The sequence below is a fragment of the Poecilia reticulata genome, chromosome 12, assembly GCF_904066995.2.
Source record: "Poecilia reticulata chromosome 12, P_reticulata-male-v2, whole genome shotgun sequence".
NCBI classification, from domain to species: Eukaryota; Metazoa; Chordata; class Actinopteri; order Cyprinodontiformes; family Poeciliidae; genus Poecilia; species Poecilia reticulata.
In genome coordinates, this window is record NC_088841.1 from 31,871,979 (window position 1) to 31,943,876 (window position 71,898).

At 40.6% G+C, this 71,898-nt stretch overlaps 3 protein-coding genes and 1 long non-coding RNA gene across 5 annotated transcripts in view; all 4 read left to right on the top strand.

Annotated features, from left to right (window-relative positions):
* Positions 1-8,684: 8,684 nt before the first annotated feature.
* On the top strand, positions 8,685-10,483 carry LOC145554213 (uncharacterized). Its single transcript, XR_014090245.1, has 2 exons — positions 8,685-9,373; positions 9,521-10,483. It is a non-coding gene; the product is annotated as an uncharacterized LOC145554213 (long non-coding RNA).
* Positions 10,484-13,857: 3,374 nt separating this feature from the next.
* On the top strand, positions 13,858-50,564 carry LOC108166031 (NLR family CARD domain-containing protein 3-like). 2 transcript variants are annotated; one of them, XM_081613690.1, is made up of 9 exons: positions 13,858-14,102; positions 14,726-14,857; positions 14,982-15,095; positions 17,521-17,667; positions 45,706-45,784; positions 45,933-46,161; positions 46,305-48,093; positions 48,564-48,737; positions 50,004-50,564. In XM_081613690.1, the coding sequence occupies exons 2-9, from the start codon at positions 14,769-14,771 to the stop codon at positions 50,260-50,262; spliced, it is 2,880 nt and encodes a 959-aa protein (XP_081469816.1). In that variant the 5' UTR covers positions 13,858-14,102; positions 14,726-14,768; the 3' UTR covers positions 50,263-50,564. The 2 variants fall into 2 exon arrangements, 1 of the variants encoding a protein (XP_081469816.1); XR_014090231.1 differs by lacking the exon at positions 50,004-50,564 and having other exon boundaries at positions 13,864-14,102; positions 46,305-48,311; positions 48,564-48,631.
* LOC103460610 (NLR family CARD domain-containing protein 3-like) lies at positions 21,475-33,062 on the top strand. The gene is made up of 9 exons (XM_081613868.1): positions 21,475-21,479; positions 21,655-21,756; positions 23,200-23,278; positions 23,434-23,659; positions 23,801-25,592; positions 26,046-26,219; positions 27,512-27,685; positions 31,872-31,918; positions 32,066-33,062. The coding sequence occupies exons 1-9, from the start codon at positions 21,475-21,477 to the stop codon at positions 32,590-32,592; spliced, it is 3,126 nt and encodes a 1,041-aa protein (XP_081469994.1). The 3' UTR covers positions 32,593-33,062.
* A 17,086-nt stretch (positions 50,565-67,650) lies between the features above and the next one.
* LOC145554055 (stonustoxin subunit beta-like) overlaps positions 67,651-71,898 on the top strand; it is a 4,488-nt gene continuing 240 nt past the window's right edge. The window contains exons 1-2 of the mRNA XM_081613316.1: positions 67,651-67,765; positions 70,943-71,898. The exon at positions 70,943-71,898 is cut by the window's right edge and continues 240 nt beyond it. Of these exons, the coding sequence (XP_081469442.1) occupies positions 67,651-67,765; positions 70,943-71,499 (672 nt within the window). The 3' untranslated portion in view covers positions 71,500-71,898. The remainder of the gene's footprint in view (positions 67,766-70,942) is intronic.

Here is a 71,898-nt window from a genome sequence, read left to right on the forward strand (position 1 = left end):
AGCAGGTATAGTCACCAACCTCCACCCAAACAGCAAATTCCCTGGATCTGGACTAATCATCCCTGTCCTCCCCTAGTCGCCCTGAGACCCGCCAGATGAACCTTGACTTCCATTTGTTTGTATTCACTGTAAATAAATCACACAATTGTATTCCTCGTCTCTGGAGTGTTTCTGCATGTGGATTAGGAAACTCAACACCAACATGACGGTCTGTGTTGTTGATGTGATTTTATACTTTTAAATGCCGGAATAAACGCTAAAAATGTATAATGTGGAGCACTATCCCTGAATCCGGGAGGACATGAGAATTCAACGAGCCAGAAGTTTTATATAATTTATTCTCTTACAGTATCTAAACAAACATTATTTTTACATCAATTTCTAAGCTATGTGAAACTTCTCCAATTAAAATTAATTGAAAGCTCAGACTCAGCCCGGTACCGGTCCACATTCCCAGATGAGAAAAACTCATGAGGTATAAATTGCATTTTATCTATTGAAATTACACGTAAGAGAAATTCATTTAATCAAAGAATGTCATGAATACGTGCATAGGGCTGCACCGATTGCAGTTTTCTGGTGGATTGCCAATTAATTAACTTTTAAAAGCCTGACCTGCTGAATTTGATTTTGGCTGTTATCAATTTTTTTGTCTGAAATGTCGCTAAATATAGCAAGTAACTCATTGAGTTGGCAACAATGGGGTGAATATTGTTAACTGTGAACGTTCAGACTTGACCTGGTAGGTCGGTCTGTCAGTCAAACCTCTCACTGCAGAGTAGAAGAAGATAGAGACTGATTTATAAACCTTTGCTGATAAAGATAAGATTATGGGATAAGATGAGCTTCACATGTAAATATCAGCAGGTGACGATCCCCCAAAATTAAGGAAATCGGTGCCCAGAAATCAACTGGTCGATAAATCAGTTGGCCAATAAATGTATCCTATTATACATGTATATAATGTAAAAAGCACTGCTAGAGATAAAATAAGTTTATAGCAGGTGTTTGAATGATCTAATGATCGGACTGCTGACTGCAACCAGTCCACATTGTTAGCAGAACTAAAGGGCCCCAAAACCACATTTCATTTAGGGCCCCATGGAGGCTTGGTACAACATGTTCCTGATCACTGATCCTCCTGAATAATGTCCAGGCTTGTTTAAAGAGCAGAAAGATCTGATTCTGAGACAAAAATGTTGGTTTAAACGACTGAGAGAAGTTTGGTGATGTCTCTGACATGGAGAAGAACCAGGAGTCGTTTCCACTCTGACCATCCAAGGAGGATCTGATGGAGCTTCATTCAGCACCAGATGGTCAGTTAGAGACACTAAAGGTCACTGCTGAATCAATAAATGGTTGATGATCTGACATGTTGGATGAACTTTAAACCTCCAATGTGAAACTGGGATCTTGAACTTCATAAAATTGTTTTCTTTCAGCATCAATCTGAAAGAAATCAGATTTAGAGAATGATCCAAATATTAACATAGAAATTAAATTCACTTCTGCCCTCTTGTTTGTGTGTTAAAAAAAATATTGGACAAAATAAATTAGTCTGTTTTATTTTTAAAAATTTAGTTGATGCAAAACAATAAAATGCAAGAAAATGTTTGTGGTTCAAAGGTCATGTCAATATCATAATTTGTGTCCTGATTGAGGGTTTTCTTTATTCTTTACATTTTATATTTTAGCAGAAAAGTTAGTCGATTCTAGTTAAAAATTGTTTCCTGTTATTTATCAGCAATAATTATTTGGTTATGATGTTAATAACTGGCCAGTAGGGGGCAGTCTATGAATAATGGTTTAATTGATTTGAAAGAAACATCAGATCAGATTTTGAGATTTCTGTTAACTAGATAGATGTGTAAGAGCTCTGGGTAGAGACTGTGGAGCTAAATGGACCTGTGTCATTCTTTGAAGTTCTTTAATTAGTTTATGTGTTACCATTGGACGTTATTTATCGATACTGATGTTAACATGAAGACTGTGGGATTATATTTTAGTCTTTATTACAATATGTTTAATCAGCAGGTATTGACGCTTATGATAATTGAGTATGGTCTTCTATAATATCATGGCTGCTTGAAAAATTTTCTGTGCACATGATCATTGCCTTCCTGTCACATGGCCACAATGACAGATAAACAGATCAGTTACAGCAGTTAGAAAAAACTCACCTCTCTGATAGTGGAGATCCAGGAGATTTAAAGACAAAGTGAACATCCTTTGAGCTTTCGCTCTTACAGGACACACAGCTGGGTTCTGGTTCTGGTTTTTGTTTTCGTTTGCGTCTCTTCCGGATCCTGACAGAAACATGATGATTAAAACTGAATCTGTTCAGTCTGGATGAAGCAGCAAAGAGGAGCAGCAGCAGCTTCATCACCACGTCTGTTTTGGCCTGATATAGTGAACGCTGTGTGAAAAGGGCTGTGGACAGTTAGAGATGGTGACCTCACCTCTGACCTTTGCTGTGGCTCTCATCTTCCCCACACAGAGTGGTTTTAGAGGGAGGGACTCCCTCCTCTCTGTCCTCACACTGATCCATGCTGCTGAATTCACATCAGCTCACACACACTTTCTAGCTTCACCTGCAGAGGAAACACACATCATTCATCTGCACATCAACTCTGATCATCCTTTACATCATTAGTGCTGGAAAAAGATCAGCTGCTCCTCCTCTGATTGGCTCTTCTTCTCTGCTTCATACCAGTGTCAGGTGAATGCAGTCAGACAGCAGAGAGGCAGAGGAAGCTGCATCAGCTGCTGCACTTCCAGTATCAGTCCACTAGATGGAGACATGGAGCAACATTTATATTCACTGGTTCAACCTAAACAACAGGAAGGACTTTAAACCTTGTGTTGTCTTGCGGGTCAAAAGTGACCCAGTAGTATGTTTAGCTGTCTAAACTATCTTTTTCCGACTTGAAATTTTGTGATTTTTTTCTAAATTGACCCCGTCATTAAAAAAAGTGACTCTTTGTTTTTGTTTACATTTCCATGTGGGTTGTACACCACTAGGGTTCAACAATTGTCTCATAGGTCATTTTGGACCCATGAATTATAAAACCTTTTAAAAAACATTTAGACCATTTAGAAAGAGTTCAACACACACAAACTCTCTCTAATACATACACACACCTGCACACACCCACCCACACACACACGCACACACGCACACAAAGAAACTGGATTGATGTACAAATTGAACTTGCATTTGACCTGCACTTGCACTCTCAATCTGCAGTTAAACCCTCACATCACACAAGTTCCCAAACACAACAAAAAATAGTCTTAGATATAATAAAGACAAATTAGGTGTAGAGCAGCGGTTCTCAACATGGGCGGTACTGCCCCCTTGGGGGCATTCAGAGGACAGCAGGGGGCGCTGGTGGAAATTTTTACAAAAGGGGGCGCTGGGATGCCTTTGGGGGGCGTTTGGTCAAAGGTAAACTTTACACCTTAAATGCACAGCAATACCAGTTTAGGTTTTGAGCAACTTGGTAAAACTGTATTGTGTAACATTAAATCATGCTTGGCTGCAACGGTATTGAAGGCTGGTCTTCTTCTATTCAGTGCTTGTTAGCTTCTGTTAGCTTCTTGGTGCAGCTCCACTCTCCTGCTACTGGTAGCTTCATCGCATCAGTTCAGCGTTACACCGGCTGATGATGTTGCTGTGATTCACTTTGTCTGGTATTTTTGTACATGTTTTGCCAGTTCTGTGATCATGTCAAAGCAGCAACTTATATTAAAAAGTGTTTTATTTCCGTTTGAAAGCTGCAAGCTTCCATGGAAGGACAACAGAAAATCGCTCTTGTAAACATGTAATTACTAAAATCACGATGCCCTCACTTTGTATCCCTCTGAAAAATGAACCCATTTAAATAAAGAAATCCCTCCATGGGTGATACCACGATAGAGTGTGTTCATTTTGCAGCATTAACACCGGTGCTCTAAGTGGTCCAGTATGAAACTGGGGTGATAGAACAACACAGAGCTTTTAAATTTCAATAATCAGAATACATAAACTGTTTCCATTGTTTTAAAAGGTTTATGTCAGTCTGCCTTTTCCCCATCGATACATTTCCCAACCGCCCTGCACCTTAGGGGGTTAAAAAAAACAAGGCGCACATTGCGCAAAACTCTGGAACATGAGAAGCGGAACATAAAATGGAGTGACGAACTAGATGTGAATTATGGCATAAGAACAGAGAATCCGACTCTGAACAGTGAAAAATCAACACATGATGTGAAACAGATGACGATTAGGCGGCGCAGCAGGTGATGAGTGAAGATTACTGATGGTGAGCGTCAATAAATGATAAAATAAATCTAGCAACAGGAAAGAAACTAAAGTGGACATAGCAAAAAACCAAGAGAGGATAATATTAATCAAAGGAAACTAAATGGAAATAAATGAAGACCAAAATGCAAGAATAAACTAAGTAACTAAAGTAAATACAGAGGAATAAACTGGTATGGCAAGACCTTTCGGGCAATAATTAATACAGAGACTGTATGGCAAGAATAAACAGACACAATTTCCAGATAAAAGGTAAAATAATATTGTTGAAGTGCCACGGGTTTGTTGAGGCCACATCTAATACTGAGAATAAATATATTATACAGGCGATAACAATAAGGAACTTATCACTTATGTTTTTAATTAGATTTGATATATTTATTTCTTCAATATTATTTTTCATGTCAGTGTTAATGTCATGAGGCTGATGACTCCATGACACTTTCAATTTGACTCATTAGGATTTGATAAAGAACCAGATTTGTTCTTTGTAATTTCTGTCCAGTAAAACTATTAATGTATAATCAATAGACAGGTCTATATAAAGATATAATCCATGTTTCTGTCTCATATTTGTATGGCATTAAAAGGACCTGGAACTTTTGTTTTTCCACTGAAAGCTCTGGTTTGCACAATAAATGCCTTGTGGGTGAAATGTTATGGATGATGCTCTGATGTCCCATTCTCCTGAAGGCAGCACAGAGCTGCACCACCAGAAACTTACCAACACTGAAGAGCTATGATTAATGTAGTTACAGTTCACTACATTAATTACGTCGTGAACTACATGATTCATGTAGTGAATCATTCACTACATGTTCATGTAGTTCACTACAATAATCATGTAGTGAACTACATGATTAATGTAGTGAACTACATGATTAATGTAGTTCACTACATGAACTACATGAATGTAGTTCACTACATTCAATATTTCAGTGAATATAGTTCACTACATTCTGCAGCATGCTCTGCAGCATGTTTTAATGTTGCAGAGCTCAGTCGTTTTGCAAATTGAAAGTTTAAACTGGCATGTTGTACATCTTTTATCTGGTCATTTTGTGGAATATTAACAACTACAAAATGGCAAAGAATAAGAATATTTTTTCCACTTTGATTGGCTACTGTTAGGCCTACTGATTTCAATTTGAATGTTTGTTGCATTTTTTGTAGACACCTGTGAAAATAATTTATATTCCCATGACTTTTTTGTTCTCTGGGAAATAATTTTTGATGATAAATACAGAAACAAGCATAAAAAGCAAACATCTACAATAGTGATAGTAATATTAATGATAAAATAATGGTCAGTGCAAAGTAGCCTACAAATTCTTTGGTGGGAGGCGGTGAGGGACTTGGATAAAGGCTAGGGGGGCGCTGGCCCAAAAAAGATTGAGAAACACTGGTGTAGAGCATATGAAGGTATGCTGAATCTGAGTACCACTAGTTGGTTCCTTGCTGTAGCCATGAGTAGACATTTCACTAATAGGTGCTACGTTGTATGTTTGCAGATACTGACCTACATCAGATCTTCAACATAAGAAGTTGAATATCTTATGTTGAACTAATTCTTGTGCTGAAGATATTCAACGTAGGAGTGTCTTCATATGGTGAAGACCATCTTCGACTTATAAAGATTTTCTTGAACATCTTGTGTTGAACATTTTGTGTTCAATGTGGGATGTTCTTCATCTTATGTTCAACATAGCATTAGGAAGGATAGGATGATCTTTGGCTTATGTTGAAGATGTTCATCATAAAAACATCTTATAAGTTCAACACCTTATGTTGAACAGAAGATGTTCTTTATCTTGTGTTGAACATCTCATATAATTATGAGACACAACATGAGACCTGATATTAATTGTTCACAAAATCAAGCTACATTTTTTTGTTGTTATGAGAGCTATTTTTATAATTCACTTCCTAAAAATTATAAAGGAATGAATCGTTGACAAAAAAGTTGTTGACTTTTTTTCCCTTTCAATATAATTAATTCAGAAGTAAAAACGTCACATTTATATAATTACAATAATAAACCCTTTCAATGTAAAGGAAAACTGCTACAACACTTATTTTGTGGTTAAAAAGAATACTGTTGATAGTGTTTTTGTATTGTATAACAAAAACACATGATAAAAAAATTATTGAATTGAGTCGAATTGATAAACAATAGATTGTTTCATCATGGAAAACAAATTTTGGATTCAAAATTCAATTCATTTGCTTTATTTTGGGGCTTTCGTTAAGGCGGGTCATTTTTGACCCGTAGGACAAGAGGAGTAAACAGAATTTTAAGACAACACGAGGGTCAATTCACATTTATTGAACTACCCGCTCTATCAGAGATAAACTACTTAATAATTTGACAGAATTAAACACATTTTAAGAATAATATTTTACTTTGAAACTGTTGTGTTTAACTTTAATGATGAAAATCAGAATTTGAATCCAGGAAATAAAAACATAAAGCAGTTTGTTCAGAGAAGAAAACAAAGAAACATCAAATCTTCATGAACTTGTTCGATTCCAGTTTGTCAATAATCTGATAATTCTGTAGATTAACTTTCAAACAGCAGAGAAATGAAACTTTAATTCAAGTTAGTAGTTTTCTGTTCTACAAACATCAGAGAAAATAAGAAACAAACAGTAATATTCCTGAAGACAAAGTTCAAGTAGGAAACAAAGCAAACTTACAGTTTGTTCAAGTAATCCAAAAAGGTGAACAAGAATATCTGAACATCAAACTGAGACCCAACAGAACAGCATTAGAACCAGACTGGAACCGCACCTGAACAGGTTAGTTTAAACTGAAAGTTTTATGAACAGAAATGAGCCCAAACTGGTTTAACTGCTACTGACTAGAGGCATGCTTACCTGCTGACATCTGAGGACATGAACTTTTCTTATGACTCTCAGTTTGAACACAAAGACTTTGTTAATGTTATTTTGCTGGTCCAGGTTCAGTGCAGCTCTAATGGAACCAGAACCTGTTTTAATTTGGAACCAACTGAACTCTTCGATGGTGGGTATTTTATCTTCCCTGGTTGGTGAAACTATAACCTGCATGACGTCTGATTATTAATCCCAAAAAGCCGCATTTTAAAATGATCCAGGTTTATCAGTGATGGTAAAAATATTTCAGATCTGGAATCAGTTCTAAGATTTAAATTATCAGGACATGAATAAAAGATCATTTGTTCCTCAGCTGCTTTTGAAATGAGCTCAATACAACAGGAGTAAATATTACATTGAATCATAATTTTATGAAATGAATCAGAATCAAAATGCTGAAGCAATGAGTGAAAAACTAAGTCCATCCTCAAGGAGCTGCTGGTCAGATGCAAAACAGTACTTTAATTATTTTGATCCCTTTTGACAATAAATAACAGGTTTAGGGTTTCATGAAATTATGGCATGAAAAAACATCAAAACAAAAGTAGATATCAAGAATCTATTAAAAATGAAACAAAGGAACAAACTAAACTGTCGTCCTTAATATCACCACATTACTGCTGCTGAAAAGTACCATCTCCTAGCAACCTGTCAGCCAATAGAATGCAAGTGTTATACTTGGTGTGTTTGTTTCCTTTTTGTGGGTGTGTCTGTGTAGTTACGTATCTGTCTAGATATAGAGATGCCTGTCTATTCTACCAATATAGGAACAATTTATATAGACAGATATTAGAAAACTCATACAACTGATAAAAATGAACATCCATTCTTTTGAAAGAATGATGTGACTCTTTAAAGTGTAAGTAGACTGAAAGTTAATCCTCGACCATTGCACATTTTCTCTTATAAGCAGGAAAAGAAAATGATTCACAAACAGGCAGAGAGGTTTGCAAAGGGAGATTTGATCCGATCAGAGACCAGTTTTGAGCGTAATAAGAAAGGTCTGAGAAAGAACACGGAATATTTAAAAGACAGCAGCAGTACCAGCATTACAAGTTTTGAGAGGAAAGCATAACATCCCGTTTTCAAACTGAAAATTATGGCCAAAACATTCCTCCACAGACTGGAACAAAATATCCCTGAGTCATAACTTTGACATTCAAACTAGAGGAACTGGTTGCTTTTCAGCGTTTATTTCCTTGTTTTTTTCTTTCTTCCTCAGTAGGTGACTACTACACCTCCTGACTCTAGTGCCAGTAGGTGGCGCTAGAGTCAGCAGGAGGCAGCCTGGAGAAAAGGCTGTTCCTCCCTGATCTGTTTCCCAGCAGTAAGAGTGTAGAAGTTGAGAGCTGGAGAAGTTTAATCCTGTTGCTGCAGCAGCAGAGATGTTCTGCTTCATGGACTGAATCAGGTTGGAAAGAGGAGAGATCTTTACTGAGCTGCTGCTGGATTCAGGAAGCTTCTTCTTCTTCTTGGTTTCATTGTAAATGTGTGCAGCGCCACCTGGTGGTGCTGGTTGGTAGAGGAAGTGCTGAAAGGTTGGAGGTGTTTGTCAGAGGTGTGTGATGATGGAAGCCTCTCCCTGGTTTGTGAGTCTGAGCTCAGAGATCAAATCTTTGGTTCTTGTTGAACTCTTTGTTGAATGTGATGCAGCTTCTCCTTTTTAATGTTTGTATTTCTGGATATTACAGTGAGGCCACAGCAGGTTTTCAGCAGCAGGGCTGTTTAGTGTTTCATTCCTTCATCTGTGTGTGGGAGTGTGGATGGAGCAGGTATCCAGGTGTTGATCAGAGTTTAGATTGATTGGATTTTAATGCTGATTATTAAATCAGGTTGAGCTTCCAGAAATGTTTCCTTAGTTTCCTGATGTCCTTTAAGGCTTCAGTGAGTTTCTTCAGGTTGTTACTGAGGGATTTCCTTTCTCCTCTCTGTTGGAGCTTTTCCTGTGTTTGGAGAAATGAGTTGTGCTGCAGCAGCACCAACTGTCCTTCCTACATCCACTGCAGTTTGCAGTCCAGATGTTGGACTGTTCCTGTCTCAGTGGAGGACAATGTGTGTCTGAGAGACATGTAATGTCCATGTTTGCTGCTGAAAGAGACTGATGGTCTGACCCCCCTCCTCCTTTCAGGGTGGAGCCTGCTGGAGGCCGATTCTTGACACCAGGTCTGAGGAAGTGTAAGTGTGTTTTTCATCTGATTCATGACAACAAAGCAGCTCACATTCAACCATCTTCAAACTGTCACATCACTCATTCAGGATCATCATCAAAGATCAATAAATGATCAATAACTGCAGCTGGATTGTGTTTGTTCTCTCCATCAGATTCCTGTCAACTCACCATCGACACAAACACAGTGAACAGAGAGCTCAAACTGTCTGAAGACAACAGGAAGGTGACACGTGTGAAGGAGCTTCAGTCATATCCTGATCATCCAGACAGATTTGATTACTGGTTTCAGCTGCTGTGTAGAACTGGTCTGACTGGTCGCTGTTACTGGGAGGTTGAGTGGAGAGGACAAGTTTATATATCAGTGAGTTACAGAAGAATCAGGAGGAAAGGAGACAGCAGATACTGCAAGTTTGGAGGAAATGATCATTCCTGGAGTCTGAGATGCTTTCATGATGGTTACTCTGTTTGGCACAATAACATAGAAACTCGTCTCTCCTCCTCCTCCATCTCTAACAGAGTATCAGTGTATGTGGACTGTCCTGCTGGCATTCTGTCCTTCTACAGAGTCTCCTCTGACTCACTGATCCTCCTCCACACCTTCAACACCACATTCACTGAACCTCTGATTCCTGGATTTGGGTTCTGGTCCAGTTCTGGTTCCTCTTCAGTGTTTCTTTGCTGATTTGAGTCTAAAGATTTTCCTCCTGTCAGAGAAACTCTCTCACTGTTGAACAGATAGTTCATCTCTACAATCTATTTCTTGGTGAAACTTTTCTGATTGAGTCCTTGGAAACTTTTTCTTCTTCCAGTCCTTTAAAGATGGAAGCTGGGATTATTCCAGGATTATTCCAGGATTATTCCAGGATCCTCATGTTTTCCTGTTTGTTTCCAGTCAAAGCTTCACACTGAATATTAAGATGTTGTTTCTCTTATTTTTTTCCTTTTATTCATCAGATTTCATGGAAATGTTGATCAGTTTTTCTCACTGAACATTTTCTGTTTCTGTGGCTCCTATTTTTCTAAACTCGTCAGATTTGAATATTAAATCTTTTTGTTTATTTGCTGCAGTTTTTCTTCATGTGTTTTAGAGAAATAAAAACATTTTTCTTCTTCTGCATTTGGTTCATTTGCTGCTCATTCTGTTCTTTTCCTGTTCAAATATTGCATTAAAAATTTTACATTGCATTAAAAATTTGTTTGCATAATTTCTCAGTTCGTTAATCTTTTCAGTTCATCCCCATCTACGAGGCATATAAAAGAGGCCTAGGCTTCTGATATACTAGGTAAGATTTCAGATCAGCAATGGAATTTGAGTCTGTCGAAAATCAAAACCTGTTCTATTAATTCTAGACTGCAACTTATTCAATTCAAAGTTATCCATCAGCTGCACTAAAACTAAACTTATTAAGCTTTTTCCCTGCATCTCACCAAAATGTGACAAATGTAAAGTAGATGATGGGACTTTGGGTCATCTGTTTTGCTCCTGCCCTAAACTTCTGGACTTCTGGTGTCGGATATTTGAATTTTTTAGCAAGGCTTATGGCAAGCCTTTATGTCCGGATAGGCATTTGATAATTTTGGGTTGCTTTAAATCCTCTCTTACTCTTCCCACGTCTTTACAACAGTTTCTAATGTTTGGTTTAAAGGTAGCAAGGGTCTCTCTGCATGGAGTTTGCATGTTCTCCCTGTGCATGGTGGGACATGACTGTCAGGTTAATTGGTCTCTCTAAATATACATGTATGATTTAGATGTTTTTTTTAGCAGTTGGATATTTATTCTTAATTTAACAAGTTTAACAAGTTTATCTTATTGTACTTTTGGCCATGGAAACTCAACAGGACAGAGTCTGTCCTTTTTTTGGGCATTTCTGCAAAATTTGAAGAAAACTTTTTATCTGGTTAAAAATGAAAAATCAGACATATTTCTGACCCTCTGTAATCTAAGTTGGTGGAGCGTTTGGACTTGATGCAGAGACTGTTGTGGTTCAATTCCTGGTCTGAAAATAAAGATTCATTCTTAATTTGGTATTTAAGTATTTTCATCATATTCAGGCAAAATTAAGTCTTTATGTTAATAAAAAACATGATTTCTGCTTAAATATGTGATTTTTAATTGATCTATATTTACTCTATGAATGCACCGATTTGAGATTTCAGCTGACTTTCATGTTTCTGGTTTTTGGACCAGAACAGAAAAAATCAATATCTTTTATTATCTTTGTCAAATGATTAAACACCAGATGACCGACCTGCTAAACTCCATCTAAATGATTAATAATTAAATAAAATTTGATAAAAACTAAATCATATTGGCCCAGTTCCACTTATTGATTTTTTAAATTATTTGTATCCATCATAAAAATACCAAATACAAACAAACCCTAAAGTCGTCCCTGCAGACCAGCTTTAGATTTGCATCAACTGAACATCAAGCTTCAGTAACATCTCAGTTAAAGTTTGTTTTCCAGATCTGAGGTCAGAAAGTTCTGGTTTCCATCATGTCCCAGTTTTTAGTTCTGCTTTTTTCTGCTTCTTTTTCTCCACCTGACAGAGACGAGATGATTAAAATGCTTCATAGAAACGTTCAGATCTCAGATCCTCATTGAACCTGATGTCTGTAGTTTTAGTCAGAAGCTCCCAGATGGTCCAGATGAGAAGATCTGAGCATCTGGTTTGGTTGATCCAGAAGGTTCTGGACTCATCCAGAAACCCAGAACAACTGGACTCCAGTCACACCTTCAACAGAACATTCTGCTCTAAATCCAGACTGGACCGCTTGATTTCTTTGGACCTGAAACATAAAGTGCTGTGAAAAACTATTTGCTCCTTTACAGATTTCTGCTGTTTTGCCTTTTTGTCCTCCTGAAATGTTTCAGATCATCAAACTGATTTTAATATTTGATGAAGAAAAACTGATTAAATACAAAAAACAGTTTTAAATGATGATTTTATTCATTAAAGGAAAAGATCTGAAAACCAACAAACACAAAACCAAGAAAAAACACAAAGCTGGAAAAACAAGACAAGTATAGAAATAGTTAAAGTTTAAATTACTGTCAAAGACAAGAATACAAAGTTTAGACTGAAAAAAGTTTAGGTAGAAAAACAAACATATAAAACTTTCACTCTGTTCTACATAAATCATCATAAAATCAAAGCAGCAGAAAATTTCCTGGATATTTTTCTAAAACATCTTCAAGGATTTCCAGCTAAGTTTGTAGACAAACTCACAAAAAACAAAATCAAACCTCATTTTATTTGTTTAGCAAATATTTCAGAGGGAAAATCAGTTTTAACTCCTCACTAAATTACTGCAAACTAGAAATCCCTCTAACTGAACTACAATTGTTTTAATATTCATCCTAAATAAATCATTTTCTATTAGTTTATAGTTTGTTTCTTTCATTTCTAACAATGTTTCTTTACACCATGGAAGGAGTTTATTATAGACTTTGGCAGCAGAACCTCTGGCTATGGATCCACCGGATCAACATGATCACATCGGCTTCTGGACGAGACGACATCAACGAGATCAAGACACCAAAATACTTCCATACACTTTAAAAGTGACCTGAATATGTTTGGGTTGGTCTGTGGGCCAAACTAAACATGTTCATTACATTTTTGTTCAAAATCCTTCTTATATCCAAAAGAAATTCAAATAGATGCTCAATTATATAAACCTACATCTTTGAAAAGCAGAAGTGGAGTTTGACTGGAAAGTAAAAACTAGATTTAACAGAACTCCATTAAAAACTTTCATTTCCAGGATCCAACCACAGATAGATGTTGGAGGAATCTGTGGAATGGTCGGTCATCACACACGTCTTCTGGGACTGAGCACAAATAAAGACCTTCTGGAGGAAATGAAGCAGGAGACTGAGGACATTCTAAGGACAGATGTCCCCATGGAGCCTCTTCTGTTTCTGCTGGACAGAAACACCAAGGATTTACTCACTAAAGATCAATGTTACATATTGATGCACATTCTGCTGCTGGTAGCAAGACAGACAATTACACTAAACTGGATTAAACCTGCTCACAATTACACTAAACAGGATTAAACCTGTTCACATTACACTAAACTGGATTAAACCTGTTCACCACCTGCTGCTGAATGAAGGAGAAACTGAAACATGACAACATGATGGAGCGTCATGAAAATAGATAATTAAATATGTAGTTTTAAAAATAAATACTGAATTTGAAAATTAAATGTTTAGTTTGCAAATTAAATATTTATTTTGAAGCTAAATATTTTGCTAAATTTTTTTCCCTAAAATTTAGTTTTCAAAGTAAATATTTAGCTTCTGAATTAAATACTTACCTTAGAAAGAACGTGTGGACATCATGAAAATATTAGTTTGAAAAATGCATTTTCACTTTTTTTTCTGACATGATAAATAAAATACTGTTCTTAATTATTTTTTACAATCAATCGTCACTTATCATGACCAAAGTAAGTACACCCTCATTTCCATCAGAACTTCTCTCCTTCCTCATGAAGATTTTATCAACCTTCCTCTGATTTCACCTCAGAGCTTCTACTTCCTGGTTCTGTTGCTCTGAAAAAAGAAACTACAAGTCAGGTGCGCTGTGACGTCATCAGTCACGCAACATCCGTCACATTTACTTCCAGTTTGAATTCACCTGTTCGGGTGTGGCTCCAGTCCGTCTGTTGTGTCTCAGTCTGTTGTTTTTCTTCTTTAACTATTTTTATCGTTTTAACAAAATGTAAGTTTAATTTGTTTATTTCTTGAACTTTCTCATCAGAAACTTTCCTGATTGTTTCTAATTTCTGATGTTTGGAGAAAATGTTCACTTTTGATTTCAGCTCAAACTTTAATATCTGCAGTTTTAAGGTTAATCTACAGGATTATTAGATCAAACAACATGATGAACAGCTGATGATTCTCTGTTTTCTTCTCCGAACTGATTCATATTTTTTTTCCTGGTACCGAACTCTAACGTCAGCAACAGTTTCCTGCTGCTTCCTTTCAAAATAAATATTAAAATTGGTTTGATTCATTCAGATTATTGAATAGTTAATATTTAATGCTGCAGATAATCCACTTGTAGAGATTAATAATGAACTAAAATCCTTCCTGTTGTTCAGGTTGAATCAGTGAATGTAAATGTTGCTCCATGTCTCCATCTAGTGGACTGATAGTAGAAGTGCAGCAGCTGATGGCAGCTTCCTCTGCCTCTCTGCTGTCTGACTGCATTCACCTGACACTGATATGAAGCAGAGAAGAAGAGCCAATCAGAGGAGGAGCAGCTGATCTTTTTCCAGCACTAATGATGTAAAGGATGATCAGAGTTGATGTGCAGATGAATGATGTGTGTTTCCTCTGCAGGTGAAGCTAGAAAGTGTGTGTGAGCTGATGTGAATTCAGCAGCATGGATCAGTGTGAGGACAGAGAGGAGGGAGTCCCTCCCTCTAAAACCACTCTGTGTGGGGAAGATGAGAGCCAGAGCAAAGGTCAGAGGTGAGGTCACCATCTCTAACTTTCCACAGCCCTTTTCACACAGCGTCCACTATATCAGGCCAAAACAGACGTGGTGATGAAGCAGCAGCTTCATCACCAAGTTTAATCATCATGTTTCTGTCAGGATCCACCAGAGACTCAGACCAGAACCAGAACCCAGCTGTGTGTCCTTTAAGAGCGACAGGTCAAAGGATGGATTCATTGACTTTAAATCTCCTGGATCTCCACCATCAGAGAGGTGAGCTGTTTCTAACTGCTGTAAACTGAACCAGTAAGTTTCAGATGTTCCCAGTTATATTTACAAAGGTTTGATCCATTATAGCCTGTTATGATCTCAATGTTGATCAACAGGTTTGTTGAGCCACTAGAGGATCATGGGAAATGTAGTTGAACTCTTCTGACTGCAGAACCTTTTAATATAGAAACACTGAAAGTTTTTAACTTTACAGTTAAAATGTATCTGATTTTAACTGTAAATATTTATTCCACAAATCAAATTAGGACTTTAGACGCTTCTGTTATGATGAAAACCCACAAGTCATGTTACTGAGTGAAACAGAAACTGAAACTAACTTTGTTCCTCAGATCAGGCCCCATTTTGAGACGGAGGACAGAAATAACTTGTCGTTTTCAGACATAAGGTTTTTATTATATGATGTTTCTAGAACATAATGAAACTGGAGTGGTGCCTCAGTGATCAATAGATGAATCAATAAAGTCTTAATCAGCCCTTAGGGGCAGCATGAGGCTGTGGGTGTGTCTGCAGAGGGCAGAGAGGATGGAAGGTGGACAGATTGATTCTCAGCTCTGGGGAAAAAGCTGATCTTTCTCCATAAAGTGGTTGTTCACTTTCTGGACCTGCAGCGTTTCCAGACGGTACCAACAGTTTGTGTCCTGGGTGGGTGGATCATCAGCAGCAACACAACTGGCCTTCCTCTGCAGTCGGCCAGTAGATATCAGGTCCAGGTTCGGTAACTGATCCCACGATCCACTGGGCCGTTCTCACCACCCGGGCCGAGTCCTTTTGGTCCTGGGTTGTTGTCGTCCCACCCAGTCCTGCTGAGGCAGAGGATGCTCTTCATCACGGCTCTGTAGACGTTCTGGAGCCGCTGAGCAGGAAGTCCAGCCCTTTGCTACTTCCTGAGGAAGAAGAGTCTTTGTTGGGCCTTCCTCATCAGAACAGAGGTGTTCAGTGACCAGGTCCGGTCCGAGGTGACCTGGATGTCCAGGAATCTGATGTTGTCTCCCTACACACTCCACCACCTCCACCTGGACTGGAACAGGTGGTGCCCTGTCAGATTTTCCTACCGTAGAGCATCGATCTGCGCTTCCCCTCTCGGTGGGACGGATAGAAGATCGTCTGTCATGGATCCTTTAGGGGTCGAGCTTTGCTGGATTTATTTTAATTTAAGGGATCAAGGAAGTATTTAGACGGAAAATTAAATTAATTGAAATACTTTATTGTGAATCATTACTGCTTATAAATTGTTGTTACATGAAGAAACATATTTATATTTCATGAGAGAAATATTTAACAAAGTGCCACAACTTAGTTACTGCGACTGAGATCTACAGGATCCCACATGATCCCACCTTTAGGCAACACCAACACCTGGAGGTGATCATGAATATAAACTAAATAAGAGTTTAATGAGTCTTTTAAAGAGCAGAACAGGTTTTACCTTAGTAGAAAAAAACAGAACAAAAACACTTTAAACTACAACAAAGTATTAAAACCATAATAAGATGAAAATAAAATATAATTTATTTGGAAGAAATGTATAATATTACCAGAATAAAGTTGTAATATTCTGACTTTATTCTCATATTTTATATATTTTTATATATTTTCTTAGTGTGTCCATAATACTCCATCCTGTTAAACTGCTTTACCTGATTATTTAAATCCTAAAATGTGACACATCTCTCCTTCCTCTGCAGTCTGGGGTTCATCCGAAACTGATGTTTCTCTGATCTGTGGAGTCAATCCAGATTTAAACTCAACAGATTTCCCTCTCTTCCTCCTCTGAGTTGTTTCTTGTCCAGTTGGACTTGTTGTTTCTACTGCAGCAGTGAGAAACTCTTTGTCTCTCTAAGCGCTGCTGGAAACCTGAACAGATCTGCTGGAAGCTGAGAGTGATCAGATCCTCCTCATGATCTCCATGGATCACCTGATCCTGAATCTCTCTGATTGTTGGTCCGTCTGGAAAATATTCCTTCCACATATTCCTGCCTCTCTGACTGAACCGACTCTCAGCAGGAGGACTGGCAGCCCGTCTAAAGGAGGTCTGGACCCCAAAGGTTTCAGAACCGCTGCTTTAACTGAGCCCATCTGTTCAGGACCAACACATCACCACTTCATAGGAAATGTTCACTCCTTCATTCACTACATCTGACCTCACTCTGGATGTTTCTGCAGACCTGGAACATGATTCCAGTTCAGGTTTCAGGTTTTAAATGTTGTTAATAAAGTCAGAAGTTCTCCAGAAGGTTCTGGATCAGCCAGCAGACATCAGAAGGTCATGAAGAAGTGAAGGAGAGAACAATTCAAACCCAGATGGTTCCTGCTGGATCAGGTTCCTCTGATCCTCTGAACACATGATGGGATCAACTTTCTGCTGACTGGATCACTGGGAACTGACTGGTACTGGTTTCTCTTTCAGACTCACTGAACTCCAGAAGATGGAAGATTTGGACCTAGAGCAGGTCAGAGCAGAACCTGCAGGATCCGTCTGTCCCTCTATGAGGAGTGACCGGTCCAAAGGACGACCTCCAGACTTCAATAATGAACCTGGACCCTCAGACAGGAAGTAAGAAACCAGTTTCTAACTGATTCTTGTGACTCTGCAGAGACCAACCAGGATTTAAACTTTGATTTCAGCTTAGAAACTGATTCATGGAGACCAAAACATCATTTTAAATCATTTTAGTTCTTCTTTCAGTTGTGATCTTTGAGAAAACAGAACAAACTGGAGGAAAAACTAAATAGTTTCCTTTGTGTCTTTATGAATCTCTAGAACAACCACATGCTAGCAGCAGGCACGACAGAGAAATGTTTCAAACTCGTATGATGCAGCTTTTAAGTTGAGGGATGTCGATCTGGCACTATAGGAGGGAAATAGAGCCGCTGCACTTAAGCTTGGTGTGAATGAAACCATGATTCGGCTTTGGAGACGAAGGGCTGCGTCCTTAATATATGCAGCAGATTTGTTGTGTCTCAAAGCTCAGAATTTTAAAATGTTCCACATTCAAAATAAACTTTACAGAAAGAATACACAGAAATATTTAAATGAGAATATATTTCTGTGTATATATTTCTGAGTCTCTGATCCATCAGAGTCAGATCAGAACCAGAACCTAGCTGTGTGTCCTTTAAGAGCAACAGGTCAAAGGTTAAACCCATTAACTTTAAATCTCCTGGATCTCCACCATCAGAGGTGAGCTGTTTCTAACTGCTGTAAACTGAACCAGTAAGTTTCAGATGTTCCCAGTTATATTTACAGAGTTTTGATCCATTATCTAAATCAGCTGCTCTGTTCTAATGAAAACACCTTCATATCTTCATCTCTGGGTTGTGATGATGATGATGATGATGTTCTGCTGCTTCCTGGCTCCATGTCAGACTAACAGTGGGACACATTTCCACCACCCACTGGGAAATACCTGGTAAACCAGTCTGGTCCATCAGGACTTGGTTCCTGTGTGCATTGTGAGATCAGTTCAGCAGGAAGGAAAGCTTCATGATGTGGTTGGTGAGATCTGCTGGAACTCAACCAGACTGAGCTGATGTGGACCATCAGAGGTTCTGCTGGTGCTTAGTGGGATCAGCAGGAACATTAAATCTTTGCAGCTACTTGGATCATCTGGTTCACTGCTCACATCCAGATATCACTTCATGGACCTTTATCTTCTGATTGTCTCTGTGTGGACAGATATAATGTGAGCTCACTGGCTTCCAGGATCTACAGGATCCATTTTAAATCCTCTATAACACATGTGTCAAACTGAAGGCCCGCGGGCCACATTTGGCCCGCCACATAATTTTATGTGGCCCCCCAGCGTTTTATAGGCCCATGATTGACTTAAAATAGGTTTTGAGCATGAATTGACTATAAACTACATCACCCACAATGCATTCCGATTGTTACCAGCCAACATTGCGGTTTCTCGCCACTTGGGGGCAGCAGAGTCACCTTGTCGTGAAACCTGGCTGGAACTGGTTGAGATCTTTCCAGGACACACAGAAAACAGGTCACAAAGGCCTGGAGCTACTAGTAATCTTGTATTATGATTTAATGTTGAAAGAAACTAATGTAATCTTTGTTTTTAAATGCAAAATGAATTTATTATGTTTTAAAGATGAGTAAAATACATGTAATCCTTTCTTTAAAGGTTACAGGTTGGAGAGTAGAAATGAAAAGACCAGAGATAGATAAAATGTGTCTGATGCTGTGTTACAAATATAGACTGGAGGGGTGAAAGAACAGTTAAGCAGAGAGAAAAGAGGAAGTGAGATTTTTAGACTATATCTGCATCAGGTGTGAATACAGATAGAGGACTTCAGCAAGAAGTTTTAAAGAACAAGGAAGGTTAAAAGTTAAGTGGAATAAAGGTCGAGGCTAACTGAAGATACCTGACGTCAGGGAAAAGTACGCGGAGATGTAGGAAGTGAAAGAACTGTGTACGTGCCCCCCCGAAATGTAAAAGGTATAAAAATATATGCAGGCGAGGAAACGGTGTTCTTAGTTCCTCGGTGTTCGAGTCAAGACCACACGAAGATGCAGAATTAAGATAAGGGCGATGCAACAGGACTACGGGGAGGTGAAGACTTTGCGCCGCTCGAGAAAGGAACAAGATCCGGTTACCCACAACCCGAGTTCTGATTCGACAACCGCCCTACACTCAACCCAAGACCATCTCAACGATGCAGCAGCAGACATGGGGAATAAACAAAGATCACATATGGATAAAGAACTGATTTCATGGAGGATTCTCACCAGTTCAACTTTGGATTTATTCTAAATGGGATTCTGCCTTCTCAAGACAGGACCTTGTCCATGGATGTTAAAGTTTTCTGCTGCCAAGTTTAACCTCATCATCGGGGGTCGAGTGGAGCTGCATCCCAAAGCCTCTCATTTTTAGTTAGTGACACAGTAGGGACTGGTAGGGAGTGCGATCTTTTATTAAAAGATTAATAAAAGTTTTACTTATATTAATCTTTTAATTTTTTTCTTTTTGATTTAACAAGCTGTATGTCATTTTCCCCTGCTAAAGCTTGCTAATAAAATACTAAAGTCTAAATTGATGCTGTGGACAGTTAAATTAATTAAGTCACTCAGAAACTAGTTTTTCAGGTTAATGTAAAATCAATGTTCATGATCCTAGTACATTGGGGCCTTCAGATCCTTCTTTGGTTATGATAAATAATGACCCTGGGACTCACGCCGAGTCTCTAAAATTATCTAAGCTGTAACAAGTGCACGTTATTAAGAGAGACAGAGCTACCATTAATGAATGTGGTTTTTGTTCTTGGGCACCGGCAGGCTACTCCGATGTCTGATACAGGAACTGTAGCAGGTCATAACGTTCGGATTGAAGGTAGTTAGAGCTTAGACGTGTCTCTCTCGCAGCCAGCTTAAACAAAATGTCCTCTACAATTCAGCCGTTGTAATACCCAGGAATTAGAGACTTTTCCAGACCCGTTAGTTGGAGAGCTGGTCAGTAGTCAGTCTGTCAGAGTTGGGAGGTGTTAAGGGTGTGGCTGATTACTGGGTAATAACAACCTCAAGCTGCTTATTAATTTTCCCAGTGAATAAAACTGAGACATCGACAAGCTAACATCAAAAAGCAGGGCAGTGCAGAGACCACTAAAGGGGCAGGTGCTAAAAAAAAATGCACATCTAACCGCATTTTAGAACAGAATATTAACAAAGCCACACAGCTTTCAGAGTTTAATAAACAACAATAAATTACAAAATTGTGACATATACAATGAAAGCTGAAGCAGAAACGATACGTTTAATGTTTTCCATCATCTGACAAGTAGCAAGTCTATTCCACCTTATTCACCAAAAACATTTTTTTTAAATTCACCAAAAACTGTTCTGTAATCTGAAACTTTTGAGCTCCACAGTTGGCCGCCTTATGTCACTGCAAGAGAGGCATTTACGTCATAGGTCACAGGTGTCATGAAATCTGGCATGAGCATGTGAGATCTGTCCAGGTGCACGCAGAAAACAGAATAAAGGCCTGAGAAATAATGGTATACCCTGTATAATGATTTGATGATGATTATGGTTTGTAACAGGTTAAAATAACCATACATTTGCCAATGAAGGAATGTCTGTAATATGTAATCAAATATATATGTTCTGTACCTTCAATCAGCTGAGTGTTATAATGCTTTGTGGAAAATAAGGGTTGAATAACTCGATTGTGGCGTGTTAATCAATGATTATTAAAGATTAAGAATAATGTGTAAGAAAGGGAGATCATGAAGTAAAATGTTGAATATGTTTTGTGAGGAGAATAAAACTCAAGATGAGTCACTGTATGCTGAGCGAGGGTGGGGCAGAATCAGAAACAGATGGTCAATGAAAAACAAGGGAAGTGCCTCGATGAGGTAAGGAGGCAGAAATGAGTCATCAGAGGCTTGGGGAAGATTGGGGCTTTCCGCAGACAGTGCCGCAGTGAGCAGGCGCTGAAGTAATGCAGCCCTGCCCAGTGGACCGCCCTGGGTTAGAGGGCATAAATACTGATGTACGGGGGAGAAAGAGTGTTCTTCGTCCCCGGCGCAGAAGAGGAGCCAACAAGAGGAAGCAGGCTAAAAGACCAGCGGAGGACTACACCCCGGGACCGAGGGAAAAGCTCAAAGACTTCACGCTGCCAAGAAGGGACAAGTTCCATCAGCCACCAACCCTGGTTCCAGATCCGACCAACTCCTCTGCCTCTACCCAACGCTCTCAACCCAGTTGCAGCCGACTTGGAAAAGAGACAGAGGTCATCTAAAGACAAAGATTCTGCACGTTATAAGGACAACACACGGTTTTGCTCCGCTTCTCTTCAAGAAAGAGGACTTTGCTCCGGCTGGACAAAGACTCTGACCAAGGACATCTAAAGATTACAGCTGCCGAGACCAAGAACCATCGGGTATGAGTTGACCAGCTTCCCCCAAAAACCTCGCTCAGTGAATTTAGGGATACAGGTTAGGGATAAGAACAAGGATAGGATGTGATTGATCCTATTGATTTTATTATATTTTTTGCCTCTTTTATAACCTTTGGGAATTTAACCTGTTGTCATATGCCCCTGCTAAAGCTTGCTTAATAAAATTGTATTCTAAAATTCTAATGAGAATTGTGAACAGTGAGTTTAATTGTGTCAGTCTTAATTATTGTTGGTTCTCCTAAATATGGTAAAGTTAACATACATGATTCTAGAGACAGGGTGGCTTTGTGTTTTCCTCTGGTGAGTATTAAAATAATGACCCTGGGACTTAAATCTAAGTCACTAAACTTAATCTAGCCGTTAACAAGTGCTGTTATTTTAGGAGAGGAGCTACCGTTAACAGAAGTTGTTGTAGGGGTTATGCAGCTGTGAGGGCTACTCAGCTGATTGTTCCTCAACTGTAAAGGGTCATAACTTCTGGATCGAAGGTAATCAGAGCTAGACGAGTCCTTTCCGACCCCAGTTTAAACAGATAATTCTCCACAAACTATCTCTAGGGTAAGACCCGAGTTTCTGGGGATTTTCCGGACCTGTTGGACAGAGTACTGGGCAGTAGTGAGTTCAAAGAGTTGTGAGGAGTAGGCGGGACTTACTATTGGGTAGTAACAGACACAGGAAAAAGGTCAAAGGTAACAAGGTGACTGGCTTATTATGTTATACAAAAAAAACCAAATAATTTTAGTATGTTAAGTGTCAGAAGAGGGCTTAGGAAATAACACCAAAAAAATGGACCAAAAGGGCACTTCCAGGCAAGGAGCAAAAGGGACAGGTGCTCAAGCACCCCCCCCACACTGTCCTGAAGACCTGTGTGGACAGAGCCTTCTCTTCCACTGTCCCGAAACTCTGGGACTCTTGTCTCCACCAGCATCAGATCTGCAGACAGTGTGGACAGTTTGAAGTCCAAGTTCAGCACCAACTTTTTAAAATGTCTACTGGTGGTTCTGGTGTTACTGGTCTTTGTCCTTGTAGTTCATCTTCCTCTTTCTAACTTTTTTGTACTGTGTTGCTGTGATGCTCTGTTTTCTGCTTTTAATGTGACACTCTTAATTATTTTATTTGTAAAAATTGCTGGATGAATATTTCCTGTTGTCCTATTGTTCCTGGTTCCTCCACAGAATGGACCAGCGGAGCTCAGAGGTTCCCAGTGACCCGTCTGCCCAGCAGCATCAAACACAGCTTGACTCCATATTTATGGTCTGTACATGAACAACTACTTTTCCATGTTTCAGTTCAGTCGTCTCCATGCTGCACTTTGTAGACCAGAGGACTGTCAGTCTGTCCAACATCCATCTGGTGTTTGGCTCCATGATTTCAGTCTAATGTTTCATTAATCTATTATCCTGTTCCAGCTGCTGGAGGAAAACATTGTCACTTTTGTGAAGAATGAGCTGAAGAAAATCCAGAATGTTCTTAGTCCAGATTACCCAGAATCCTCAGAGAGTCAGAAAAAGAATGGTGAGGTGTTGAGAGGTGATGGTGAAAAGCAGAGGAGCAGCAGAGAGGCAGTGATGAAGATCACACTGAACTTTCTGAGGAGGATGAAGCAGGAGGAGCTGGCTGACTGTCTGCTGAGGAGTAAGAGGATTTCTACAAAGATTTGACCTGATGGATAAATGATACATTTACTGGTGTCTGAAGATGGAATCGCATTTATTTAAATCATCTTCAGAAGCTATTTTTGTTTCATCTCTGATTTTACTATTTCTGTTATTTTAGAACATCTTACTGCAGTTCGTCAACATCATCTTAAATCTGGTCTGAAGAAGAAATTCCAGTCTGTGTTTGAGGGGATTGCTAAAGCAGGAAGTCCAACCCTTCTGAACCAGATATACACAGAGCTCTACATCACAGAGGGAGGGACTGGAGAGGTCAATGATGAACATGAGGTCAGACAGATTGAAACAGCATCCAGGAAACCACACAGACCAGAAACAACAATCACACAAGAAGACATCTTTGAAGTCCCACCTGGAAGAGATCAACCAATCAGAACAGTGATGACAAAGGGAGTGGCTGGCATTGGGAAAACAGTCTTAACACAGAAGTTCACTTTGGACTGGGCTGAAGACAAAGCCCACCAGAACATCCACTTCATATTTCCATTCACCTTCAGAGAGCTGAATGTGCTGAAAGAGAAAAAGTTCAGCTTGGTGGAACTTGTTCATCACTTCTTTACTGAAACCAAAGAACTCTGCAGCTTTGAACACTTCCAGGTTCTGTTCATCTTTGATGGCCTGGATGAGAGTAGACTTCCTCTGGACTTCCACAACAAGGAGATCCTGACTGATGCTACAGAGTCCAGCTCAGTGGATGTTCTGCTGACAAACCTCATCAGGGGGAAACTGCTTCCTTCTGCTCTCCTCTGGATAACCACACGACCTGCAGCAGCCAATCAGATCCCTCCTCAGTGTGTTGGCATGGTGACAGAGGTCAGAGGGTTCAATGACCCCCAGAAGGAGGAGTACTTCAGGAAGAGATTCAGAGATGAGCAGCAGGCCAGCAGGATCATCTCCCACATGAAGACATCACGAAGCCTCCACATCATGTGCCACATCCCAGTCTTCTGCTGGATCACTGCTACAGTTCTGGAGGATGTGTTGGAGACCAGAGAGGGAGGAGAGCTGCCCAGAACCCTGACTGAGATGTACATCCACTTTCTGGTGGTTCAGACCAAAGTGAAGAAGGTCAAGTATGATGGAGGAGCTGAAACAGATCCACACTGGAGTCCAGAGAGCAAGAAGATGATCAAGTCTCTGGGAAAACTGGCATTTGATCAGCTGCAGAAAGGAAACCTGATCTTCTATGGATCAGACCTGACAGAGTGTGGCATCGATATCAGAGCAGCCTCAGTGTACTCAGGAGTGTTCACACAGATCTTTAGAGAGGAGAGAGGGCTGTACCAGGACAAGGTGTTCTGCTTCGTCCATCTGAGTGTTCAGGAGTTTCTGGCTGCTCTTCATGTTCATCGGAAATTTATCAACTCTGGAGTCAACCTGATGAAAGAAACACAAATATCTAAAAAGTCTTCATTATTTAATAAAAATAAACAAAAGTCTCTCCATCAGAGAGCTGTTGACCAGGCCTTACAGAGTCCAAATGGTCACCTGGACTTGTTCCTCCGTTTCCTCCTGGGACTTTCACTGCAGACCAATCAGAGACTCCTACAAGGTCTGCTGACACAGACAGGAAGTAGTTCACAGACCAATCAGGAAACAGTTCAGTACATCAAGGAGAAGATCAGTGAGAATGTGTCTGCAGAGAAAAGCATCAATCTGTTCCACTGTCTGAATGAACTGAATGATCGTTCTCTAGTGGAGGAGATCCAACAGTCTCTGAGTTCAGGAAGTCTCTCCACAGATAAACTGTCTCCTGCTCAGTGGTCAGCTCTGGTCTTCATCTTAGTGTCATCAGGAAAAGATCTGGATGTGTTTGACCTGAAGAAATACTCTGCTTCAGAGGAGGCTCTTCTGAGGCTGCTGCCAGTGGTTAAAGCCTCCAACAAAGCTCTGTAAGGACACACATTGTTACTGCTGGTATTTTTGATAGGTAGAAATCTGCTAATTATGAGGTAAATGTTCATGTTTCAGTTTATATATTGGTGCTGTGTCTCTTCAAAGTGTCCCACTGGGGGGGATGCGCATAAAAGAAACAGACTTCCTTCAGCAGCTGAACATAATGTTACATATTCAAGCAGCAAAACTCCTCCACTTTATGTTAAAATTGAAATTGGATTAATATAGTTAATTGTGTAATTTTATAATTATCTTTCCAACCTCCTTGTTACCTGTAGTTCTGTCATTTAAGGCTGGAGGCCCAACTATAGAATGAACCAGTTCACAACAAATACAAAGTTTGTGTAAAATAAGATGGTTCCTTCTCTGTCCAATAAAAACATTGTTGATTTGAAAGAACATAAATTCTGATGAATTGTTTAATAAGATTTTCCTCCCTGTCTCCTCAGACTGAGTGACTGTAACCTCTCAGAGAGAAGCTGTGAAGCTCTGTCCTCAGTTCTCAGCTCCCAGTCCTCCAGTCTCAGAGAACTGGACCTGAGTAACAACAACCTGCAGGATTCAGGAGTGAAGCTTCTCTCTGCTGGACTGAAGAGTCCAAACTGCAACCTGGAAACTCTCAGGTAAAATGTGACCAATCCTGGTGATTTCTATCCACCAGCTGCTAGCAGAGATTGACAAAAGTATTTGACCTCCATCCAAACGATGGGTATCAGGTGTTGAAATAACTTCCATGGCCACACTTTTATGAAAGTAGCACCTAGGCATGGAGACTGTTTTTACAAATATTTGTGAAATAATGTTTTGCTCTCAGGAACTCAGTGGATTCCAGCCTGGAACTGTGATAGGATGAGCAACAAGTGGCATCCTGTCACTAACAAGTTTCTACACATAAACGTTGCTGGTTTTCATTCCCTCCATGCTGACAGAACCAAGAACAGAGGTGTTTAGAAAGGCAGTGGTCAGACTTCATTGATAGTGTAACTCTGGATACTTGACAGATTGCTGCATCCTAGGTGCACAAATGAGCATTACTGCAGATCCTTCCTCCCAGCAGTTGTTAGACTTTCTAACCAGAACTGCTTCCAATAGGGCTGTACCGATTGCAGTTTTCTGGCCGTTTTTGTCTTAAATGTTGTTCCATATGTCAAGAAAGTTACTGAATTGGCAACAATGGGGCGACTATTGTTAACTGTAAATGTGCAGACATGAGCTGGTCGGCCGGTTTGTCAGTCAAATGTTTCTCACAGGAGAAAAAAAGCATAGTGGTTGATTTTTAGACTTTTGCCGAGGTTGATAACATCGGTGGATAAGATAAGCTTCACATGTAAAAATCGGCCGATTACCGATCTCCTAAAATTAAGGAAATTCGCACGGATAAATCATTGCATACCTAGCTCCCAACAAACTCAATTATATACATTCTGGCTGTTACCTGGAGTCTTTTTACATTTCTTTTAAATAGTCTATTGCTGTTTCAACATACAAATTTACACATCTTATAGATGATTATAAATTGCCCTACTCAGCTGCACATTTCTTTCAAACTGATGATGCTGTTTTTATTAAATGTACAGCATTATTATTCCTCTGTTGTAAATGTGTCTTTACAGTCTCCTATTATTTATTTTGACATTTTCTTGAATATCTGATTCTTCCATTTAAACTTGTTGCTGGTAAACCTGAACTCCCTGCTGTGGATCAATGAAGGATGTTTCTATTCTGATCCGTTCTACATGTGACAAATGTTGATTTTTATTACACACAGAACTACATGAGAGTGTTATTACTATTTCATCTTATTGACAGGTTAATTTATTGTCTTTTTTCCTCTCCTATAAATATCCAGTTCAGACCTTGGGCTCTACCTCAATGTTCTCATCTTCTCATCATGTGATGAATTGTGTGTCTGCAGCTTATCAGGCTGTTTGGTCTCAGAGGAAGGCTGTGCTTCTCTGGCCTCAGCTCTGACCTTTAACCCCTCCCATCTGAAAGAGTTGGACCTGAGCTACAATCATCCAGGAGACTCAGGAGTGAAGCTGCTGTCGGCTGGACTGAAGGATCCAGACTGGAGACTGGAAGCTCTCAGGTATGGAGGAACCTGCTGCAGGAGCAGAGAAGGTCTGATAGAGGAGGAAGAGGAGAAACGTCTTTAGTCAGTCTGATGGGAAATGTTTAGTTTGAAGATAAATATTTAGTTTGATAATTAAATATTTAGACGCCTCATCTGGAGGCAGAAATCATTACCCAGTTTTCTGGAATATTCTCCTAACTAAGAAAGGTTTGCAAGGAAAATTAAAGAGTGGGATGGATTTAATAGAGTTTAATAGGGACTCTGACTAAATGAATAAAAGTGAAGTTCAGTTAGATTTCCATGATGATCTACTGATGACAGAAATGACTTTAAAACAATATTTGATGGAGCTCCAGGCCAATCAGCTCCAAGGAGCAAATATGAGAAGAAAAGTAACTCCATGTTGGTCAGATGGATGTTTAAAAGCTCTGAGAGAGAAATAAAGATTTTCAACAAAACTCACAACTTTCAGGATTTAATAAAATATAAATGTTCTCCACCAGGGGGCGACATCTGGAAAATGATCAAATGAATGAGAGGAATCAGGAGAAAATTGAAATTCCTTGTTTTCCAGATGAAATGGAGAATTGCAGTGAATGATGAAGAAAAAGTAGAATTGTGCTCTGTTGACTGTGGTAGAAATTAAAAACAATAATAAGACCTTTTAGAGTTCAGCCCCAAGAAAAGACTAATGTGTTTAGGTTTTCAGTAGTTGGGAAGCTTTTGGGATTGTTCAATAAAGTTTGGGAAAAATTCCCAACATCTTGGAAAAAGGCAGAGACCCTTCATGTTGGAAAACCAGGCAAATATCCATCCGACCAATCAGATTTCAGATCCACAGCTCTGACGTCACATTCAGGAAAAATAATGGAGTCGTAATAAGAGAAAGAAAAACATTTTATTTGTAAAGTAGAGGGATGATATCAGCCCATCAGATGGTTTAGAAGAGGGAGAGGAAGCATCATGGACTGCAGAGGTCCTTCACCTGATCCTGGTTGTTGGGACAAGAACTTTGTTACTGAACTTAAGCGATTTTAATCAGCTCAGGCACTAATACAGTTTGTATTGCAGCACTGAACTCCTGGACTCTCTGTTGTAAGACTCTCTACAAAAGGTGTCTGATGCTCCGGTATTCCGAGCCTGTAGCTTCCATAAAGCAATTGTGAGTCTTTTTTCCAATGTTAAACATTTCAGAGAGGTAGTATCTGTTCGCTCCAAAACGTGGCGTAATCTTGCACACAGATAATTTATTGCGTCTTCAGACATCAGAAAGTTCTGGAGTCACTGTGAATCGGTGAAACCTGGAACTATAACATCCCACCAGTGTGAGATTTGGTTAATGGCCCAAACCGTCGGTTCCCGGAGGCGACGAAAACTGATCTAAAAACACAGGAAAACAAAGAAAAAGTTTAAACAACGTTTTTAAACACCGTAGAATGTTTTAGTCACTTAATCATTCATGTATAACATATGTATATATATAAATCGGTGACGTGCGGTCAGGGAAGGCAGGTGAGGCAGAGCCTCACCTGTCATCATGGAAAAATAGTAATAAAATCATTTATATTGCCATTTTCACCCTGTGGTTTGAAAATAGCAAACCACAGGGTACTTGTGGTTTGCTATAGGTACATTAAAAATAAAGTATCTATTTTTAACTTGGCTTAACCAATTCTGTTTAGTTTTTCTTCAAAATCGCTGAATTTTCGCATTTTCCCATTCAAATGCTCAGAAGCGAAGCCGGTGAGGCAGCAGCGAGCTGAGCCTCACCTGGGATTACGCAACCTCTCGCTAACTGCACTGGCTGCCATTATATGACAGCATGTTCGTCCTGTCTGTACGCCGGCAATAAAATGGCTAAAACACGTTTAATATATGGACTGATTTTCCATAATCTAGCTTATGTATATAATGTACAGTGTTTTTGTCACTAACTGTGTGTGTATCATGTTTTGTGTGAGGAGGAGCGATAAGAAACGGCAGAGAACAGACTGGAGGTGAGGCAGGCAGTTCTCTTGCCTCACCGCTGGGGGCGCTCATGATCCCAGATATTGTGACTGCACAACTGCAGAGTAAGACACAGTGAGCTAGCCATGGAGCTAGCCACACAGTAAATAAATACAGCGATATATTTGTTTTCTTCTCTCTTCCGACGTCAACATGAAAGACTACATTTCTACACTTGAACAGTTTTCTAAAGTGGATTTTCAATTGAAGCAGGAGATAATAACTAAAGGAAGACCAACACCGGAGCTGAAGGTTTTACTTCAGGACAGTTTGATTCTCAAACGGAGTAGAAAAGACATGCCGAGGATAGACTTGGCTTTGGATGAACGGATATTATTGTGCAGAATTAGCGGTGCATGGATTTCATTGATACGTAAAGGTAAGACAGCAATAAGATGTTTTTGTTTAGTTTTTTAATTAAATGTGCGTTTTGTGGGCTACAGTTAATGTTTAAATAATTCAGTAAAGTAGAAGCGGTAGCTAATCTACCACAGCAATTATTTATTAACATTAAGCCCAAAACGTACTACAACAACAGACTAAATGTTCTGTGTGAAAAATTCTTGAATGTGTTTTAGTGTTAAATCCTAAAACATGAAGTGCCATTGTTGTCAGTTGCTGACAGTAGCGATAAAACTCTTTCCTTTTGCTGTGGATCATAGCACGAAATTAATTCCTACATTTCTAAGTTTCACTGAGTTAACGCGGCTGACATGTAAAAGATTAGTCTTTTTGCCCCCCAGCGTTGTACGCATGCGCGAAATTTCCGTAGGTCCAACAACATGGATGGTGTCTATAAAAGTCATAAGTCAGAGCCTCACCAGCAATGAACCTCACCGCACGTCACTGATATATATATTACAGAGCCTCCAGGGGACATGGGGAATTTTTTTTCTTTTGCGTTCCCTCGCAATAATCTACTGATCAGTTCATGCGGCATAATTGATACTGTAAGTCTTTCTTACGGTGGCCGCCGTACTTTCTGCTTTAATACAAGCTTATAAGGTTTTTCCATGGACTATTGAGTTATTATCGCGGGTGATCAGTCATCTGATTGTCTCTGTTGTTCGTCTGAATGGTTTAAAGAGCTGCTTTCAGTCCATCTGAGCCTTAACAGACATAAACTTGCAGTAAATGAATCGATTTTCAATCAGTTTTTTGCTGTGAGACTTATTCTTTACAGTGGTGATTGAAATTGTTAATAATTTCATTTCCTGTAGTTATTAAAAGTAGATGAGGGTCAAGAAAACCCCCAACATCCTGCATATATTATAAAAAATAAAAAATGAGACACTTCAAATCTGGACTAGATTATTCTCCTCTTCAAGAAGAATCTTTATTACCATGTTTGCGATTTGTGAAACTTCACTTAACAGACCTGCAGAAGATCTTTCCTTCCTTCAGCCATCACCATTTGCAATGACTCTTTGAAGAATTAATGAGTTACAACGCATTTAATTTCCCACTGGGATTAATAAAGTGGTTTTAAAATAGAGTTGAATTGGAAAAAGACAACATGGAACAAGTGTGGATGGTAATCTGATCTTTATTGAAGTCTGACAAATCACATAAAAGTTTCACAAATCCCAAACATGGACCAGTTTTTATTGAAGAGAAAAACGGCCACAGCTGCTCGTAACCTAGCAACCAAACGTCAACAAAAGCAAGATGGTGGCAAAACAGAAGCAGATCCTGAAGCATTCTTCAAAATAAAAGACTTCCTCTATTCAAATAAATCACTTAAATATATTTCACTTCACCTTTGTAATTATATACAATCATGTTCAATTAATAATAATCATCATGTAAATTATGCTGAACATATAATTGTAAATCAGTCACTTATCATGAAAATAAACTGAACACAACATGGATTTTAATGCTGATTATTAAATCAGGTTGAGCTTCCAGAAATGTTTCCTTAGTTTCCTGATGTCCTTTTAGGCTTCAGTGAGTTTCTTCAGGTTGTTACTGAGGGATTTCCTTTCTCCTCTCTGTTGGAGCTTTTCCTGTGTTTGGAGAAATGAGTTGTGCTGCAGCAGCACCAACTGTCCTTCCTACATCCACTGCAGTTTGCAGTCCAGATGTTGGACTGTTCCTGTCTCAGTGGAGGACAATGTGTGTCTGAGAGACATGTAATGTCCATGTTTGCTGCTGAAAGAGACTGATGGTCTGACCCCCCTCCTCCTTTCAGGGTGGAGCCTGCTGGAGGCCGATTCTTGACACCAGGTCTGAGGAAGTGTAAGTGTGTTTTTCATCTGATTCATGACAACAAAGCAGCTCACATTCAACCATCTTCAAACTGTCATATCACTCATTCAGGATCATCATCAAAGATCAATAAATGATCAATAACTGCAGCTGGATTGTGTTTGTTCTCTCCATCAGATTCCTGTCAACTCACCATCGACACAAACACAGTGAGCAGAAACATCAAACTGTCTGAAGACAACAGGAAGGTGACAAATGTGGGGGAGCTTCAGTCATATCCTGATCATCCAGACAGATTTGATGTCTGGTCTCAGCTGCTGTGTAGAACTGGTCTGACTGGTCGCTGTTACTGGGAGGTCGAGTGGAGAGGAAAAGTTTATATATCAGTGAGTTACAGAAGAATCAGGAGGAAAGGAAACAGTAGAGACTGTGTGTTTGGATTGAATGATCATTCCTGGAGTCTGAGATGCTCTAATGGTGGTTACTCTGTCTGGCACAATAACATAAAAACTCATCTCTCCTCCTCCTCTGTCTCTAACAGAGTATCAGTGTATGTGGACTGTCCTGCTGGCATTCTGTCCTTCTACAGAGTCTCCTCTGACTCACTGATCCTCCTCCACACCTTCAACACCACATTCACTGAACCTCTGATTCCTGGATTTACAGTCTGTTCCAGTTCTGGTTCTTCAGTGTTTCTTTGCTGATTTGAGTCTAAATATTTTCCTCCTGTCAGAGAAACTCTCTCACTGTTGAACAGATAGTTCATCTCTACAATCTATTTCTTGGTGAAACTTTTCTGATTGAGTCCTTGGAAACTTTTTCTTCTTCCAGTCCTTTAAAGATGGAAGCTGGGATTATTCCAGGATTATTCCAGGATCCTCATGTTTTCCTGTTTGTTTCCAGTCAAAGCTTCACACTGAATATCAAGATGTTGTTTCTCTTATTTTTTCCTCTCATTCATCAGATTTCATTGAAATGTTGATCAGTTTTTCTCACTGAACATTTTCTGTTTCTGTGGCTCCTATTTTTCTAAACTCATCAGATTTGAATATTAAATCTTTTTGTTTATTTGCTGCAGTTTTTCTTCATGTGTTTTAGAGAAATAAATTTTTTCTTCTTCTGCATTTGGTTCATTTGCTGTTTATTCTGTACTTTTCCTGTTCAAATTTAATATTTTCATTAAAAATATTTTTCATCAACTCTGCCTTTCAGAAAGTCCTAATTAAAGTAAAACATTCCCATCTCATGAAGGTCAGAGGTCAATGCTTTGAAGCATAAAGTGATAAAATCTTAATATTTTTGTTTCATTCAGAACTTCTACCTGAAACTCAGAACCTGCAGAACATTTTTCTCTTTGGAGAAAAAAAAATCCAGGAACTGGAATATCAGAGCAGAATGAAAACTGGAGATCAGTGTTGGACAGAAAAGCTCTGATCGCTGCATCTCTGACATATTTTACATTTGATAACAACAGTAAACCTATTTTAGCTGAGAATAAACCAACATGGATATGACCCGCCACAGCCCAACGTGGGCCACACCTGATTCAACAAAAACCGGAAAATAAAGGATTTAACTGGAAATCCCAGAACTCAGTAAAATCAGCAGCTGGTTGTGATTAAAATGCAGTTTGTTGCAGAGGTTCAAACTTCCTGATGGTGACCTCTCCTCCGTCCCTCACCTTGTCTGGCCGCTTTTAATCCTCACTGCAGTGTTAGACTGGAGCTCATCTCTCAGATTAACCAGATTAACACTGAGCTGCAGCAGGAACCAAACGTCTCTCCTCCAACTTATTTCACTGATTAATAACAAGGTTGGATAAAAACATTGAGCTTCTCGTTCCTTAAAGAGTCATGAAGAAAGACTCACCCTGGAACTGCAGGAAACAAGTTAGAAAGTTTAATAAATATAAACATTTTGCATTTAAGATGGAAAAAACCTTGTAAATATATTCTAATAAGTGATTTAATTATCTGTATCTTTTAATGTATAAAACGCTTTAAAAATGTGTTAATGGTTAAATAGAAAAATCTTCATTTTGTGCCAATTTGTAATCCAATTAATCATCAGAATAATCAATAAATTGGTTCATTTAAATCCATGTTTGTCTAACCAGATTAGTTTCCACCAGTTAATTGGGGTTTACTCATTATTCTTCCAGCTTGAATGTTTCACTGCAGCTTTGTTTTGTTCCTGTTCCTCCAAGCTGAACGTTGATCCCCATGAATGTTTCCCCTCATGCAGAACCTGAGCAGAGACATTTATGACCTTTATACCGAGAGCCAAGAGGTGGAGGACCTGCTGCTGGTGTCTCACCTTCTGATGTCTCCGACCAAACACTCCACCCTCAACATCAACATTTATAACATGATACAGGGATGCAGTTTTCCTACTTTCCCACTTGAAACAATCTAGTCTAAAAATCAGATACAGGAATGGATTGATATAAAAATGTGGCCATTAATATTTATGTCATGGCTGATATCGGATATTTCCATTTTCAAAATGTGTCTAAAATTATCAGCACTTCTGTCCTTTAAGAAAGACTAAAAACTCTAAACATGAAATGTAATGGAGCAGTTTTATTAAAAATAGAAAATGAAAATTTAAAAAAAGCTGCTCTCTATAACAACTCCGACTTCCCAACTGCCATTGAACGCAGCACAAACCGTGGGGCTGAAGCGGCTAGCTAGCTTAGCTTAGCTCGAAGCCCATCGTGATTACCTGCGTCTGTCTCCTCTCGTCTCGTCCCTCTCGCACCGACCGCTCTCCAAGCTTCTCCAAGCTTCTCCAACGACCCCGAATCTCGTCCTTTTCTGCGCTTTGTCCGGTTTTCTCTCCCTCCAGTCCGTGTTTCTTCACTTCCTGTCCGCTCGTCTTCCCTCCGTTCTCCACCATAACGTCTCTCCTCTCCTTCTTCCTCCCGCCTCCTCTCCTCTCAACCAATCACGAGTCACGTACCGGACGGACTGTCTCAGTGACCAATCAAATGGCAAAGCCAAGTAAAGTACATACTTCATCTTACGTCACAGTAATACTTCTTTAAATTGCAATGTTTACAGCAGTGGGTTCTGCTGGGTTCTGCTCTGCTGTTGGACCGCCGCTACGCGGTACTGAGCAGTAATATTTCACAGACGTGGCGCCGTTCGCCTCCCACCAGCCAGAGTTTTATTAGAACATTAAACCTCTTTTAAAGCTGCAGCATTTAACTTTAAATAAGTTTTAATGTTATTTTCTCTGAGTCCTAACATGAGAAAATCTGAGAAACAAATGTAGTTCCTCTGCCTCCTCCCTGTGTTCTGCTGAATTACTCCTCTGGGTCAGAACCAACCCATCAGAACCAGAACTAAACAATGAGCTGCAAGTATTGAACATGTTTTGTCTAAATTAGGTGATTTTATGGATCCATTTTGCCAGATCACATTGTAGCATTTCTACCTAAAGAGAAACATTAACAGCCAATCCATGTGATCAATATCTGTGATCAGCAGTGATCGGCAGTAAAAAACCTGATTGGATCGTCTCGACCCAGGAGGAATATGAAGGTTTAGAAGTTCATTAAAATCTTTTCCGTTTTGAAAGAAGCAACATTTGGGGAACTTATGAATTACATTATTTATCATACTTGGTTCTGCTTAAAATAATTAATCTGAATTATTCTATTGTCATTATTGCACAACATTTCAAATGTTCTAAAAACTACAATGGATTTACATATTTTTAAATGTTTAATTTCCCCTGATGGAAATCCTGATTCGTCAACGACCCTGAAACAGACGTTCCTCCAGAATCTCAGTGATTTCCTTTGGTTTCAGTTTTGCATCCACATCAGCAGAAAGAGGTTTTGAAACCACTGAAATATCATCAGTAGCAATAATTTCAGCATTAAAAGCTGAAATCTGACTTCATCTAGTTGAGCATCAAGTCCTTGAATGGGAGGTTTTAGACTCCTGGTAGTTTGAGCAGCGAATGTAACAAACAGCCATTGGTAGAAAAAGCTGCTGTTCCTGTAAATGACCCAACATGACAGTTTGGTCTGATCTGTCAGCCTCCTCTCCATCAGTAGAAGAGGCTCCTGATGGACCTGATGGTCCAGAGCAGTGCTGGCTTCAGAGTCAACACATTTAATCAGGGGTGATTTTCAACTTCCTGCTCCACCGTTGACATACAAGTAAAATGGATGAGGGTCCAAAGCACAGAAACACTGAACACACCAGTCTCTTCCTGCATAGAACACACAGGCCTGGTTCTGGTCCAGATTCTGATCAACTGATCGTAACACAGCTGGATCAATTGAAGGCTGTTCCCTGATGACTCTGACTTCTGATCCAGCATCAGACTGATGGCTGCAGTCGGGTCGACATCCTGATCTTTGTCCTCATCAGAATCTCTCTCAGATTCTCATCACACTGTAATCTTACAGCTTCAGGAGCCAGAATCCACCGTTCATCCATCACATCGTCTCTGTTTGGTTCTCCTTCTTCCACCGACTCTGAATCTCCTCAGAAAAGTTTCTCATGTTTGTCTGTCTGTCTTAAAGCACACAGACTCAATGTCCTCAGAACCAGGAAGTCGTCTGCAGCCAGAACAGTAGAAGAGCTGATGGGTTTGGACCATCATGATGTTGGAATAATAATAGTGCCGACTGAATACCAACATGAATCAGCAGCTTTTTAATGCTGGTGGAAAAAAGACCCAAACAGGCGACAAGAAGGTGAATCAGTGACAAACAGTCTCCACAGCAGAGAGATGAATCACGGCTCTTCCTCCTCCTCCTCCTCCACCTCCACTGAGTTCTGATGGGTCGGTTCAGATCATCTCTGAAGATCAGACACCAGAACAGAGGCGGATCAGAACCAAAGCCAGCAGCTCTGCTGAAGCTCAGGAGAACTCTGAGTCCAGATGTGGACCCTGGTCTCCTCCAGAACCTCCTCTGTTCTGCTGTGGAGGAGGAACTGTGTGGCTTCAGTTCTGCAGCAGGACCTTCTCAGCTGCAGCAGAAGAAGAAAGGACTTCCTGTGTTCAGGTTGCATAGAAACCTGGATCTTTTTCTAGCTTGTGGCTCTGCTTCCAGCGTAGATGTTCTCCAGGTTCTGGTCTGGATCTAGTGGACTGTAGAGCTCATCAGGTTTCCTCTCATCACTCTGAGATCTTCAGCTTCTTTAGATTCAACCTGAAGCTTCTTCTGACAGCTGCAGCTAATATTTAGCATGATGTTTACTATTCTAGCCTCAGTGTTTCTGCTCTTCATGTGACTCCACTGAATCCAACTCTGATGTCGTCACTTCACAAGTGATGAAGATCCATTTTTCTTTCACTTCCTGCTCATTTCTTTCCAAAGCTCCATGTTTTCCAGGAGGAGCTTCAATGTTCTCCAGCTCTCTTTAGATGATGAAGGAGCTCAGACTGACTCCACCCGGCTGGTGCTCCAGGTGAGCAGAAACAAACAAACCCTAAAGTCGTCCCTGCAGACCAGCTTTAGATTTGGATCAACTGAACATCAAGCTTCAGTAACATCTCAGTTAAAGTTTGTTTTCCAGATCTGAGGTCAGAAAGTTCTGGTTTCCATCATGTCCCAGTTTTTAGTTCTGCTTTTTTCTGCTTCTTTTTCTCCACCTGACAGAGACGAGATGATTAAAATGCTTCATAGAAACGTTCAGATCTCAGATCCTCATTGAACCTGATGTCTGTAGTTTTAGTCAGAAGCTCCCAGATGGTCCAGATGAGAAGATCTGAGCATCTGGTTTGGTTGATCCAGAAGGTTCTGGACTCATCCAGAAACCCAGAACAACTGGACTCCAGTCACACCTTCAACAGAACATTCTGCTCTAAATCCAGACTGGACCGCTTGATTTCTTTGGACCTGAAACATAAAGTGCTGTGAAAAACTATTTGCTCCTTTACAGATTTCTACTGTTTTGCCTTTTTGTCCTCCTGAAATGTTTCAGATCATCAAACTGATTTTAATATTTGATGAAGAAAAACTGATTCAATACAATAAACAGTTTCAAATTATGATTTTATTCATTAAAGGAAAAGATCTGAAAACCAACAAACACAAAACCAAGAAAAACACAAAGCTGGAAAACGAGACAAGTATAGAAATAGTTAAAGTTTTAATTACTGTCAATGACAAGAATACAAAGTTTAGTCTGAAAAAGTTTAGATAGAAAAACAAACATATAAAACTTTCACTCTGTTCTACATAAATCATCATAAAATCAAAGCAGCAGAAAATTTCCTGGATATTTTTCTAAAACATCTTCAAGGATTTCCAGCTAAGTTTGTAGACAAACTCACAAAAAAACAAAATCAAACCTCATTTTATTTGTTTAGCAAATATTTCAGAGGGAAAATCAGTTTTAACTCCTCACTAAATTATTGCAAACTAGAAATCCCTCTAACTGAACTACAATTGTTTTAATATTCATCCTAAATAAATCATTTTCTATTAGTTTATAGTTTGTTTCTTTCATTTCTAACAATGTTTCTTTACACCATGGAAGGAGTTTATTATAGACTTTGTAAATAATCAATATTGTTCTGATCTCTACTAAATCAGAACATTTTAAAGTTTGCACTGTAAGAAATATTTCATTAGTTAAATTAAATAATCAGACTCAGTTATAATTCAGATCATTTTCTTCTGTGTTGGTTTTCTATGAGTTTCTACAGATCAACACACAATAATTCATTTATGGAAATATTAGGCAACATTAAAACATGTAAAGTGATTTAATGTTCAGAAAAACTGATTGTGGAAAATATTGCAATAGATTTTTACATTCTAGCTTTTACCTTATCAATAAAATCATTACGTCATTTTTTGTTGAGTGATTTTTTTCATAATTTAGTGTTAATCTATTTTTGTCACATCATTAATATTTGTAATTCTCCTTCCATTAAACTGTTGCTGCTCCAAACTCACCAGATAAAAATAATGTATCAGCAAATAAAGTAAATGTTAACAAATTAGATTCGTTGCATAAATAATTTATATAAAGTTAGAAAAGTTTAGGACCCAGTTCTGACCCTGGTGGTTTTCCACAGGAAACTTCTAGTAAATCAGAATTCAGATTATTTGTACATTTTGATGTCTTGAGTAACTTTTACCCCAGAATGTGAAATGCCTCATGATTCAGGAATAAGAAAGAGAAAAATTATATATAAATATATGTTGGAGACAGTTTCATAACTTAATATTCAGAAGTTTGCATCCATCTCCTCAGGTTTGGTCAGAATTTCCTTCAGTCTAATTTGGGTCAAATGTTCTGGTTTCCTTCCACAAGGTTCTCATGATACATTGCTGGAGTTCTGGTCCATTCCTTCTTCCTGATTGTTTCTAATCTCTGATGTTTGAAGAACAGTTTCACTTCTGATTTCAGCTCAAACTTTAATGTCTCTTCTGTTTGAAGGATAATCTACAGGATTATTAGATTATTGATAAACTGAATCAAACAACAGTGCTGCACAGTGGCGCAGTTGGTAGAGCTGTTGCCTTGCAGCAAGAAGGTTCTGGGTTCGATTCCCGGCCTGGGGTCTTTCTGCATGGAGTTTGCATGTTCTCCCTGTGCGTGCATGGGTTTTCTCCAGGTACTCCGGTTTCCTCCCACAGTCCAAAAACATGACTGTCAGGTTAGTTGGCCTTTCCAAATTGCCCCTAGGTGTGAGTGTGTGTGTGCATGGTTGTTTGTCCTGTGTGTCTCTGTGTTGCCCTGCGACAGACTGGCAACCTGTCCAGGGTGTACCCCGCCTCTCACCCGAAACGTTGGCTGGAGATGGGCACCAGCAACCCTCCCGACCCCACTGAGGGAAAAAGGGTGCAAGAAAATGGATGGATGGATGGATAGTTCTTCAGGTTGAACCAGTGAATGTAAATGTTGCTCCATGTCTCCATCTAGTGGACTGATAGTAGAAGTGCAGCAGCTGATGGCAGCTTCCTCTGCCTCTCTGCTGTCTGACTGCATTCACCTGACACTGATATGAAGCAGAGAAGAAGAGCCAATCAGTGGAGGAGCAGCTGATCTTTTTCCAGCACTAATGATGTAAAGGATGATCAGATGTGCAGATGAATGATGTGAGTCCCTCCCTCTAAAACCACTCTGTGTGGGGAAGATGAGAGCCAGAGCAAAGGTCAGAGGTGAGGTCACCATCTCTAACTGTCCACAGCCCTTTTCACACAGACTTCACTATATCAGGCCAAAACAGACGTGAACAAACACTTGACGTGAACAAAAATGTGCTATACAAATCAAATTTGATTGATTGATTGATTCAATTTAGTGTGTCTTGCTGATCTATTGAGCTCATTTTAAGAGCTGCTGAGCAACAAATTATTTTTTTATTCATGTCCTAATGAATGAAACCCAAGAACTGATTCTGGTTCTGATCATTTTTGGACATCACTGACGTCTTAGGATCATGGAAAAATGCTTCATCGGCATTTAATAATCATTCATCATGCAGGTTATATTTTCACGACCAGAGGAATAAAAATCAAATGAAGAGTCCAGTTGGTTCACAGTAAAAACAGATTCCCGAAAAGGTGAACAGAACCTGTATCACCAGAATAACAGGAACATTATTTGTGTACAAACTGAGAGTTAAAATAAGGGTTCATGTTTTGAGACAACAGTGGAAGTCTAAGTCATTCTGACCAGTCTGACCAGTTGGAAAAGGACACCAGGAGCTCTGTCCTCTGGGCTCATTTCTCTCATAACACTTTCAGTTTAAATTCACCTGTTCAGGTGTGGCACCAGTCTGGTTCTGTTGGGTCTCAGTCTGTTACTCAGATGTTCTTCTTCAACTCTTTGGATCATTTGACTAAACTGTAAGTTTCCTTTGTTTCCTATTTGAATTTCGTCTTCAGAAACTTTCCTGTTTGTTTCTGCTTCCTGATGTTGGGAGAAAATGTTCACTTCTGATTTCAGCTCAAAGTTTAATCTGTTAATGACAGATTATCTACAGGATTATTAAATTAATGATGAACTGGAATTAAACAACATTATGAACAGATGATGGTTGTTTTCTTATGTGAAAAAACAAAACACAGCTTAATTTTTTTCTTTTCCTAAAATTAATCTCAGGTCTCCATCTTCTTTTTAGTTCTTCTTTTCAAAATTAAATATGGTTAAAGATTTTTTTGAAGTGAGATTAATAAATAGATCATCTTTTATGGAGCAGATAATTCACTTTAATACGTTTAATAAATGTGAAATAAAGTTCTTAATAAGTCACTTAGGTGAATGTAAATGTTGCTCCATGTCTCCATCTAGTGGACTGATAGTAGAAGTGCAGCAGCTGATGGCAGCTTCCTCTGCCTCTCTGCTGTCTGACTGCATTCACCTGACACTGATATGAAGCAGAGAAGAAGAGCCAATCAGAGGAGGAGCAGCTGATCTTTTTCCAGCACTAATGATGTAAAGGATGATCAGAGTTGATGTGCAGATGAATGATGTGTGTTTCCTCTGCAGGTGAAGCTAGAAAGTGTGTGTGAGCTGATGTGAATTCAGCAGCATGGATCAGTGTGAGGACAGAGAGGAGGGAGTCCCTCCCTCTAAAACCACTCTGTGTGGGGAAGATGAGAGCCAGAGCAAAGGTCAGAGGTGAGGTCACCATCTCTAACTGTCCACAGCCCTTTTCACACAGCGTTCACTATATCAGGCCAAAACAGACGTGGTGATGAAGCTGCTGCTGCTCCTCTTTGCTGCTTCATCCAGACTGAACAGATTCAGTTTTAATCATCATGTTTCTGTCAGGATCCATCAGAGACTCAAACCAGAACCAGAACCCAGCTGTGTGTCCTTTAAGAGCGACAGGTCAAAGGATGAGATCATTTATTTTAAATCTCCTGGATCTCCACCATCAGAGAGGTGAGCTGTTTCTAACTGCTGTAACTGATCTGTTTATATCAAATCAAATTTTATTTGTATATCTCATTTCAGTATCAAGGCATTTCATTACATCATAACAAACAAAAACACAGAGTCATGCAACATAGAATCAACAATCAAAACATCACATTAAGTCAAGTGTCATCATTAAATTAGTAACTGATTACGTTCCATAAGAAACTCTAACCAGGTGGTTTTAAGTCGAGATTTAAGGGAGCTCAGTGTTTCAGCTGTTTTACAGTTTTCTGGAAGTTTGTTCCAGATTTGTGGTGCATAGAAGCTGAATGCTGCTTCTCCTCGTTCCAGAACCAGAACTTGAGGGGTCTAGATGGTTGGTATGACACCACCAGGGGTCTCATGCAGAAAAGACTGCACAGTTTTCAAACTAAAACTTGAGTACAGAAAAATTTAGAAACGTGCGGCGCACAAAAAAAATCAGATGCAGAAAGCCGCACGTGGCGGCACACCTGTCCTTTATAAATCCTAATTTGCGGGAAATAGAGCTGCTGCTGGTCCACCTGTCGCTACCCATAAATAATTCTTAATGTAAATTAATATAAATACCAGGAAGTCTGCCACGATGTGAAGCAGTAACCATGGCAACGTCCTTGTTTGAAGCAGTGTAAGTAATTATAATAATTATATATTTTATTTAAAAGGTGCTTTGAGGGGGTGTGCTGTGGTGGCTCAGGGGTTAAGCACAACCCACATCTGGAGGCCTCATTCCTCGACGCGGCTGTCGCAGATTCGATTCCTGGCCTGGTGACCCTTACCCCATGTCCCCCCCCTCGTTATCCACCTTCCTGTCAACTATGAATCATGTGTATAGGTTTTATTAAATAAAGGCCACTAGAACCAATAAAACCTTTAAAAATAGGTGTTTTGAGGGCACATAATGTCACAAAAATAAAAATACGTTTTAAAGAAAAAAAAGAATCCAAATTAAAAATATAAAAAATAAAGAGCAAATGCGTTCAGCCGGGATTTAAAGACGGAGTCAGAGGGTCCATCGAGTGGCAATGTGGACTTTTATTCTAAATAGTAGAATCATGTGAAAAAGTTGTAAATTTTCAGAATAAAGATGCTTTATGTCCATAAGGCGCATTCACAAAGCAGGCAGCTCGACTGAAGGATGGCTGCAGCTGGACCAGTACCAGTATCGCACAGCTCCTTCTTTAGGTTTTGCTCAGAGATCCAGGATGATCGGATTGATAAGAGATCATATCGATCTGCTGGTAAATGTTGATAATGGTTTATTAGTGTTTAGATTAATCCAGACTCCCTCTGAATTCTTCCATTGATAATGTTTTCCATCAGAGCCAAAGGCTTCTCAGGTAGTGACTCACCTTTTTTGCAGCTATTGATATACGTGTGATTGCACACACCTTGATCACCTTAAAAATAATCAAACCTGTTGATTATTTTTAATCAGCAGTTAATCTGCTGATCCAACCCAGTTTTCTTCTTTTAGTGGGAATAAAATTACCCCATAGATGCATTTCATGCGCTTCGGCTCACAGACCAATGAGTTACATCTTTGAGACAAAACAGAGGAAAACTACTATTTACATACTAGAGAGGTTTTCACATACTTTTATTTTTATTTTCTTTATTTTGTTTTGTTTTATTTATATTGTGTGCTTGTTAGCTTATTGTCTGAAGATAAATGTGATTCAGTTTAATCGTTTAAACAATAACATGAAGTGTCATTCGGTAAATAATGACACTTTTAATGCAAGGTTGCTCTAAAAGTTGCATTAAAAGTCCATTAAAAATGCCAAATTTATCTGGCCCTGTCGATTTTTTGGTGTCTATGGTTTTCAATTCTCTGAGAACCTCAGCTGTACAAATAGGGAAAATTAAAAGTGGTGAAGTTACAATCATTATTCAGAAACTGATCATCAGTATTTACATTTGGGCCGAATGAATTTAAATAATCAAATAAAGAGCCTACAGAAATAAAATGCTTGTTAAAATAATTTTAAATTGATAGTTTATCAGACACCATTTTACTTTTATTCTAAACAAAATCTGGAAAGTGATTCAGTGGCGCCTGGTCAGCAGCTGATTTCACTGTTTTCCTAAATTTCTTTGGATCATTTAAATTTTTTGGCATCTCGGCAAGGAAATAGTCTGACTTTGCTTTCCTAATTGATAAGGTACATTTATTCTACAATTTCCTAAAACAGAGCCAGCTCTCCTCAGTTTTGTTTTTTTCTTGCCCAAGTTGCATCTCTTTGTTTTAAGCAGAGCCCCAATAGCTGAGGAAAACCATGGATTATTTCATCCCTTTATCCTAATTTTACGTACAGTAGCATGTTTATTTATTAGTCTTAAAAACTCTTCATGGAAATACTGCCAGGCAAGGTCAATGTTATCAAAAAGAGAGACCCTATTCCAGTTAAAATGTAACAAGTTATAATCAAAAGCATTTAGGTGTTTTTTGAATCATTTAGATGTTTTAAATCTCTTTTGGTCAGGATATGTGGCTTCAGTTTTGGTAACTTGAAATTTCTAACTGTATACAGCACAATGTCACTAAGGTCGTTTGCAAAAACTCCTATCCCTGTATATTTATGTGGTGCGTTTGTTATAATTACATCAAGGACAGATGATTTTAGAGGACGATTGTTATTAAGTTGGGTGAGGTAATTAATTAACTGGGTGATATTTAAACAAAATTACAGAGTTTTTAAATTAAGGATGAAATCTAAAACATCTAGTTGATGATCTGTCTGGTTCTGCTGGGTCTCAGCTCTTGATTTTACAATAAGTCAGACCAAAAATTTTTTAAAGCAAACTCCACAGAAAGTTTTTTTTTTATTACCAGGATCCATCAGAGTTTTACACAAGAAGAATCAGAACCCAGCTGTGTGTCCTTTAAAAGCGACTGTTCAAAGGGTCATTTCATTGACTTTAAATCTGGAGCTCCATCATCAGAGAGGTGAGATGTTTCTATTTGCTCCAACTGTTGAAACTGAACCAGTAAGTTTCAGATGTTCCCAGTTATATTTACAGATGTTTGATCCATTATCTAAATCAGCTGCTCTGTTCTAATGAAAACACCTTCATATCTTCATATCTGGGTGATGATGATGATGTTCTGCTGCTTCCTGGCTCCATGTCAGACTAACAGTGGGACACATTTCCACCACCCACTGGGAAATACCTGGTAAACCAGTCTGGTCCATCAGGACTTGGTTCCTATGTGCATTGTGAGATCAGTTCAGAAGGAAGAAAAGCTTCATGATGTGGTTGGTGAGATCTGCTGGAATTCAACCAGACTGAGCTGATGTGGACCATCAGAGGTTCTGCTGGTTCTTAGTGGGATCAGCAGGAACATTAAATCTTTACAGCTACTAGGATTATCTGGTTCACTGCTCACATCCAGATATCACTTCATGGACTTTTATCTTCTGATTGTCTCTGTGTGGACAGATACTGTAGGTGAGCTCACTGGTTTCCAGGATCTACAGGATCCATTTTAAATCCTCTATAACACCCAGGAGAGGATCCCACATGGACACACCCACATATCTCAGAGCTCCTCCATGTCCACATCACCACAAATCCAGTCATCAGAACCTGATGGATGTCCCACACTGTCCTGAAGACCTGTGTGGACAGAGTCTTCACTTCCACTGTCCCCAAGCTCTGGGACACTGTCTCCACCAGCATCAGATCTGCTAACAATGTGGACAGTTTGAAGTCCAAATTCAGCACCAACATTTTAAAATGTCTACTGGGTTATTCTGGTGTTACTGGTCTTCCTCCTTGTAGTTAATCTTCTTCTAACTTCTTTGTATTGTGTTCATGTGATGCTCTGTTTTTCTGCTTTTAATGTGAAACTGTTGGAAATTTCCTCTGTGAATCCTGCTGGATAAATATTTCCCGACTTCCTGATTGTTCCTGGTTCCTCCACAGAGTGGACCAGCAGAGCTCAGAGGTTCCCAGTGGTCCGTCTGCCCAGCAGCATCAAACACAGCTGGACTCCATATTTATGGTCTGTACATGAACAACAACTACTTTTCCATGGTTCTGTGCATACTGCACTTTGTAGACCAGAGGACTGTCAGTCTGTCCAACATCCATCTGGTGTTTGGCTCCATGATTTCAGTCTGATGTTTCCTTCATCTATTATTCTGTTCCAGCTGCTGGAGGAAAACATTGTCACTTTTGTGAAGAATGAGCTGAAGAAGATCCAGAAGGTTCTGAGTCCAGATTACCCAGAATGCTCAGAAAGTCAGAGAGAGGATGATGAGGTGTTGGAAGGTGAGGATGAAGAGCAGAGGAGGAGCAGCAGAGAGGCAGTGATGAAGATCACACTGAACTTCCTGAGGAGGATGAAGCAGGAGGAGCTGGCTGACCGTCTGCAGAGCAGTAAGAGGATTTCTACAAAGATTTAACCTGATGGATAAATGACACATTTACTGATGTCTGAAGAAATGGAATCACATTTGTTAAAATCATCTTCAGGAGAGGGTTTTGTTAAGATCCTGTCTTTACATTTTGTCTTATTTTAGAACATCTTGCTGCAGTTTGTCAACATCAACTTAAATCTGGTCTGAAGAAGAAGTTCCAGTCTGTGTTTGAGGGGATTGCTAAAGCAGGAAGTCCAACCCTTCTGAACCAGATCTACACAGAGCTCTACATCACAGAGGGAGGGACTGGAGAGGTCAATGATGAACATGAGGTCAGACAGCTTGAAACAGCATCCAGGAAACCACACAGACCAGAAACAACAATCAGACAAGAAGACATCTTTAAAGTCCCACCTGGAAGAGATCAACCAATCAGAACAGTGATGACAAAGGGAGTGGCTGGCATTGGGAAAACAGTCTTAACACAGAAGTTCACTCTGGACTGGGCTGAAGACAAAGCCCACCAGAACATCCACTTCATATTTCCATTCACCTTCAGAGAGCTGAATGTGCTGAGAGAGAAAAAGTTCAGCTTGGTGGAACTTGTTCATCACTTCTTTACTGAAACAAAAGAAATCTGCAGCTTTGAAAACTTCCAGGTTATGTTAATCTTTGATGGCTTGGATGAGAGCAGACTTCTTCTGGACTTCCACAACAAAGAGATCCTGACTGATGCTACAGAGTCCAGCTCAGTGGATGTTCTGCTGACAAACCTCATCAGGGGGAAACTGCTTCCCTCTGCTCTCCTCTGGATAACCACACGACCTGCAGCAGCCAATCAGATCCCTCCTCACTGTGTTGGCATGGTGACAGAGGTCAGAGGGTTCAATGACCCCCAGAAGGAGGAGTACTTCAGGAAGAGATTCAGAGATGAGCAGCAGGCCAGCAGGATCATCTCCCACATGAAGACATCACGAAGCCTCCACATCATGTGCCACATCCCAGTCTTCTGCTGGATCACTGCTACAGTTCTGGAGGATGTGTTGGAGACCAGAGAGGGAGGAGAGCTGCCCAGAACCCTGACTGAGATGTACATCCACTTCCTGGTGGTTCAGACCAAAGTGAAGAAGGTCAAGTATGATGGAGGAGCTGAAACAGATCCACACTGGAGTTCAGAGAGCAGGAAGATGATCGAGTCTCTGGGAAAACTGGCTTTTGATCAGCTGCAGAAAGGAAACCTGATCTTCTATGAATCAGACCTGACAGAGTGTGGCATCGATATCACAGCAGCCTCAGTGTACTCAGGAGTGTTCACACAGATCTTTAGAGAGGAGAGAGGGCTGTACCAGGACAAGGTGTTCTGCTTTGTCCATCTGAGTGTTCAAGAGTTTCTGGCTGCTCTTCATGTTCATCTGACCTTCATCAACTATGGTATCAACCTGATGGAAGAAACACAAACATCTAAAAAGTCTTCATTATTTAAACCTAAACTAAAGTCTCTCCATCAGAGAGCTGTTGACCAGGCCTTACAGAGTCCAAATGGACACCTGGACTTGTTCCTCCGTTTCCTCCTGGGACTTTCACTGCAGACCAATCAGAGACTCCTACAAGGTCTGCTGACACAGACAGGAAGTAGATCACAGACCAATCAGAAAACAGTTCAGTACCTCAAGAAGAAGATCAGTAAGAATGTGTCTGCAGAGAAAAGCATCAATCTGTTCCACTGTCTGAATGAACTGAATGATCATTCTCTAGTGGAAGAGATCCAAAAGTCTCTGAGTTCAGAAAGTCTCTTCAAAGATAAACTGTCTCCTTCTCAGTGGTCAGCTCTGGGTTTCATATTAGTGTTATCAGGAAAAGATCTGGATGTGTTTGACCTGAAGAAATACTCTGCTTCAGAGGAGGTTCTTCTGAGGCTGCTGCCAGTGGTTAAAGCCTCCAACAAAGCTCTGTAAGGACACACATCATTACTGCTGTTATTTTTTTGATTCAGTGAAAACTGCTAATGATGTGTTAAGTATTGATTGATATTATTTTTATTTCATTTATTGATGCTTTGTCTCCTCAATGTCACCTACTGGTAGAAGACGAGTAGGAAAGTTACAGACTTCCTACAGCAACTGGCCATGATGTTACATTTTCAAGGAGCAAGACTCCAGCAAAACTTAGGTCATTGTGGTATTTAATAGTTTTGTTGCCAGCCTCTTTGTTGTTTTTAGATAAGGTCTTAAAGATGGCGGCCCAACTATAGACTGAACATTTTCACAGCACAACTGGTACAGTGTTGTTGTAAAATAAGACACATAGAGATGTTTAAAATAAGACAGATCCTTCAATCTTTCCAAAAAGAACATTGTTGACTGGATGTAAAACATTCATTTTGATGAATTTTTTAACACATTTTCCTCCCTTTCTCCTCAGACTGAGTGGCTGTAACCTCTCAGAGAGAAGCTGTGAAGCTCTGTCCTCAGTTCTCAGCTCCCAGTCCTCCAGTCTCAGAGAACTGGACCTGAGTAACAACAACCTGCAGGATTCAGGAGTGAAGCTTCTCTCTGCTGGACTGAAGAGTCCAAACTGCAACCTGGAAGCTCTCAGGTACAATGTTCTCAATCCTGGTGAAACCAGGTTTCTGACCACTAGATGCTATCAGAGATGCTATAAATACTATTGAAAAAGTGAATTGAACAATAGATTCCTTCTTTATTCTGCAAAGTACAATAACTTAAAGGTAAAACATGCATTTTGATAAATTGTTTTAAAACAGATTTTTCTCTGTCTCCTTTGACTGAGTGGCTGTAACAACTTCTGACAGAAGAGGAACAGGGAGAAATGTCTGTAGTCAGTCTGATGGGAAACATTTAGTTGTAGATAAATATGTAGTTTTACAATTCAATATTTAGTTTGTAGCCATTTGATTCATAAATGAAGGAATAACATGGTGAAGCCAAAACTTTCAGAACCCCTTTGTGTCCAGACTTGGGTTTAATAAAACATGATCTGGTCTGGACTGTGAGATGACATGAAGACTGTAACATATTGGGTTCTCATCCTATTCCAAAGAAATGTTTAAAAACATATTTGTAGGACCATTCAATGTTAAGATATCTATGAGTGTAATTTTGCTTGTGGTGGCTTCAGAAAGTTTGTTTTCTATGTGTTTGGTAAAGCCTTTTTCAGTGGCACCTTTAGTGTCAGGTTGGTGTTTTCAGAAGCTCATACATTAAAATCTACAGTAAATTTCCCTTTGCTCAACATTTCACATGTGCTAATGTTTGGTTGGATGTTGAGAAGCATTTTTTTCTCCCCCATTAGTTTTGTCATAATCCTCCTTTCTCAAACAATATTGAGTTTAGATTGTGGGAGTTTTAGGAGAATCTGACTAATGAGCAATTAGATTGTTGTACAAAGGAACAGCTTTTACCAATTGCTCCTCAGTTTTTGATCTCTGTATACAAACGGAGATCAAAAACTCCAAAATGGAAGAGATCAACCAAAATGGAAAGATGAAATCTGAGATTCTCTCTGCTTTGGTTGAACCTGATGTTTTCCCTGAAACCAGCTCTGATGCTGATCCTCAAACTAGATTTGATTCTCAGGTTTCCGTTGGACTCTGTTAAAACTGACACTAGATTAATTTAGTTCATAGAAAGAATTTAATGCTTCTCGTGCCAGCCTCCTTCTTGCCTTTAGTTCAGTCCTTCATGGCTGGACGCCATCTATAGACTGAACCAGTTCACAATGAAAACCAACATGAAGACATACAATAAAACGGTTACTTAAACCTTTACAAGAACATTGTCAACTGGAAATAAAACATTCATTTCGATGAACTTTAACAGATTTTCCTCCCTGTCTCCTCAGACTGAGTGTCTGTAACCTCTCAGAGAGAAGCTGTGAAGCTCTGTCCTCAGTTCTCAGCTCCCAGTCCTCCAGTCTCAGAGAACTGGACCTGAGTAACAACAACCTGCAGGATTCAGGAGTGAAGCTTCTCTCTGCTGGACTGAAGAGTCCAAACTGCAACCTGGAAGCTCTCAGGTACAATGTTCTCAATCCTGGTGAAACCAGATTTCTGACCACTAGATGCTATCAGAGATGCTATAAATACTATTTAAAAAAGTGAATTGAACAATAGATTCCTTCTTTATTCTGCAAAGTACAATAACTTAAAGGTAAAACATGCATTTTGATCAATTGTTTTAAAACAGATTTTTCTCTGTCTCCTTTGACTGAGTGGCTGTAACAACCTCTGACAGAGGAGGAACAGGGAGAAATGTCTGTAGTCAGTCTGATGGGAAACATTTAGTTGTAGATAAATATGTAGTTTTACAATTAAATATTTAGTTTGTAGCCATTTGATTTATAAGTGAAGGAATAACATGGTGAAGCCAAAACTTTCAGAACCCCTTTGTGTCCAGACTTGGGTTTAATAAAACATGATCTGGTCTGGACTGTGAGATGACATGAAGACTGTAACATATTGGGTTCTCATCCTATTCCAAAGAAATGTTTAAAAACATATTTGTAGGACCATTCAATGTTAAGATATCTATGAGTGTAATTTTTCTTGTGGTGGCTTCAGAAAGTTTGTTTTCTATGTGTTTGGTAAAGCCTTTTTCAGTGGCACCTTTAGTGTCAGGTTGGTGTTTTCAGAAGCTCATACATTAAAATCTACAGTAAATTTCCCTTTGCTCAACATTTCACATGTGCTAATGTTTGGTTGGATGTTGAGAAGCATTTTTTCTCCCCCATTAGTTTTGTCATAATCCTCCTTTCTCAAACAATATTGAGTTTAGATTGTGAGAGTTTTAGGACAATCAGACTAATGAGCAATTAGATTGTTGTACAAAGGAACAGCTTTTACCAATTGCTCCTCAGTTTTTGATCTCTGTATACAAACGGAGATCAAAAACTCCAAAATGGAAGAGATCAACCAAAATGGAAAGATGAAATCTGAGATTCTCTCTGCTTTGGTTGAACCTGATGGTTTCCCTGAAACCAGCTCTGATGCTGATCCTCAAACTAGATTTGATTCTCAGGTTTCCGTTGGACTCTGTTAAAACTGACACTGGATTAATTTAGTTCATAGAAAGAATTTAATGTTTCTCCTGCCAGCCTCCTTCTTGCCTTAAGTTCAGTCCTTCAAGGCTGGAGGCCCATCTATAGACTGAACCAGTTCACAATGAAAGGCATAAAGACATAAAATAAAACAGTTACTTAAACCTTTACAAGAACATTGTCGACTGGAAATAAAACATTCATTTTGATGAACTTTTTAACTGATTTTCCTCCCTTTCTCCTCAGACTGAGTGTCTGTAACCTCTCAGAGAGAAGCTGTGAAGCTCTGTCCTCAGTTCTCAGCTCCCAGTCTTCCACTCTCAGAGAACTGGACCTGAGTAACAACAACCTGCAGGATTCAGGAGTGAAACTTCTCTCTGCTGGATTGAAGAGTCCAAACTGCAACCTGGAAGCTCTCAGGTACAATGTAATCAATCCTGGTGAAACCAGATTTCTGTCCACTAGATGCTATCAGAAATGCTATAAATGCTATTAAAAATTGGATTGAATAGATTCCTTATTTCTGAAAAGTACAATAAATTAAAGGTAAAACATGCATTTTGAAGAATTGTTTAATAACAGATTTTCCTCCCTGTCTCCTCAGACTGAGTGGCTGTAACCTCTCAGAGAGAAGCTGTGAAGCTCTGTCCTCAGTTCTCAGCTCCCAGTCCTCCAGTCTCAGAGAACTGGACCTGAGTAACAACAACCTGCAGGATTCAGGAGTGAAGCTTCTCTCTGCTGGACTGAAGAGTCCAAACTGCAACCTGGAAACTCTCAGGTACAATGTTCTCAATGCTGGTGAAACCAGGTTTCTGACCACTACCTGCTATCAGAGATACATTATACTACCAAAGGTACAGAGCCTTGCTAAAGTATTCAACGTCCTTGAACTTTTCAACCTTTTCCACTTTTCAGACTTAAAACATAAAGATCAAAATTTTTATTATTTTGTGAAGAATCAACAAGTGGGCACAATCATGAGGTTAAATGAAATTTATTGGATATTTTAAACTTTAACAAATTAAAACTGCAAAGTGGGATGAGCAATATTATTCTGCTCCTTTACTTTCAGTGCAGCAAACTCAGTCCAGAGGTTCAGTGAGGTTCTCTGAATGATCCAATGTTGTCCTAAATGACTGATGATGGTAAATACAGGGTGGATCATTAGTTTTCATACATAGATAAAATAAAAAACATTTCATATTGGACCGTTTGCACTTTTGTGGGACTCTAATCGCTGCAGGTCTTGAACCACTTTGTGGTTGTTGTGCAACATTTCCAGTTTTCTGAAACTTGCAGATAAGTTTTGCCACAGTGCCGTGTGTGATGCTCGTTCCAGGTTTTCTGTTAGTTTGGTGCAACCATGCGACTGATTCCTGATCCAGCCATCAGTATAATTTCAGTTCTTTGCTCTTTTGTCAAACGTATCTTCTTGGGAATCTGAAATATAAAAGAAATATATATTTTACATTCTGCTATGTATGTAAACTTATGGCCCATCCAGTAGAATCCACCTGTGTGTAATCAAGTCCCGTATAAATCCACCTGCTGTGTGATGGTCTCAGGTTGTGTTTAAAGCACAGAGAGAATCATGAAGACCAAGGAACACACCAGGCAGGTCCCAGATACTGTTGGAGAAGTTTAAAGCCGGATTTGGACACAATATTTCTCAAGCTTTGAACATCTCAAGGAGCTCTGGGCAAGAGATCATATTGAAAAGGAAGGAGCATCAGACCAAATCTACCAAGACCTGACCGTCCCTCTAAACCTTCATCTGGAACTGATCAGAGATGCAGCCAAGAGGCCCAGGATCACTCTGGATGAACTGCAGAGATCTACAGCTCAGGTGGGAGAGTCTGTCCATAGGACAACAATCAGGGGTACATTGGACAAATCTGCCCTTTATGGAAGAGTGGCAAGAAGAAGAAAGCCATTTCTCAAAGATATCCATAAAAAGTCTGGTTTAAAGTTTGCCACAAGCCACCTGGGAGACACAAACATGTGGAAGAAGGAGCTCTGGTCAGATGAAACCAAAATCAAACTTTCTGACCACAATGCAAAATGATATGTTTTAGTGTAAAAGCAACACAGCTCATCACCCTGAACACACCATCCCTACTGTCAAACATGGTGGTGGCAGTATCATGGTTTGGGCTGCTTTTCTCCAGCAGGGACAAGGATGATGACAAGGAGCCAAATACAGGAGCAGCATTCTGGAAGAAAACCTGTTGGAGTCGTTAAAGACCTCAGACCAGGGGTGAAAGTAGGGGGGTACGGCAGGGTACTGAGTACCCCTAAAAGATTTAGCGGGGGTACGCAGTACCTGCAAGAGAGAGGGGAGCGGCTGTCTGCTGTATAAAATCAGTGGGTTCACTGTGCAGCCGTGAGTTCACCCACTAATCAGCCGTGACTGATTAGTTCTTCTAGAACAATCTAAAACACGACTTAATCAGTTAATAAATAACATTTTTCTTATTTCATATTGTTTCTGAACTGTTCGCGCTTTGCTAGAGCAGCAGTGCGATACGTTGATCGCGGAAGGTTTTGAGTCGATCTCGGCTTTAAGTGACAAACTGAACGCCGCCAGGAGGCTGAGACCAGCACGTCCTCTGACTTTCTTAAAACGTTCGTAACTTTATTAAAGAACAACAAAAAAGTCAACAAAACGTGTTCAAATTAATGACCCAACAACAATAATAATCTCGGTGATTATTGTTTCAACAAGGTGTTGCGCAATTCCATTACCAAAATAATGGAGCAGAGCAGGAGTTTAAAATGAACTAATCAACCACCGCTGTGTTCAGGGGAGGTTTATTAATGATCGCAAAATAAATATCAAGCATGAAAACCTGATATCGTAACAGACTGAATGTTATGTTTTTAATGAAATCTTGGGTCGGCTTGTGGAGCTCAGGAGGTTGCCATGGCAACGAGTGTGCTTAAATGACAGAGAGAGATGGAGAGTAAAAAGGTGCGACTGGTTTTGAGTTTAGAGTTGATCACCTGTACAGGTTATTTTACCTTTTATTACCTTTGCTGTGGCGCATCACAGCCGCTGTCATTTCTGAACATTCAATAAACGACAAACTTGGACTAATTATCTCGTTAGTCTGTGTAGCTATACGTCATTCACAACAAACATCAAATACGGTAATTATGTTTTAAGTATTTAACTAACAAATGGCTTATACCGCGATAATTACCATCCATCCATCCATTTTCTTCCGCTTATCCGGGGTCGGGTCGCGGGGGCAGCAGCTTCAGAAGGGAGGCCCAGACTTCCCTCTCCCCAGCCACTTCTTCCAGCTCCTCCGGGGGAATCCCAAGGCGTTCCCAGGCCAGCCAAGAGACATAGTCCCTCCAGCGTGTCCTGAGTCTTCCCCGAGGCCTCCTCCCGGTGGGACGTGCCCGGAACACCTCACCAGGGAGGCGTCCAGGAGGCATCCTTACGTTCCACGTCCCAAGAGCCAGCTTCTGCAGCCGAGGATCAGACCGCCAGGGTCCCCTCCCTCGGCTGCCGCCCATAGCACAATGCACCCGACCCCTTTGGCCCCTCGGACAGGTGGTGAGCCCATCGGAAGGGGGACCCACGTCTCCTCTTCGGGCTGAGCCCGGCCGGGCTCCGTGGGTAAAAGCCCGGCCACCAGGCGCTCGCCATCGTGCCCCACCTCCAGGCCTGGCTCCAGAGTGGGGCCCCGGTGACCCGCGTCCGGGCGAGGGAAAACGAAGTCCAAAGTTTGTGTTCATCATAAGGGGTCTTCGGACTGCGCTTTGTCTGGTTCCTCACCTAGGGACCTTGGGTGACCCTACCAGGGGCATAAAGCCCCAGACAGCATAGCTCCTAGGATCATTGGGACACTCAAACCCCTCCACCACGATAAGGTGGCAGCCCAAGGAGAGGCGCGATAATTACATGAAATTAAATTTTGTAATTTAAAAATAATTGTTTATTGCTCCCTGGCATCTCACTTTGAGCTCAGAGTCTGACATTTTTCCTATATCAAAAATGTTTTACTTCTTATTTAGTGGAAATATTGATGTTGATTAGACTTTGTCCAAAATAATAACCTTTTTCAACCTTTATAGCTCCACTGTTGAAAATAAGGCTCTAACATTCAAATGACAGAAATAAAATCCAGTCCAACATCTGGTTTGAGGTGATTCCTCTGGAACCTGTTGGAGGAAAAATATCCCAACTTCAGAAGATGAGCTTTAACCTAACAGAGCTCTGTGGTTCCTGCTGTCAGTATGAGAGTCAGGGTGAGGAGGCGCCATGTTAGGAAGAGAAGTGGAAGCTGTAGGATCTTCAGAACAAACGGGTCATGATGCTGGGCTACTGATTATCCCTCTGTCTGGACACAGGATCAATATAACCAGTTTTAAAGCTAAAATGAACGGTTATATGCCAGACATGGAAAACTGGGATGCACTCCATGCTATGATGTTCAGAATTTAGGTCTCATGGCATCTTAAAGTGTCAACATTGCAGCCAGTGGGCTGAAGGAGGAAATACAGCTTTGTTTTGTAGCAATTCAATTGCTAGTACCCCCAAGAATTTAAAACTACTTTAAAACTGCGACTGGGACGGAGATTTATCTTCCAACAAGAAAAAGATCCCAAACATAAAGCAAAATCTACAATTTAATGGTTCACAAATAAACAAATCCAGGTGTTAGAATGGCCTAGTCAAAGTCCAGACCTGAATCCAATTGACAAACTGTGGAAAGAGTTAAAAACTGCTGTTCATAAGCGTCTCCTTCCAACCTCACTGAGCTCCAGCTGTTTAGCAAAGAAGAATGGGCAAAACTGAAACAGACAAAACCAAATGAAGCCCCACTTTGCAGTTTATTTGTTAAAAAAGTTTAAAATATGCAATACATTTTGTTTCACCTCACCTTTGTGTCCCACTTGTTGATTCTTCACAAATAATAAAAAACTTAGATCTCTATGTTTGAAGCCTGAAAACCAGCAAAAGGTTGAAAAGTTCAAGGAGGCTGAATACTTTAGCAAGGCTCTGTTTTTGACCAATGATCCACATTATCAGAATCAGGTGTTTCAATAACTTCCATGTCCAGACTAAGCATGCAGACTGGTTATACAAACATTTGTGAAAGAATGGGTTGCTCTCAGTAACTTAGTGAATTCCAGTATGGAACTGTGACAGGATGTGCAACAAGTGGCCTCCTGTCACTAGCAAGTGGCTAACAAGTCTCTACACATAAACGTTGCTGGTTTTCATTTACTGCAGGCTGAGAGAACCAAGAAGAGAGCTATTTAGAAAGGCAGTGGTCAGGCTGCCATTGATAGTGTAACTCTGGATACTTGACAGATTGCTGCATCCTTGGTGCACAAATGAACATTATTACAGATCCTTCCTCCCAGCAGTTGTTAGACTTTATAACCAGAACTGCTCCCAATAAACTCAATAACTATATACATCCTGGCTGTTACAGAGAGTCTTTTTAAGTTTCTTTTAAATATTCTATTGCTATTTCAACATACAAATATAAACATCTTATACATGATTATAAATTGCCCTTCTCAGCTTCACATTTCAATCAAACTGATGATGCTGTTTTTAGTAAATGTACAGCATTAATATTCCTCTGTTGTAAATGTGTCTTTACTCTACAGTCTCCAATTATTTTTTGTTTTTACCTTTTCTTGAATGTCTGATTCTTCCATTTACCTTCAACTTGTTGCTGATCCGTTCTACATGTGAAAAAATTAGATTTTTATTACACAGGGTACAAAATTAGAGTGTTATTACTATTTCATCTTGTTGACAGGTTAATTTATTGACTTTTTTCCTCTCCTATAAATGTCCAGTTCAGACCTTGGGCTTGTTATTGCTCAACACCTCCCTCCCCTTCTCTCTCTCTCTACTTCCCCTTCTCAGAGGAGGGAGATGTGCAGCCAGCTCTCCATCTAACGGGTAATTTGAGTTTTCCAAATCTGATGGGATTTTACCTTGTTCAGAACTGAGTAAACTCTGTTTAAGCTGGCATGGAGAAAGACTAGCCTGGTTTCTAACGACCTCCATCCAGATGTCCCACCCTTCTTCACCCTGTGAATTAGCTAGATTGAGCAGCCTGCAATAAGCTAGTTTCACAGAGCACACCTGTTAACGGTCGCTCTTTCTCTTTATTACAACTTGCACTTGTTACTGAACCAGGTTGGTTTTAGTGACTCGGGCGAGTCCCAAGGGTGTTGTTTTAGTTTTGGCTAAAAGCAACCTATAAAACATTTCTACTTTTTCCTCCCAGAATCAAACTTCATAGCTATTTTACAACCATCAAAGAACTTTAAGGTGACTCATTAATTGAATGTCCACAACATCTTTTAGATTTTCTTAAAAGCTAATTATTTTATTAGTAACGCAATTTTGCAAGGGTCAGTACAGCTTAATTCAGTAGCAGAAATAATCAAATAAGTAAAATCAATAATCTAGCCTATCTTTCCCTAATGCTGACACTGAGAACTAAAAAAGGGAAACTTTGAGAGAGACGGACAGAGTTTGGCATTTTGAACCCCAGAACTGGCCTGATGATGAAGAAGGTGTTGCAGCAGCAGGAGGTTCCCAGTACAGGAAGAGTACTGACTTAGAGCGGCAGGTCTCGGGCATCAGGGTGACTTCCTCATGCGCGTAGCGGTCCTCAGCTTCTTGTCTTGCAGCTCTGTAGCTCCCTTCTCCTTGTCTCACGATCTTCCTGGTCCCACGGAAGGAACACACCAGTTCTTCCTCTTTGCCTTTGTTCTTTGCCTTTGTCTTTATCTTCATCTCTGCCTTGGTCTTTGTCTTTGGGGGTCTAAACCCAGCTGTTGAGAGAAGTGCGATTTGAAGCCACATGTTGCGGGGCTAACAGGTTGGTCCCCATGTGCAGAACAGTCTCCGGCTCTGTGGCCCCGGCTCTTCTTCAGCTGCAGAGTTCTTTGTCCATCTCCGTCTTGGCTCGAAGCTGCCTGAAGGATCCAACCAACGATTCCTCTTTTGCACCCACCTTATAAAGGGTTTATCCACCCTTTTGGTGTGTTTACATTGGCTAGCTTTGTTGCTATGCCGGTCTCATTGGCTGACTGCTTGGACAGATGATCTCATATCCATCACCTTGGAGACGTTATGTCCTGATGTCTGTTCTCTTTTCTTAGAAAAGTTGAAGTTCTAGCAATAAGGCCTTGGTCATCTCCGCTCTCCCATCAGTTCCTCTTTTCCCCTGACCTTTCACCTACCCTCTACCTCCAACACAACATCAGTGACCTTTAATTACAGTTACAACATTTTACACCTTTTCAAGTTCAATGTCAAAATCACATTTATAACCTTTTAGTTTCTCTGATTTAACATTCATTTATAATGTTATAATAACCATAACTTATTAGTTACTCTTATTATAATCATAATGTGAGTTCTTACAGACATTTCTGACAAGAAACCAAGAATACCCATAAGTTAAAATAAGGAATGGTCTGAATTATTTTTAGACTGATGCAAGATAGAAACTTCCTCTTTATTAAGGAATCCTGCTCTTCCTGTTTTATGACTTTCTTTCTGCCTGACTTTGATTTTTTATGATTAAATAGAAAAAAGTAGAATTAAAGCAAAGTTTGCAGGACACAATAACAACACACACAACCAGATTCATTTTATTACCGTCTGACTCTACTGTTGGGTCTTGATGTCACCTGTGTAATTAATTTTAAGGTAATTTTATTTATTATTACTATTAAACTAAAATCTCCAGCATGGGGAAGTGGGATGAGCTCGACTTTTCTCGACAGGCTCTACCTCAATGTTCTCATCTTCTCATCATGTGATGAATTGTGTGTCTGCAGCTTATCAGGCTGTTTGGTCTCAGAGGAAGGCTGTGCTTCTCTGGCCTCAGCTCTGACCTTTAACCCCTCCCATCTGAAAGAGTTGGACCTGAGCTACAATCATCCAGGAGACTCAGGAGTGAAGCTGCTGTCGGCTGGACTGAAGGATCCAGACTGGAGACTGGAAGCTCTCAGGTATGGAGGAACCTGCTGCAGGAGCAGAGAAGGTCTGATAGAGGAGGAAGAGGAGAAATGGCTTTAGTCACTCTGATGGGAAATGTTTAGTTTGAAGAAGAATATTTAGTTTGATAATTAAATATTTAGCTTCATCTGGAGGCAGAGATTATTACCCAGTTTTCTGGAATATTCTCCTGACTAAGAATGGCTCACAAGGAAAATTAAAGAGTGGGATGGATTGAATAGAGTTTAATAGGGAATCTGACTAAATTAATAAAAGTGAAGTTCAGTTAGATTTCCATGATGATCTACTGATGACAGAAAGGACTTTAAAACAATATTTGATGGAGCTCCAGACCAATCAGCCCCAAGGAGCAAAGATGAGAAGAAAAGTAACTCCATGTTGGTCAGATGGATGTTTAAAAGTTCTGAGAGAGAAATAAAGATTTTTAACAAAACTCACAACTTTCAGGATTTAATAAAATATAAAATAAATGTAGTAGTTTGTTCTCCACCAGGGGGCGACATCTGGAAAATGATCAAATGAATGAGAGGAATCAGGAGAGAATTGAAATTCCTTGTTTTCCAGAGGAAATGGAGAATTGCAGTGAATGATGAGGAAAAAGTAGAATTGTTCTCTGTTGACCGTGGTAGAAATTAAAAACAATAATAAGACCTTTTAGAGTTCAGCTCCAAGAAAAGACTAATGTGTTTAGGTTTTCAGTAGTTGGGAAAGCTTTTGGGATTGTTCAATAGAGTTTGGGAAAAATTCCCAACATCTTGGAAAAGGCAGAGACCCTTAATGATGGAAAACCAGGGAAATATCCATCCGACCAAACAGATTCCAGATCCACAGCTCTGACGTTACATTCAGAAAAAAAAATGGAGTCGTAATAAGAGAAAGAAAAACCTTTTATTTGTAACGTAGAGGGATGATATCAGCCCATCAGATGGTTTAGAAGAGGGAGAGGAAGCATCATGGACTGCAGAGGTCCTTCACCTGATCTTGGTTGTTGGGACAAGAACTTTGTTACTGAACTTAAGGGATTTTAATCAGCTCAGGCACTAAATACAGTTTATATTGCAGCACTGAACTCCTGGACACACTGTTGTAAGACTCTCTCCAAAAGGTGTCCGATGCTCCGGTATTCCGAGCCTGTAGCTTCCATAAAGCAATTGTGAGTCTTTTTTCCAATTGCAACGCTTCAGGTTGTGTTTAAGGGGCGGAGGGTTCCTCAGTCTTTTGAACTCACTGACCATATGGGCCACAAATGTAGGGAGAGGTTATTCGGGGTGCTGGAAACTGTCTAGGATACCCCTCATAATATTCTCCTGGTTGTCAGCAGGTAAGAACACAGTTCTGAAAAGTCCACAAAATTCAGCCCACGTACAGACATGAGAGCTGAGAACATTAAACCACTTCCTTGGTGCCTTAGCTAGAAAATGTGGTAGTTCTCTGAGAATCTGTGTGTCTGTTAAGTCTAAAGAAGTCTTGTAAGCATTGACAGACTGCAGCCATTCCTCTGGGTGAAGACCACCATCATTAGTGAACACAGGGGGCTCCAATTTTGTTTGGTGCAACACGGCAGCGAGCACTCTGGTAGTATTAATTAACTCCAGCGAATCCGAATGGGTCTGAGACGAAGCCCTTGTGGTCTGAGTGGGGTTGGGTGCCGAGTCGCATTGCTCTTTTCTCCTGGTATGTAGACTAGGCACATATGGAGTAGATGACGCTTGAGGAAAAGGCTGAGTAATCTGAGTAGCTGGGACTTTAGGGACAGTTTTAGTTTGTTGAGTCCAACGTTCTAAAATATTTTTCTGGAGATCCAATGAATCATGTAAACATTGTTGAAGCATGTCCACCTCTTCTTTTAGACTTTGTACTTTGAGTTCTAGGTCAGGGGTTTTCCGCTTCGCCGTGCACACAGGCACATTCAGAAATTATAAAACAAAATCCATCTCACGTCTAGGCGGTGCAGTTGTTCCAAGTCGTCACGGTAAAGGGTTTTAACCTGGGACTGTGTTAAATTCCAAAAACTGCGTTGAAGATTCCGCTCGTTGCCGTTGAAAAACTCTGAAGTCCGCGCCTGGCCTAGGTCGGTCCGTTCCCACGAGGTATGGCGGCGGACGTCCACTATACTGCAAATATTAGCTGGTAGAAGATACTGTATCCAAGAGAAATTGTTCGGGTGCCATTTGTAACGCTTCAGGTTGTGTTTAAGGGAGGAGAGGAGGCGGTAGACTCGATTGGACGGTTAGGAACTCACAACTACACTGGTACTGCGAATTCCACAGTGTTGTCCTTTAATAAAACGCTCTTCACCAACCTTACAAGTCCGGTTGAATGGCTGCTACACATTCACACATGAAATAAGCAGAGTTCAAAGCAACCCGTAACGTCACCAACGTAAGAGAGTTATATGTCCGTCTCAGTCCAGGTATTGTAACAACTTGTAACGACTGTTACTGTATCCAACTGTAGCAGGTTTCTCAGGCATTCTCTAAAAAGAAAACAGCAACGGATACATGACGTCATCTGAGATACTAGAATGTCTTAAAGAGATACTACACAATTACGACTGTTACACAATGTTAAACATTTTAGAAAGGTAGTATCTGTTCACTCCAAAACGTGGCGTAATCTTGCACACAGATAATTGTCTTCAGACATCAGAAAGTTCTGGAGTCACTGTGAATCGGTGAAACCTGGAACTATAACGTCCCACCAGTGTGAGATTCGGTTAATGGCCCAAACCGTCGGTTCCCGGAGGCGACGAAAACTGATTTAAAAAAACGGGGAAACGAAGAAAAAGTTTAAACGATGTTTTTAAACACCGTAGAATGTTTTAGTCACTTAATCATTCATGTATAACTGATATATATATCAGTGACGTGGGGTCAGGGTAGGCAACCTCTCGCTAACTGCACTGGCTGCCATTATGACAGCATGTTCGTCCTGTCTGTACGCCGGCAATAAAATGGTTAAAAAACGTTTAATATATGGACTGATTTTCCATAATTTTGCTTATGTACACTGCTCAAAAAAATAAAGGGAACACTTAAACAACACAATATAACTCCAAGTAAATAAACCTTCTGTGAAATCAAACTGTCCACTTAGGAAGCAACACTGATTGACAATCAATTTGTCAATTGTCAACAAACAATTCAATAAACTTGGCTTTGGATGAACGGATATTTTTGTGCAGAATTAGCGGCGCATGGATTTCATTGATACGTAAAGGTAAGACAGCAATAAGATGTTTTTGTTTAGTTTTTTAATTAAATGTGAGTTTTGTGGGCTACAGTTAATGTTTAAATAATTCAGTAAAGTAGAAGCGGTAGCTAATCTACCACAGCAATTATTTATTAATAAAACATTAAGCCTAAAACGTACTACAACAAACTAAATGTTCTGATCTGTGTGCAAAATTCTTGAATGTTTTTTGGTGTTAAATTCTAAAACATGAAGTGGCATTGTTGTCAGTTGCTATGGCAACGAGTCTGCATAGCGTGGCGACTACAGATCACTTTGCTGTGGATCATAGCACGAAATTAATTCCTACATTTATAAGTTTAACTGAGTTAACGCGGCTATGGATGACATGTAAAAGATTAGTCTTTTTGCCCCCCAGCGTTGTACGCATGCGCGAAATTTGCGTAGGTCCAATAAGATCGATGGTGTCCAGGGGCGGATCTAGCGGGGTGGCAGTTGTCACCCCAAACGAGAGCCTCGCCACCCCTGTTGCCACCCCAGCTAGCGACATGAATTCAATGAATAGTTATGGCAAATCGGACATTAAGCGCATGAAACTCTTTTTTCCCCGACAACATTGAATGCAACACAATGTAACCTGACACCTACTGCTGAGTAGCGGGAAGTGCGAGAGAAGGACAGAGCGTGAGGCAGCAGCATTGATAGATGTATATGTTACTGGACATTATGTGATTTATCGTAAGTCACACATGATGCGCCATTTCTGTCCATTGAGTCAGAAATATCGGTGGTCAGGAAAATACTACAATCACGCAAAGAATCAGAACAACGGACGCAATGTTTAGCAGTTAATTCAACCATAGATAATGGTAATAAGGGCTTCAGATTTCACAGGTGAGGAAAACTTAATTTAAAGAAAACATTGAACAAGTGAGCAGTGGGTCAGTTATACTAGCCTAACATTGATAACCTTAACATGTGCTGCGCAGTTCGGTGTGTTTTGGTTGTGTTGGCACTAAAACAGGTCAACCCGCCACCACGTCATCAGTAGAGCAGCTGTTTATTAAATCAGCTGATCAACCGCCGCTGTGCTCAGGCGAAAACTTAATAATCCTAATATAGACATTAAGCCTGACAGCATAATGTAACAGTGTTTTAGTGTTTCTGCTACTTTTTTGTGTGGGAAATGGTTGTTTTTTGGTGTTGATTCTCCTGATTGGTAATCTCTGCTCTATGTGCTCGTTGAGCTGTTGTCTGTCGGTTGCCATGGCAACGTGTCCGCGTAAAGCGACACACTGTCATGATGGGTTTGAGGTTCTTGACCCACATGCAGGAACACTCAGAGGCGAGCGGGTCTAGTTAAAGGTTTTATTTTCAGCTTAGTGGAGATAAGAGAGCGAGCGGGGAGAGGCAGGCGGATGCGGGTAGGCGAGGCTATCTCCAGGTTGTAGGTGGACCAGGTAGTTCGCAGGGCTGAAGGGCGGACAGGTAGGTCTATCGCGCTAGACCGAGAGGGAACGGTGCAGGGGCGGCAGGCGAGGATTCCTCCGAACTCTGGTATCACGAATGGTTCCAAAGAAAACTGGCAACGACCTGGGGAGGATCCACAAAAAACAGATTAGGTCACAAAAGAGGCTTTGAATCAAATAACAGGCTGTTAGGCAACTCAATGAGGGCTCTGTGTACCAATGCTGGCAAACACTCTGGCGAGGAGGAACTGGCCGCCTGCTGCTCATATACTCCTCACGGTGATGATAATTTCTTGCAGGTGCGTCAACTGAGACCCGTTGGCCCACCCTCTGAAAAGACGTAGCCACAAGGAGCCCTCTGGTGGATAAACCTGGAAAAAGAAAACAACTACCCCAGCCTGGTCCCCAACAGTACTCCCCCCTCAATGACCGCCACCCGGCGGTCCAGAAGAAGCAGACGGTTGGGAGGAGCGAAAACTGGAAATGAGGGACGGATCCAAAATAAAGGAACCGGGTACCCACATGCGGTCCTCCGGCCCATAACCCTCCCAGTCCACCAGGTATTGCCAACCCCGCCCACGCCGGCGGGAGTCCACAATCCGGCGGACCGTGTAGGCAGGGTGGCCTTCAATGTCAAGGGGGGCAGGGGGCTCAGCAGGGGGGCACAGGGGACTGGAATGGACCGGTTTGATCTGTGAAACGTGAAAGGTAGGATGGATACGGAGTGAAGGTGGTAGGCGCAGACGGACGGCAGACGGACCGATGAGCCGCTCTACCTCATAGGGCCCAATGAAACGGGGAGACAATTTCTTTGACATGGACTTCAAAGGAATATCTTTGGCGGAGAGCCAGACCCTCTGGCCAGGAAGGAACGTGGGGGCGGCACGCCTCCTACGATTGGCCCAACGACGATTCTGCTCCGTCGTGCGGTTGAGGGCGGAGATGGTCCTGTTCCAGATGGTCCTACACCGGCGAATGTGATGCTGGACAGAGGTTACCGAGATCCCCTTCTCCTCAGCCGAAAAGATTGGAGGTTGATAACCAAGTGACACCTCAAACGGGGAAAAACCTGTAGCAGACGAGCAGTGAGAGTTATGTGCATATTCAACCCAAGGTAAGTAAAGGCTCCAGTCGGTAGGACTTGAAGATGTGAGGCATCTGAGGGTGGCCTCCAACTCTTGATTCAGACGCTCCACTTGGCCATTAGACTGGGGGTGATAACCTGACGTGAGTGAAACCTTGGCACCCAGAGCTGAACAAAAATGTTTCCACACTTGGGAGGAAAACTGTGGACCTCGATCCGAGAGGATTTCCTGTGGGACACCATGCAACCTAAAAACATGTTTCACGAGTAGCAGAGCGGTCTGAAGGGCTGAGGGAAGCTTCCTTAAAGGAACCAGATGGCAGGCCTTGGAAAAACGATCAATGATAGTTAAAATGGCGGACATACCTTTTGACACGGGTAATCCGGTGACGAAGTCAATGGCAACGTGAGACCAAGGTCGCTTGGGGGTGGGCAGGGGTTGCAGCAGGCCGGAGGGAGGTTGGTGGGACGGCTTGTTTCTGGCACAAATGGAACAGGCCAACACATATTCCCTAACATCCCTTTGTATGGATGGCCACCAGAAATGACGGTTGATCAGCGCCACCGTTCTGCTGACCCCTGGATGGCCTGAAAACTTGGAGGTATGCATCCAGGTTATCAGGCGGGCTCTGACGGAAGTGGGAACATAAATCTTGTTGCAAGGACCAGTGCCAGGATCAGGCTCCGATTGTTGGGCCTGCTTAACCAGGTCTTCTATCTCCCAGGTAACCATGGCAACAGTGCAGCTAGGTGGCAAAATAGGACCGGGTGACTTCTCGGACTCATCTGGGGAATATAATCTGGAGAGCGCATCGGGTTTCACATTTCTGGATCCTGGGCGGTAAGAAATAGACAGATTAAATCGGGAAAAGAACAATGACCATCGGGATTGGCGGGGGTTCAGTCTCTTAGCTGATTTGAGGTATGATAAGTTCTTGTGATCAGTCCAAACTAAAACCGGATGTTCTGCACCTTCTAACCAGTGCCTCCACTCTTCCAATGCCAGCTTAATGGCCAGCAGCTCCCTGTCACCCACATCATAATTTCTCTCGGCCGGAGAAAGTCTACGAGAAAAGAAGGCACAAGGGTGGGTCTTGTAATCATTATCGGAGAACTGGGAGAGAACTGCTCCCACTCCCGTCTCGGAGGCATCTACCTCTAGGATGAACTGCTTAGTGGGATCAGGTTGTATGAGGATGGGTGCATTTGCAAACAGGGTCTTGAGCTGAGTGAAGGCAGCCTCAGCCTCAGGGGACCAAATGTAAGGAACCTTGGTGGAGGTCAGAGCAGTTAAAGGTTGGGCAGTCAAACTGTAGTTACGAATGAACCGTCTATAAAAATTAGCAAAGCCGAGAAACCTTTGCAACTGTTTTCTAGTTTCAGGGATTGGCCAATCCAGGACTGCTCTGATCTTTTCCTCTGTTGGTCTGACCTGACCGCCCTCAAGAACATAACCCAGGAATGTGACAGATTGTTTGTGAAACTCACATTTCTCCGCTTTACAAAACAGTTTGTTCTCCAACAGACGCTGCAGAACTTGGCGGACATGACTCCTGTGCTCGGATAAGCTCTTAGAAAAAATCAAGATATCATCCAAGTACACAAAAACACACACGTTTAGAAAGTCTCTTAAGACATCATTTACTAAGGCCTGAAAAAATGCTGGCGCATTAGTTAACCCGAAAGGCATCACCAGATACTCAAAATGACCCAGGGGGGTCTTGAATGCCGTCTTCCACTCGTCCCCTTTTCTGATACGGAGCAGATGATACGCGTTTTTCAGGTCAAGCTTAGTAAAAAACGCAGCCCCGTGGAGTGGCTCAAACGCTGAAGAGAGAAGTGGTAGAGGATACTTATTTTTAATTGTGATCTGGTTTAAACCTCTATAGTCAATACAAGGTCTGAGAGACCCGTCTTTCTTGCCGACAAAAAAAAACCCCGCACCCAGAGGTGAAGAGGACGGACGAATAATCCCTGCAGCTGCTGATTCTTTTATGTATTTCTCCATCACCTCCCTCTCTGGCTTAGATATATTATAAAGTCTACTGTTGGGGAGAGGGGCTCCCGGCAGAAGATCAATAGCACAGTCATATGGCCTGTGGGGAGGGAGAGAGGATGCCTTGGATTTACTGAAAACCTGAGCTAAATCATGGTATTCGGCGGGCACCCCGGAAAGATCGGGAGGCTCAGCCTCATTACTTTCTGCCGGAGGCGGACCTGGTGGAACTGCGGAGCGGAGACAAGTTGAATGACAAAAAGCTGACCATGATTCTATGTGTCGATCTGACCAGTTGATATTAGGATTGTGTTGTTGTAACCATTCAAAACCTAGAATTAGCGGAGAATTTACCGTAGGAAAGACATAGAAAGATATGGTTTCAGTGTGGTTACCCGAGACTACTAGTTGAACTGGTTTGGTCTGGTGAGTGATCTGTGGAAGTGCCTTACCGTCGAGAGCAGACACACGGAGAGGGGTTTGAAGAGGAACAATTTCTATCTCCAACTGCTGGACTAAACTGGAGTCAAGGAGGTTGCGTTCACAACCAGAGTCGAGTAGTGCAGAAACAGGCATGGTGCGGTTATGACAGAGAATGGTAGCAGGTAATAATAGACGAGGTGAGTCAGAACTGATTTGATGGTCCGCCAGGTCCCTCGTCCTCACTGACGGACCTTGGCTTTTGACAGCAAGTGACAATGGGCGACATAGTGTCCTGCCTCTCCGCAATAGAGGCAGAGTCTTGCCCGCATCCGACGCTGTCTTTCCTCGGGAGAGAGTCTGGCTTGGCCAATTTGCATGGGCTCTGGATCTGTAGGATTCGGTACAGTTTCTGTTTGCACTGCACTGCGGGGAACGAGTTGCGGTCCGGGCGGCGGATTTCTGTTACTTCTTTCTCGGGCTCGTGCTCGAACTCTGTTGTCCAATCTAATAGACAGCTTGATTAAATCCTCAAGCGTCTCTGGCTCGTCTAGTGTGGCTAGTTCATCCTTTAAAGAGTCATTCAAAGCGTCTAAATACAAGCTCTTTAAGGCCGAGTCGTTCCAGCCCGAGGCTGCTGCTTGGATGCGAAAATCGATAGAGAAGTCAGCTACAGACTTCTGTCCCTGTTTGAGTCTCAACAAAGCCCTGGAACTTAACGATTTATCTGTCTCTTGGTTAAAGGCTTGTTTGAACTCAGTTATGAACTCGACAAATGTGCAGCCATATTGGGGAGAGGACGTGAACTTAACCTCTGCCCAGTCTAAGGCGCGACCGGACAGATGTGCTATGATATATGAAATCTTAGCTGAATCATGGGGAAACTTATGAGGAGAATGATTGAACTGAATATTGCACTGCATTAAAAATCCCCTACATCTTCTGGGATCTCCGTCAAACCTTGGAGGACTTGGCAGCTGGCAGTCGGAAACGTGGTCTGGATCGGAGCTGAGGGCTGAGCGGATCCTGGGCCGGATCTGGAGTTGAATCCGGAGGAGATGCCTGTCGAAACTTATCGCGGAGAAAATCAGTTAGTTCGGCTAGACGATCATTTGTCTCAGACTGTCGCTTTCCCAATTCTTGAAGTGCGGCTTCATGGCTCTGGATTAGAGTTTGTTGATGATGAAGCTCCCTCTGAATTGCCTCTGCTGGGTCTTTGGCTTGGCCAGAGTGTTCTGTCATGATGGGTTTGAGGTTCTTGACCCACATGCAGGAACACTCAGAGGCGAGCGGGTCTAGTTAAAGGTTTTATTTTCAGCTTAGTGGAGATAAGAGAGCGAGCGGGGAGAGGCAGGCGGATGCGGGTAGGCGAGGCTATCTCCAGGTTGTAGGTGGACCAGGTAGTTCGCAGGGCTGAAGGGCGGACAGGTAGGTCTATCCCGCTAGACGAGAGGGAACGGTGCAGGGCGGCAGAGAGGATTCCTCCGAACTCGGGTATCACGAAAAGGTTCCAAAGAAACTGGCAACGACCTGGGAGGATCCACAAAGACAGGTTAGGTCACAAAAGAGGCTATGAATCAAATTACAGGCTGTTAGCAACTCAATGAGGGCTCTGTGTACCAATGCTGGCAAACACTCTGGCGAGGAGGAACTGGCCGCCTGCTGCTCATATACTCCTCACGGTGATGATAATTTCTTGCAGGTGCGTCAACTGAGACCCGTTGGCCCACCCTCTGAAAAGACGTAGCCACAAGGAGCCCTCTGGTGGATAAACCTGGAAAAAGAAAACAACTACCCCAGCCTGGTCCCCAACACACACAGAGCGAGAAAAGGCAGAATAAAAGTTGTTGGAGCTATTTTTTCTTTATTTCTTTATCCATTTGAATTTTGTTACTTTATTCTTAAATTTATATTTTTTGTATTATTTACAGAGTTTGTTTGTAGGTTGATAATTGTTGATTTTATTTATTAATTTCTTATTTATTTTCTAAATTCAGACAGGAAGTAATGTGGGTCAGTCCACATAGATCAGTGCAGGGGCCTGGAGAAGGACCAGCAGGCATTTGGGTTTGGGGCCGATGGTTTTTAAGAGATGGTAGCATGAGAACAAATGAAAGTTTGATGTCTGTAATTGTTTGGTGAAAGAGGAAAATAATTCACCAAGAACAATCAATAAGTTTGGACATTGAACCTTGTTTTGCCCGTGTCTAGAATCTTGACCCCAGTGCCTTAGTAGTGGCTTGGTGGAACTTTTATTGGATGTTTGGCTTTGCGAACAGTCAGAAGTGGTTCTGTTTGGTTCTTCACCTGTTTATCAGCTTTATTGTACCTTTATTGCGGTGCCACTACAGAAGCTGCAATTCCTAAAACAAGCGACAAAAACTGAGCTAATCCCCTGTGTTCTAAAAACGTGGTGATATTTATAACAGTCGTCAAACTACAGCTCCTACAGCATATTTAAAATAAAACGATTGACCAATATAAGTAGATATTCACCCTTTCTTGTATCTTGACAGAACTAACAGAAACTAAACTGTTTATAGATTTATATCATGGAGAATTGATCAAACATCAGTTTTCTAATCTTTATTTTAAGTCGTATTTAATAGATATATCGAATAACAAAAGATGGCACTACTAATATTTTTGTGACAGATTCTCCTGGTCCTGTATAAAATGGTTTTCTGGACACAATGCATGTCAATTGATATGCGTATCAGTAATGAATATCAATTATCAGGAGAATGAAAGACGTGAAAATAATTAACTACATTAATTGAATTTAAGACTCGTTGCTACTTGAAGCTCATTTTGAAACAAAGCAAGTTAAAAACTATTTCCTATTGTTTTTAATACGAAATATTAAAAACAATACATATGTAAGACTTTTATTTTGAAGTATTTTATATTCTTCAAAATAAAAGACTTCCTCTATTCAAATAAATCACTTAAATATATTTCACTTCACCTTTGTAATTATATACAATCATGTTCAGTTCAATTAATAATAATCATCATGTAAATTATGCTGAACATATAATTGTAAATCAGCAACTTATGAAAATAAACTGAACACAACATGGATTTTAATGCTGATTATTAAATCAGGTTGAGCTTCCAGAAATGTTTCCTTAGTTTCCCGATGTCCTTTTAGGCTTCAGTGAGTTTCTTCAGGTTGTTACTGAGGGATTTCCTTTCTCCTCTCTGTTGGAGCTTTTCCTGTGTTTGGAGAAATGAGTTGTGCTGCAGCAGCACCAACTGTCCTTCCTACATCCACTGCAGTTTGCAGTCCAGATGTTGGACTGTTCCTGTCTCAGTGGAGGACAATGTGTGTCTGAGAGACATGTAATGTCCATGTTTGCTGCTGAAAGAGACTGATGGTCTGACCCCCCTCCTCCTTTCAGGGTGGAGCCTGCTGGAGGCCGATTCTTGACACCAGGTCTGAGGAAGTGTAAGTGTGTTTTTCATCTGATTCATGAAACAAAGCAGCTCACATTCAACCATCTTCAAACTGTCACATCACTCATTCAGGATCATCATCAAAGATCAATAAATGATCAATAACTGCAGCTGGATTGTGTTTGTTCTCTCCATCAGATTCCTCTCAACTCACCATCGACACAAACACAGTGAACAGAAACCTCAAACTGTCTGAAGACAACAGGAAGGTGACATTCAGGTGGAAGGAGCTTCAGTCATATCCTGATCATCCAGACAGATTTGATCACTGGGATCAGCTGCTGTGTAGAACTGGTCTGACTGGTCGCTGTTACTGGGAGGTCGAGTGGAGAGGAGAAGTTTATATATCAGTGAGTTACAGAAGAATCAGGAGGAAAGGAAACAGTAGAGACTGTTGGTTTGGATATAATGATCATTCCTGGAGTCTGAGCTGCTCTGATGTTTCTGGTTACTCTGTCTGTCACAATAACAGAGAAACTCGTCTCTCCTCCTCTTCTGTCTCTAACAGAGTATCAGTGTATGTGGACTGTCCTGCTGGCATTCTGTCCTTCTACAGAGTCTCCTCTGACTCACTGATCCTCCTCCACACCTTCAACACCACATTCACTGAACCTCTGATTCCTGGATTTAGGTTCTGTACTTATGGTTCCTCAGTGTTTCTTTGCTGATTTGAGTCTAAATATTTTCCTCCTGTCAGAGAAACTCTCTCACTGTTGAACAGATAGTTCATCTCTACAATCTATTTCTTGGTGAAACTTTTCTGATCGAGTCCTTGGAAACGTTTTCTTCTTCCAGTCCTTTAAAGACGGAAGCTGGGATTATTCCAGGATTATTCCAGGATCCTCATGTTTTCCTGTTTGTTTCCAGTCAAAGCTTCACACTGAATATCAAGATGTTGTTTCTCTTATTTTTTCCTCTCATTCATCAGATTTCATTGAAATGTTGATCAGTTTTTCTCACTTAACATTTTATGTTTCCGTCGGCTCCTATTTTTATAAACTCGTCAGATTTGAATATTAAATCTTTTTTGTTTATTTGCTGCAGTTTTTCTTCATGTGTTTTAGAGA

Coding starts and splice junctions, on each gene's coding strand:
- LOC108166031 (XM_081613690.1), top strand. CDS start 14,769: ATGGATCAGTGTGAGGACAGAGAGGAGGGAGTCCCTCCCTCTAAAACC. Junction 14,858..14,981: donor AGCCAGAGCAAAGGTCAGAG/GTGAGGTCACCA, acceptor TGTTTCTGTCAG/GATCCACCAGAGACTCAGAC. Junction 17,668..45,705: donor CCTGGACCCTCAGACAGGAA/GTAAGAAACCAG, acceptor GTTCCTCCACAG/AGTGGACCAGCAGAGCTCAG.
- LOC103460610 (XM_081613868.1), top strand. Junction 21,757..23,199: donor ACGCTGCCAAGAAGGGACAA/GTTCCATCAGCC, acceptor GTTCCTCCACAG/AATGGACCAGCGGAGCTCAG. Junction 26,220..27,511: donor TGCAACCTGGAAACTCTCAG/GTAAAATGTGAC, acceptor GTGTGTCTGCAG/CTTATCAGGCTGTTTGGTCT.